This window comes from Solanum lycopersicum, chromosome 7 (genome assembly GCF_036512215.1).
Source record: "Solanum lycopersicum chromosome 7, SLM_r2.1".
In the NCBI taxonomy this organism is placed as follows: Eukaryota; Viridiplantae; Streptophyta; class Magnoliopsida; order Solanales; family Solanaceae; genus Solanum; species Solanum lycopersicum.
In genome coordinates, this window is record NC_090806.1 from 9,808,281 (window position 1) to 9,880,369 (window position 72,089).

A 72,089-nucleotide genomic window follows, 5' to 3' on the forward strand; every position below is an offset into this window, starting at 1 on the left:
GACTATCGAGATTAGTGCCTATTGACAAGACTCATTTAACAACACTGATAGGGGGTACATATGGTTACATAGATCCACAATACTTCCGCTCAGGTCAACTTACAGATAAATGTGATGTATATGCCTTTGGTGAAATTCTTGCAGAGCTTCTAACAAGACAAAGAGTTGTCATTTCAAACCTACCAGAATATCCAGGTTTGGTTTTCCGTTTCACATTATCATTGAAAGAAAATCGTATTATTGAGATTGTAGACCCTGAAATTGTAAAAAAAGTTGAGGATGAACATGTGATTCTTGTTGTTGCCAAAATTGCCAAGAGATACTTAAATTATAATGCTAGGAGAAGTCCATCCATGAAGGAGGTGGAAGCTTAACTTGACCAACAAGGAAAAATAAGGCGAGAGAAAACTCGTAATGAGAGTTTTCAAGATAACATTAATTTACCAAAAAGTGAAAGTTCTTGTAGTCATATTTCTGATTATACCAAAGAAGATAATCAGAACTCGATGTCTCACAATGAAATGCAGTAAATGCAAGAAGTTCTTGCCGTTGATTTGGAGTCATGCAGACTGGCTTGGAGTTTGAAGACTAGGGTGAGTTCATGGTGTTTTGAGTTACCAGTTTCCATCTTTTTTTGGCTAGACTTAGTCTTTATATTATATTCAGAGACAACTTGTACTTATTTCGTATTTGTAAAAAGCCTTATACTCTTATTTTGATTAGATATGATGCTCGAGCACTGACTAATGCCAGATCTTGGGGATGGTTACTTGTATTGCATTTTGTTGATTACTCTTTCTTACCTTTGTTGTAAGGTTCTTGCTTCTTGTTGTTGACTTTCTCTTGATAGCCCATTGCTTATGAATCTAGGATATGTGTTGACTTATCTAGTGGTGGGGTGTACTAGTTATCCATAGCATTATAAAGTGCACATAACAATGTATTACTAATACAAAGGGTTAATGCATGCATTATTTTTAGGCAAAAGTATTCATTACCCCCTGAACTTGAAGCTTTTTATTCAAGGTACACCTAAACTTTATTTTGTTTCAATTACCCCCCTAAACTTGCTTATTCATCCTACACGTACACTTTTTCCATCCACTCAATATGATCGTGTCTACATGCGCACGACACGTAGATAAGTATTTTACCACCTAGATAAATAATTTGCCACCTAGATAAATATTTTGTTACCTAGATAATACCGACCTTAAAAATTCACAAATGTTTAAACTTCTGAAAGAAGCTTCTCGATTTTCTCTAAACCTCTCTTTGATATTTTCTAAACCTCTCTTTGATTTTCTCTAAACCTCTTACGAAAGTGTAATTGACAAAGTAACGAGTACATTTGGTAAGTGTAATCGACAAAGTAACGGTATATTTGTGCTAGTTGCAGTTCGTGAAGCTTCTCGATTTTCTCTAAACCTCTCTTTGATTTTCCCTAAATCTCTCTTTGATTTTCTCTAAACCTCTAACGAAAGTGTAATCGACAAAGTAACGAGTAGATTTGGCAAGTGTAATCGATAAAGTAACGGTAGATTTGTGTCAGTTGCATTTCATGAAGTGTTTGGTCGATTTTCTTTGGATCTTGTCCGAAATTGTGTCTACAAGTGATTATCCACTCGATTTCGCGTAGGCTTGATGTATTGCTGTCTGTTTTCTTTACTTTTTCATACATATTTTGCCTATTTTGCCCTATTTCGTTTAACGTTTCGCCATAGTTTCCGATTGAGTTTCTGATTAGGGGTCTAATACTTTTCAACTAGAATTTTCATTTAATGAATGTATTATTATGAAGCTTTTTACCTTGTTCATGCATGAAATTTAGGCTTTTTGGTAAAATTAAGGTTCTAAGTATTAGGGTTTCTGGTATTGATAAATGGTGGGGTATTTTATAATTTGTTTAAGTATATTGTGTGGGATGCCTATTGTATGTTGATGAGTAATACATCTACTATACTAAGTACCAATTGTTGCTTATGTTTTGGTGTTATTATATATGTTTTCAATTTTATTGCTTGCATTGTACAATATACTGATTATTATTGTCGTTATAGGTTGACACTATGACTAATAAGTACCTCAATTTAAGGTTCAAATTTGGGGCTATGTTGGTGAGTGAGGTAGGTCCAGTATATGTTGGGGGTAGGACTGAATATGTAGACAACGTGGATGAAGATCATTTATCAATTCCTGAACTTGCAGATTATGCTAAGTCTTTTGGGATTAGTAAGTTAGGAAAAACATATGCAGCTCCATCTCTAGGGGGTGATTTGGTGGAATTGAAAAATGACATGAACATTTGTAGCATGGCATTATTTATGCATGATGGGGACACAATAGATATTTATGTTTGTGATTAAATTATTATGGATGATGTGGGTCCCAGTGAAGGTCAAATTAATCAATCTTTAAGTCAAGTGGTTGAGTCTTTTAATTCATATGGGGAATCTCTAACTGCACAACCAAAAAAATCAGATCTAGGTTTAGGTTCCTCTTCTTCCTTTCCAGCTACTGAAAGACTTGAAAATGATGGGATTGTAAGGGTCGAACAAGAATGCCAACAAGAAAGTGATGATGATTATTCTTCAATAGATTGGACTGATACTGAAGAAGAAGTTGAACCAACTATCCAACAAGGAACTAAACCTTCTATTCAACAAGAAGTTGAGCCAATTACCCAAGAAAATGCAGAGAAAGACATAGACAGTGATTCTATCTGTTCTGACCAGTCTATTGACTATGGAAGTGATGTGCATGAGGAGTTGAGTGATGTGCATAAAGAGTTGAGAATTGTTAAGGAAGATGTGAGAAAACATAGAGAAAGTAGGAGGAGAAAGAAGAAGGAAAATCCAAAAGTTTTTTTAGGTGAAGTTGGATTTGATGAAGGGTATGAGGATATTGAAAAAGGGAAAAAGAATTTCAAGGGTAAGCTAACAGAGGATGAGTCATACTATGACAGTTCTGACTGTGATAGTTTTCAAAGTGATGAAGAAGAACCTGTTTCTGATGATGAACTTGAAGGAGGGAGTTTAAGGGGGAGAAAGAAGAGTAATAGGGTGGTATATGATTCTTCTTGTGATATTGTAATATGGCAGTGTGGTTCGATATTTGAAAGTGTAAAGCAATTTAGGGAGGCAGTTACAAAATATGCTATAAAAAAGGAGTTGAGTTAGATAAGTATGTGAATGAGAGTACTAGAGTGAGAGTGAAGTGTAAAAGTGGTTGTCCATGGCTGTTGTATGCAAGCAAGGAAGGAAGGAGTGAGAACTTTACTATCAAGACATACAATCCAAGGCACAAATGTACCAGGACCCCCAATAATATTTTGTGTAATTCAAAGTTCTTATGCAAGTATCTGAAAGATAGGATTATTTCTCAACCTAGTATAAAAGGGTGGGAGATACAAGAATTGGTGAGGAAAGAGTTGAATGTTCATGTAGGCAAGGCAGTTTGTTTAAAAACAAGAAAAATTATTTTAAAGGAAATTATGGGAGATCATGTGGCAGAATTTAACAGAATCCTAGACTACAAGATATGTTACTCCAAACAAATCATGGTAGCACTTGTGTTGTGAAGCTTAAAGATTCAGAATCAGGAAAAGGGATGAAAAAATTTTCACTCTTTTTATATTTGTTTTTATGCTATGAAAAAGGGTTTTCAACAAGGATGCAGAAGATGTATAGGGCTAGATGGGTGTTTTCTAAAGGGAATTTGTTGGGGTCAACTTTTGGCAGCTGTTGCTAAAGATGCGAACAACCAAATGTATCCAATAGCATGGGCAGTAATTGATACTGAAAGCAAGTTGACATGGAAATGGTTCATGACCATTCTGAAAGATGATCTTAATCTAGGAAATGGTTCCCAGCTAACTATCATTAGTGATATGCAAAAGGTAATTGAATATCTTTCTTTTGTTATGTTTAATGTAATTGCTAATTTAATTTGACTAAAATTTAACTTGATTTTTTTGCTTTGCAACTACAGGGACTAATAGCTGCTGTAGATGAACTATTTACAGAATGTGAGCACAGAATGTGTGCTAGACACATCTTAGAAAATTGGTCACAAAACTTCAGAGGCTTAGAGAGAAGAAAGAAATTTTGTGCTAGATCAACATTTGAGGCACAATTTAAGTACAATATAAATGCCCTGTCCAAGCTGGGAATAGGTATTATTGAATCCCTTATCAAATACAACAAGGAGACATGGTGTAAAGCTTTTATTCAAACATTTTCAAAGTGTGATAGTATAGATAACAACATGGCAGAGAGTTTCAATTCTTGGATCTTGTGACCTAGGAACAAGACCATTGTAACTATATTGGAAGAAATTAGAGTTAAGGTGATGAGTAGAGTGAGTAAGTCAAGAGCATTTGCTGAAACATGGACAGATGGAATATCTCCAATGGCAATGATGGTATTCAATACAAATGTAACAAGATCAATGCAGTGCAACATTGAATGGAATGGTGATGTTGGATTTGAAGTGTTAGAAGTGGTATACAAGCATACTGTGAACTTGGGTCAACAAAAATGTAATTGCAGATCATGGGAATTAAAAGGTATCCCATGTGCACATGGTATAGCAACAATCAACCACTTGAACATAGATGCATCACAAGCAATATCTAGTTGGTATAGAAAAGACACATATATGAAGACATATTCTTATTTCACTCAACCAGTCCCAAACATGGAAATGTGGCTTGAAAGTAGAAACCTAATGGTTGAACCACCTGAGGCAAGATAAATGCCTGGTAGGCCACCAAAGAACAGAAGAAGAGAAATTGGTGAAGTGAGAAAAGTTGGAAAGTTGCCAAGAATGGGGACAGTAATGACATGTTCACTTTGTAAAGGACCAAATCATAACAAGAGAAATTGTCCAAAAAATCCTAAACCTAAGTCTACACCAACACCCACTCAAGAGGTACATTCATATTAATTTGCTTTTAGAAATTATGTTAGATTACTTATTAAATTTAATGTCTTGTTGTGTTCTTTTTCCAATCATATTAGTCCACCATTGGAAAAAAGAGGGGTAGAGGTCATTATGAAAGAACAAGCACCAGTAAGACTGGTACAAGAAGAGGTGCAGGAAGTTGTTACAAGAAGAGGCCTAAAGTTGTTGGACAAAGTGTATTTGTTGCTGATACTAGATATACGTGTATTAATGTAAGTGTCTTATAAACTGTCAGAATTATATTTGTCTTCTAAATGTGAATCCCAAAATAACTATGTAGTTGATATTGTAGCAAGGATTGTCTAGCAGAAGAAGGGTTAATACTGGTGTGGTGAGTTTTGCACATGTGACAAGTGATATTGGTTTTAAACCTACCAAGGGACTGAAGTGGAAAGGCAAACAGGCCATGACTCAAAGAGAACTTCAAGTCGAAAGTGTTATGCGTCGTATTCAAACCAGATCAAAAGCTCATGACATTCAAACAAGGTCACAAGCCAAAGGAAAATTACTCTCAAAGAAAACTTCTTAGTTGTGTGGTTGCGTGGGTGTCCAACCGAACTTGAAATAGTGTTTTATGTGTTGATGAATCTGTGGTTGTTCAAACAAACTTAAAGTAGTTATTGTTTAGTGTTTTGGTTTTGTGTGGTTATTCAACTAACCTTAAAGTAGTGATTGTTTTATGTTTTGCTAGTTAACTTAAGTTATTGTGGTTGTTGGTTGAAACAATGAAACACTATGATGCTTCTTTTTTATGATCAAGAAAGCACTAGTTATGTTATGTTTGCTGCCTTCATGTTATTATTTCATGGTATCATAGTACCCATTACATGTAATTGTATTGATCAGCAAAAACAACAAAAACATACATTAATAGAACACCAAACCAAACTAATCCACAAAATGAGTACCCTAGAACCAAATGATTTTGCCTTAATAACAATTGCATTAAAAAAAATTCAACGACACACTAAATAAAAGAACAATATCACATTGCATATCAAACTAATACCCAAAATCAGTTTCAATATCCATTTGCACTTGAGTTGTTCTTCTTGTTTGTTGATTTTCTTCAACAAACCAAAAATTACAATATTCGCTTGGGTAAGAAATTCAGGATCATACCAATCGAAAAACTTACAAGAATTTCGAAATGAGGACTGCATTTCATAAAATCAAAGTTAACAAAAATGAAATTGCATAATACGAACTTGTCAAATAAAAAGCAAAAAAGGAGTAACAATACATACCCCATAGTGTCTACAACTGAAAAATCTACGTCCGGGATTGTCATTTGTCCATGAAATTTTTAGAATTGGAGGAGCCCCACATAAACAAACAAGTCTCCTGTTATTGTTCATGAATTTAGCAATAACAATTAAAACAAAAAAAATGAGAAAAATCTGAATTTGAAAAGAGAAAAGGGATAAAGAAGAATAAATAGGTAGAGAATAGAGAGAGAAAAATTCTTAAAATAACCCAAATATTAAAAAAAATAGATTTTTACGTATATTATCGTTGTAACTTTATGATGTGGCAAAAATTGTTGTCTCACGCGCCTTGTAGAGTTTGATTTCAGTTTCTATGCCAGGTGGACGGAAAAGGTGTACGTGTAGGATGAATAAGAAAGTTCAGGGGGGTAATTGAAACAAAATAACTTAAGGTGTACATTGAATAAAAAGCTTCAAGTTCAGAGGGGTAATGAATACTTTTGCCTTATTTTTATTAATAGACTCTATCAAACAACCCATTATTTCTAATCAGTTATATGAAAAAAATATGCTTTATCAATATTGATTTTTGAATATCAATAATTCTTGACATTTTGAAATATGAACTTCAGTAATATTCTGGAACCTGGAAAGGAAAATTTTACAGAAAAATGTTGTTGAGTTCTGGTTCTATGGGACATACTTACAAACTGTAGAAGCTTCTACGGGCCGTGGGAAGTGTCTGTAGGATTGGTTTGGACTTGATCAAATTTTAGATTGGGATCTACGTAAGGGTCTACAGACCGTAGACTGGTCCATAGGCCGTAAATCAGTCTCATGGAAAAAGGGTAAGGATTTTTGGTTTCCAGTAACTATTCTATGGATTGACAATTGACAAGAAGGACCGTAGGGTGAATGACATGTCGTAGATGGGTCTCGTAGAAGTGATCCATACTTAGTGAAATTTTAGGGTTTGAGTTAATCTCTATGGGAGGGTCCTACAGATTGTAGAAGTTTCTACGGACCGTAAAAAGTGATCGTATGGATTGTTTAGATTTTAAGGCCGTATTAAGTGATTCTTTGACAGACCAATACGGGCCGTAGGATATCCCACAGACCGTAGGTCGGAACCACATACCTCTTCAACAGTTTAAATGAAGGGCATTTTGGACTTCTCCCATTCCTTCTAAGCCTAAACCCCAAACATTTTATGCCTAATTAAGGGTTTATTCAGCATTAAAAACCCTTTTACATTCAATTAAATCATAGAAGAATTGGATCATGGTGTCCCGTAGGACACCCTTTGTTGGAAAATTATACCGTTTATACAAGTAAAATGATAAACAAAGTGGTGAAATAATATATTTTAGACACCCTTGACACAACAATATGATGTGGCCTAGTGGTTTCAGGAACCTTAAAAGAGTAACGACCCAGAAGAGCATGTTCATTTTCAACAATTGGACACCGTTCTCAATTTTTTTTCACTTTCTAAGAAGAACGGGTTCAGTTTTAACAATTGGACACCCTTCTTGAAATTTATGGTTCCGTCACTATTTAATGGAACTACTGATAAAATTTATTATTTTTACATAGAGAAAAGAGAAACTTTAATTTCTAAACCAGTAATGAGTTAAGAGTTATTTCAGAGCAATTACCTCTTTTAAAAGGATATTTTGATAAGTTACTCAAATTGAAAAAGGTATGTTTATACATTTTGAAAAATGAGTATATATTTATTTGGAGTAGTATTGAGCACCGATATGGGATTGAGTTCAACAACTTACATTCTTCATAAACCATGCAACCAACATGTGTATATCATAACTTTTAGATAACTCCTTATTGCTTTCGTACAAAAAGTTTTAGTGGATCCACTTAGTTGAGGTATTCTATAACCGAACAAGGTATTTGACAGTTCTGGCGGTATAGGCGAGATGTCGTATGATCATATAACTCATAGTGATGGTTGTCGGTCATAAAATCTTCCAAATAAGATTGAAGAGTAAGTTATTGTATTTTTATATACATCCCTGAATTAGCATATTTTATTTATAAAGCTTTATATATTTCACTTCTTATTGTTGCTTTGTGTTGAGTTGAGTTTATTCCAGCCTTATCTATTTAGTTTTTTATTCATTCAGATTTATTTCATACTCATACATTTAATGTACTGATGTCATTCGACCTGGATCTTTTTAGTATTATGCAGATACATGTGTTCAGCATCATCAAGATGCACTTCATTGAGATCTCTTTGCATCCTAATTAACTTTTGGTAAGTCTCCTTGCATTTCGGAGGACTCCACTTTTCATTCTAGTTTAGTAATTTTAGGGTGTGTTGTAGGTCTTATCCCGACATCCATGTTGAACTATATAGGTTTCATAGATAGATAGGGTGGAGGAGTCTCACATTACTTTATTTTCTCGTGAGATGTTTTGCAAACTATTATTATTGCATTGAGTATTTTTCATACATTATGAGTTGTGCATTTTTACAATTTTAATGATTTACTTATGTTTCAAGGGTTTAAATGCTTGAGTTAGTCTTCCACTAAGAGTTGCTTGGGATCATTAATGATTTTCGAGTGCCGACCACTAATGAGTCCAAGATTTCGACTCATTTGGGCTTTATTTTGATATTATAAGTGTCCTCAAATTCCTAATTTATGCTCTAAACTAATGTTAAAGCGTTGATTTGCAACTATGAAGGCTAAGAAGCAAGACAAGGACATGAGCGGACAAAAAGAAACTAAAAAGCTGAATAAGTGAAGAAAAAGCAATTTTTACAATTTAAATGATTTACTTATGTTTCAAGGGTTTAAATGCTTGAGTTAGTCTTCCTCTCACTTGGGACCATTAATGATTTTTGAGTGCCAACCACTAATGAGTCCAAGATTTCAACTCATTTGGGCTTTATTTTGTTACTATAAATGTCCTCAAATGCCTAATTTATGCTCAACTAATGTTAAAGCGTTGAATATGCAACTATAAAGGCTAAGGAGCAAGTCAAAGACATGATCGGACAAAAAGAAACTAAAAAGTTGAATAAGTGATGAAAAAAGATCCTAGTGATCGCCAAGAAAAATCAGAGCATTGTCGAGTGGCTCTTAAACTCGCCCAAAGTTCCAGCATGCCAACCCTAGAGAAGAACCAAGTGGGCACAGAAATGGGTAGTCGACGGATCACCGATCATTTATGCGACAACAAATTGGATCTCTCAAAGTTACATGACCTGAGATGCTGAAGGCAAATGGAAAAATGGCGATAAAAGAGGGCAATCGGCGGATCACTCATCAACTCGGTGAGGCGTGAATTATTCCCTCACGTGCACTTTCATACCAAAACGCAGGCAATTATAAATTGGATTACAGAAGGAAGTTCTCTAGTTCCTAGAGATTTATGAACCCCAAGTTTTAGAATTAGAGTTTTCTCTTTGTTTTGGAGTTTTTATAGTAGATTTAGATAATTTTTAAGCTTAATTTTGAGGATTTGAAAGTGGATCTTTAAATTTACCCTAGAAAAACATTGTAAAGGCTAGAAAAGTATTACCCAACTGATGGCCGATCGAGTTGGTAATTGTTTTTACCTTTTTATGATGTATAGCTAAAATCACAATTCTTGGGGATCTGATCATGTGATTATGGGATGAATTTAGCTTATGGGTATCGTTATTTACTGATTTTAATGCTTAATTGAATTGAGTTTAATTGTTAGTTGTGTTTTAATATATGAATTGTAGTTGCAAATGCAATTCTAGTATAGGGCTTGCTTGAGAGAGAAGTATTGGAACCAAAGCTTCTGATTAATGATTATAGTTATCGAGTTTATATGAGTTTTTATTGAAAGAGTAAATTCTAAATTTGATTCTATCCATCTAGCTCGAGAGAGTGGGTGAATTAAGTTGTGGGATTTTCTTATTTGCTAAGCTTGTTGATGTTTAACAGTAATCACCTGATTTGTAATAGTTGTTCGAGAGAAAACTATTGCATCTATCGTCTAGCCTACCTGCTGATATTTTGCTATTTATTAGTAATTTCAATTATCCATACAGTGAAATTTTCCTATAATTGATTACATCTCAGATTCCCTCTCTATACTAATATTTCCTCTGTTTTGCTTGTGTTGTAGCTGATAGTTGACAATCCAAACTCCCTCATCTTACATTCATTGTCACACCCTTAGATTTATTTGCATGTTTTCAATAAATTTTATTCCTATAACCGAATAGACCACTTTATAATTGCACAACTGAATTTAAAACATACTGCTCCCTGCGGGTTTAACCCTAACTCTTCGTTCGGTTTTATACTAATTCACTATCATTTAGACCTAGAATTGGATGAGGTCTACTTGCGATGTTAATAAAAATGACGTCGCTTCTGGGCAATGGTGTTTTTTGAAAATATATTATTAAAGTTTGAATTGTGTTATTTTTGTGTTATAGTTGAATCGACTTACGTTGTTTCTGATAGCTGTGTGGAAAGACAAATAAATGAGTGTAAAGGGGATCAATGGTAGCCAAATTTTCCACCAAGATGATACATGAAATTTGAACAATGTTAACGATCCTATCCAATTGGGTGGCATCGGAGCTATACCTCTACTCATGAGGATCCCCATGAGCATATCTGGAATTTCATCGATGTTTGTGGATAGTTTTCATTCAAGAACATGTCTTTAATTATTTCCATTCTCTTTGATGGCAGAAGCCACAAAGTGGTTGGCTGATCTTCTGAGAAACTTCAGTACCACTTGGGATGAGTAGATGCTGCTTTCTATGTGAGGTACTTTCCCCATCAATGATGATGACCATAAAGGATATTGTTCAAGGGTACAAACGCTTGAAAGATGAACCAATCTACGAGACGTGGCTAGGGTTTAGAAGTTGTTACTTCAATGCCCAACTCATGTGCTGACTCATGATGTATTGTTGCAATACTTTTAAATGAGTCTTGACTCGGTGAACAAATGAATTCTTAATCAACTTGTTCTCGATGGTATAATGCAACAACGTTGGGATGCCTCATCTCAACTCCAAAATCGCAGGACCAAAATCAATAGAGCATGGTACACTCGTGAGGACAAGTGGCACCTCTTACCTTTATATTGACAAAAGAGTAGATCAAGAATGATCAAGCAAGAGACTGTCACATGTAAAAAATGATGTCCCACATGGACTTATTATCAAAAATGTAATGGGTAGTGGGTTTAGGAGTGTAAATATGTGGGTGTTGGTGGAACAAATCCCAATGAGGCACAGTTTGAAGCATTAAACAAGGTGAAGTGAACTTCTTTGCAAATCAAAAAGGAGGTTTTTGTCAAAAACTATCAAAGGTCGGATGGAATTCCGGGTTGGAACAGAGATGATGGATGGAGAGATCATGACAGAGAATGGTGTGATTGTAACGCCACTTGGAAAGAAAGAGAGGGAGATAAGTATAGGTACATACCACCTTATGAATGTGAAAATCCAAAAGAACCAATGGTTGACTCGGAGAATGTTTGAACGAAAGACATGCTCTCACGTATTCTCAATAAGGTAGAAGGGTCACACAAGGTTTTGAAAGAAATAAAAGAAGACGTCTCTACACGTAATCAGACGGTCACCTCTATTTCATTCTCTATCAAGAATCTGGAGACACCTAAACCTAAGGCCAAAAGGAAGGTTGCCTAGTGACACAATGACAAACCCCAAAAATAAAGCTTGAATTGGTATTTTCTTCAAGCCATGATGTTAAATAAGACACTTATTGGAAGGCTTCCCTAGTTTTTGATGTTTTAAATTTTGTTTTTGAATAACGAGTGTTGATTTTGTAGGTTCAAAAGTGAAAAGTGTTAGGAAATGGGCAACTTGACTGCCGTTGGAACCACCTATATTGATGGGAAATCTATAAATCTTGACAAGCTAAAAGCCTAATCGGCGACTCACCGAACAAGTTGGCGAGCCCGAATTTGTCCACCATATTAATGGGAGCTCTGTAAAAGTCAACGAGCCAAAATACCACTCGATGCATCGTCGAGTGGGTCGACGGGCACGACTTACTCCATCGACTGGCGCGACCAAACAACTAAAAATTTCAAAATCCTTCATATTATCTCATTTTAAACTTTCATACTCTTACCCCGATATTATATTTCTCATATTTTCTGTATTTTTCTTTTGTTTCTTTGGAATCCTTGCTCGAGATTGGTTTTGGAACTTTTCCACCTATTATTTCAATTAAATTTTGGCATAAAAGTTGGTTTTACGGACCCCGTACTCTAATTTTGGTTAAACTGAAATGAATTCTGTGAATTGTTGTGATAATTGTTGGGTAGTATGGTTTAATCACTGCTTAACTGTTGGATTGCCCGTAATTAATTGGATTTATGTCTGATTATTTGTAAATGGTTGATTCTCGTGTCTTTGCTTATTTAAATCCAATTTAAATTGTTGAGTTGTACTAAACTTTTGTTGGTTCTAGCGGGATGAAGTCTGAATAACCCTTGATTGTGCTTAATGTCATATTTTGCCAAATGATGGAGCAATTTGCATCATTCTTAAGGGCAAAATACGTCAAATGGCCAATTTTTGGCCAAATAATGGGAAGTTTGAGTACATTGAATGCATGGGTAGTATGGGTCTTGATTGAATTTCATAGTGTATGTGTTAAATTTTGATTTTGTGGGTTGCGGGTTGGATCTTGAAGAAGGGGTAAGAAACTAGCACATGTTCCATTTGACGAGCTGAGTCGAGCTTGTCGAATGGTTCAGAGGTTTACTTAAATCCCCTTAGACCACCTTTAATTTCTCTAATTGCTCATGAGTTGTTGTTCTGTAACTTTTGGCGATATGCTTGAGCTCACCGAGTTCACTTGGCGACTCACCAAAAGTGCTTTTTGATCACTCTTCTACGCGTCTAATTCCTTAAAATGCACGATAACTTTTGGCGGCTACTTCTAGTCCGCCAATTGATGTCGAAGATCGCTGAAACACCCTGTGCATGGACAACCAACTTTTATTTTTTGAAATTTTTTTGCTAGAACTTTTAGCGACCTCGACTTGGCTCACCAAAGTGATTTGGCGAGTCTTCAAGCAACTTATTATATTCAACAATTTTTCTCAAATTTTTCTAATGTTTTTCTATGTTGTTGGCACAACTTAATAAAACCAATATGACTGGTAGAAACATGCCGCCCCAAAAGTGGTCATGAGAAGTAGTTATAAATGAGGAAGCATCTGCTTCCAAGGCTGAAGCCAAGAAACTATCTCCACATGGGGGTAAGGGCAAGTGCAAGATACGCGTGGTAGTTATACACCTGTGGAGGAGAGATCCGACACGAGGGGGTGTATGAGATATATCTCATATAATTCGGTAGTGAGAGGGACTCGTAGGGTTCTCAAGATCCTATCTCCGAGCCTGAAGATGATCTGTTATTACATGCTCGAAGAGCGAAGCTGCGCTCCAAATCAATAAAGGATTTGTCTAGGATTCCAATGCCTTCTCCTCCTCCTTCTCCTCTGCTTTCTCCTCCGCCAGTACTTCCATTAATACAGGCATCACCAGTAGAGGGTCCTTTTCTGCGGTCACTCAACAGACTAAAGTACGAGAGATCTGGGACCATATTAGAGGAGAAGTGCTTGTCCACGAATGGTATGGTGGATAAACATCTAGTGGTGTGGGACACTCTCAGGTTCCACAGATTTGAGGTCTTCACCAATCCACGTGGCCCATACATTCCTACTTGGATATGAGAGTTTTACTCAACTTACAGTGGCCTGGTGCCTCTGAGAAGAAGAAGGCTAGTTTTCTTCAAGTTGGTGGACTTTATGACCATGCCTAAGACTTTATAAATGACTACCACAATATGATAACGACAAAGACTCTAGAATATTTAAAAGGTTGGTTGCCCCATTCTCTCTGACAACAACGTGAGAGGGATTGAGGCCGATAAGCCAATAGAGAAAAAGACCATAATAAGGCAACTAGAATTGGTTTGGTTTTATCAGCGCACGGTCATTCCATCCCGAAATGAGTCTACATTTCTCCACCCAAAGACATCCTGCCTTGGGTCTATCATTGCTAGGAAGAGGCTTAATCTAGGGTTGATTATAGAGCAAGAGATGGTCATGAGGGTCAAGCTGAGTTAGACGTATCTCTCAATTTTGGTATTAATCACCAAGTTGTGTCAACGACACTAGATGAAAAGAAGGATGTCAAGGTTACATCCATTTATTCTACCGACATTTGGCGTATAGAGGCCCAGTACACGAGAAATAAGGCAGACAAGAGGAGAGCAGCTCCGGTGGACACATCCTCAAATGTTGACATTGATATGATACCTCCAAAGGCAGTCGGGCATTCTCCGACCACTAGGGCTTTAGTTCATTCTAGCTCAACTCCTTCTGATACTCCTGGCACTTTTACTGCACCTCTTCCCCCTAGATTTGTTATTCGTACTTCTGCTTCTTGGCCCCTATCATTAAGGCTATGCTATATAAGATAGGGTATTTGGTCTAATCCATCGATTTGCGTGCCTTACAATTAGAGGTCGTGATTTTTATGATGATCGAGAGAGCCATTGTTGCTGTATTGATACCTTTCATAGCTTCAATTGATGTCTTTACGATAAGAGTAGAGATATGTGAGATAGGACAGGGAGAGACTGATGTACTGATGACCTTGAAGGTTGATCTTGTTGGACTTCGTAAGTATGTGGACGAGCTAAAGTCCACCCACCTCTCCATCCTCTTTGGCACTGTGGACATACCAGATTCCCTGAGTTAAGATATTCCAGACTGTTTAGATGTGTCTGCCGCTACAACAATTGGAGATGAGGTTAGATATGATGACACTGATACTAATTCCGAGGTTGAGACAGATGAAGAACAACATGGAGAGAAAGAGAATGTTGTCTATAAGGACCTGACTTTCGTGGAGGTCGCTACGTTCGAGACTACAAAATAGGCATTGCTTCAAGATACTTTGATGGTAGGATCCAGCTTAGCGAAGGCTGCTTAGACACTAGACATTGATGCCTAGACAGATGGAATGACTGATGTGTAGACTTCATTTTAGGCCTAGTCTGGCAGGATGATTAAATTCTACCTCCCTCTCTGTTCTTTTTAAACCATTTCTATTTTTAGTTGTATTTGAGGACAACTGTATTTTTTTGTTTGCAGGCTGAGGTATTTCCATACCTATCTCTTTGTGGGATGTTTTCATGAATAGTGAGATTATTGGTTTATAGATATACATCTTTGTTGTGGTATTGCGGTTGTTCATAGCTTGTGACCTATTGTTTTAATTGAACATGGTTTTGTGCCAAATTTTAGAATTTTCCACCTTTTTTGTGTGTGATTATGGCTATTCTTGTGCAAATTTCAGTGTCAATTTTGGTCAATATTGATTACTTGGATGGTGCTCTTAATTGAACAAAAAGAATGTGCGGCTACGATGACGCAAACGCAATCACATAGGCAATATGTGAACTTTTAGCATCTCGTTCAGACTAGCTAGTTGTCGAATGAGTCTCTTATGATGAACATTGCACACTAGATAGAAAGTGTGGAGTCTTGTTTGATAATTGTATCAATGCCTTGTGTGGTGAGGATACCTTGAACATTGTGCATGATAATACCTATAATTTTTCCCATTGGTCCGTTGATTGAGTGATGCAAGAAATAGACATGATCTTAGGCAAATATTTTTGAAGAGTGAGCCTATTTGACAACATATCTCTCTGTGGCCAACCTTGTGAGAAGTGTGAACCTTGCTTGGACCATTTTGACCCTAACCTTTTCTTGGAAGAAACTTGAACAATTGTGACCTCTTTTTAACCCTTCACCAGTATTTTCATGAAGAATGGTTTGTTTGAATAATCAACTTATGCTAAAATCTTGATTTGGGAGTGCGGTGCAAAAGAAGGAGAATCAAGAAGTGTGAAATATTCTCCCGAGATGGATTGTGTTGTAAATAATGGAAACCCTTCATATAAAAAATAAGAAAGAAAAAAATAGTCTGGAAAAGAGAAAAAGTTGTGAAATAAAGTTGTAAAAGTAGCAAAAGAAATGGGGTATTCAATGATTCATGCCTAGTCGAATAATGGAGTGAAAGGTGATCATGTTTGAATCCATACTTCTTGAAGGTAGAAACCACTAAGCCTAAATTGTCCTTTGCACCCAGTCTCATTACAATCCTTAATAAGACCTTTTTGATATTGAGTGAGCTGAAGCGAATGTTGATTGAAAAATAAGGGCAAGCCTATAAGTGGAGTCATGCATGTGTTCATCTTTGTGAGTATCAGAGTTGTATGTGATTTCAGAAGCTTAAATTGTTGAGAGATATTGTGTGAATATGGAATCATCATTATTATGAGGGCATATGAATACCTTTGTTGAGCTTAAACTTACATTTGAAGCAAGCATTTTGAGTTTGAGTACACTTGATGATGGTGAGACACAATTTGAAACTTTGAGTGCACAATTGATCATTGCATGAGTAGTATGAACCTTGTTGTGTGCATTTATATTTAGTCTAATGCAACACTGTTTGTAGACATCTTTGTTGAACTGATTGATTTTGAGTTTTACTTGAGGATAAACAAAATCTTAAGTTTAAAAAGCGTTGATGATTTCAAGATTTCAATTTATTTAGGCTTTATTTTGATAGTATTAATGTATTCAAATGCCTACTTTATGCTCTAAATTGATGTTAAAGCGTTGATTTGAAGCTATGAAGGCTAAGGAGCAAGGCAAAGACATAACCGGATAAAAATTAACTAATAATTTAAAAAGTGAAGAAAAAGCGATCCTGGTGATCGCCAAGACCATTTTGCGCACCGCTGAGTGGCTCTTTAGCTCTCGCAAAGTTTCATCATGACATCCCTACGGAAGAACCAAGTCGGCAAAAGAAATAGGGCAATTGGCAGATCACCGATCAGTTCCTCGAAAACAAATTGGATTGCCCAAAATTACAAGACCTGAGATGTTGAAGGCCAATACAAAATTGCGATGAAATAGGGCAATCGATAGATCGCCGATCCACTCGATGAGGCATCAATTATTACTCAGAGTGGACTTTTAGGCCAAAATGCAGGCAACTATAAATTGGATTTTAAAAAAGGAAGTTCCCTAGTTTCATGAGAGTTTTGATCCCCAAGTTTTAGAATTAGAGTTTTCTCTTAGTTTTGGGGTTCTTATTGTAGGCTTTTGAGAATTTCTAAGCTTAATTTTGAGGATTTGAAAGTGAGTCTTTGAATTTAAATCTTGGAAAATATGTTAAAGGTTTGGAGACTCTTACACAACTGATGGTCAATCGAGTTGGTAATTGTTTTTTACCTTTTTATGATGTTTAGATAACACCCCAATTCTTGGGGCGTGATCATGTGATTATGGGTTAAATTAGCTTATAAGAATTTTGTTTACTAATTTTAAGTCTTAATTAAAGTGGGTTTAATTGTTAGCTGTGTTTTAATCTAAGAATTGTAGTTGCAAATGCAATTCTAGTATAGAGTTCTGGACTTGCTTAAGAGAGAAGTTTTGGAACCAAAGCTTCCGATTAATGGTTGCATTATCGGGTTGATACGAGTTTAGCTCGAAAGAGTAAATTTTAAATTCTATTTTACCCATCTAGCTTAAGAGAATGGATAAATTGAGGTGTGAGATGTTCTTATTTGCTAAGTTTGTTGATATTCGAAAGAAATCACCTGATTTGTAATAGTCGTTCGAGAGAAAACTATTGCATCTATAGTCTAGCGAACCGGTGATATTTAGCTGTTAGTAATTTCAATTATCCATACATTGAAATTTGCCTATGATCGATCACATCTCGAGAATCCCTCTCTATATTGATATTTCCTGTTTTGCTTGTGTTGTAAATGATAGTTAATAATTCAAACTCCCCCATCTGACATTCATTGTCATACTCTTAGATTTATTTGCATGTTTTTCGATAAATTCTATTTCTACAATCGAAGAGACCACTTTAGAACTTCATAAGTGAATATAGACAATTACCGCTCCATGTGGGTTCGACACTAACTCTTCGTTGGATTTTATACTAATTAACGATCGTTTACTTCTAGAATCGGATGAGGTGTACTTGAGACGTTAATCAATCACGTCCAAGATGTACACTCGAGGCGTGACAACTTCTTTGGAAACAAACGTCATTTCGTTTTATTATTTTAATTGTGTAATGTATTTAGGCACTTCAAGAATTTTTAATATAAGCTAAATTATTAATGAATGAGGAGAAATATCATTATACTTTTGTAAATCAACTCATTACTTAAGAGATATTCTCAATTTATATATAGAGTAAGATAAATTTACAAAAACAATAAAATGAAAGGCCACACGATATACTTGGCCTCATTTGTTTGCACTTAACGGAGGTGTGGATGTGAATGATTCAGACATTAGATCGTTATTAATTTTCTTTTTACTTAAAAATATCTTAATGGATTTGAAAGTGTCAGAATGAATCAGATTTGTGATAGACTCTTATTATCATTGAGACCGTTTAAAAGATACTTTTATTTTCGAAAAAAATTGTGCTTCATATTTTTTTTCTTCAAAAAAAATTCAAGCCTCTCTTATTCTCCAACTTTATTAATTATCCAAATTATTTTTCTTAAACTTTAAATTTTTGTTCTTGGGACTTGTTTATCAAGAATATAATAAAATTAATTGTAAAGTTTTTATTTGACAAAAGTGCGAAAACAACTTCATAAATATTTGTTTTTGAAATTAAAAAAAAAAGATGACCACATTGTTTTCAAACAATTATTTTTATTATTTTAATTTATATATAATTCCATTTAGCTCCATTTTATTTTTATTAAACTTACAATATATTAATTTATAATTATATATCTTAATGATTATCAAGGACTGGTGTTGTTCTTCTAAAATTTTGCTAAAGTAATATTTATTGTGTTTACAAACTAATAAAATTTTTATATATATATAACAATCTTAATAATTCAGTGTTTATATTTAGAGACAAGATCTTAATAATTTAAATACATTTTCAGATTGAGACTTCTTTATCTTAATAATGAAAACAAATGAGGTCGATTTGAGAAAAAAAGGAGCAAATAAAGTGAAGGTAACATAACAAAAGGTTGATACTAAGTATAAGAAGATGAAAATGTTATTTTATTAATTAAGTAATTCAAATCAATTATTTAATAAGCGGAAAAGGGTTAAAATTGTCCCTAAACTATTCGAAATAGACTGCTTATACCCTATTATATTTTGAACCAAGAATGTCGGTTGTTACATCTGAGGGATCACAAATACCGTCAAGAATTAACAGTACTAATATGACAAGCCACATGACACTAATTTCACCACCTAAAATACCTATTAAATTTTGACCCAATCAATAACTCAAACCCATTTTTGCTAGACCCAACCCACTAAATTTATACTCATGTTAACTATTACTTTCGAAGATTAGTGGCTAATTTTGTAATCAAAGGGTCTCAATTTAGAAACAAACTCCTAATTCAAGTGAAAAAAATCAAGTTGATGACTGTGCATGTAATGTTTAGTGGTTCAAATAGAGGGTTCTTCAAAAAATTTATCGTTGGTCTGCTGCATTGAATAGTGAAAATGAGGTGAAAAAGATAATGTTTCCCTCTTAATTTTAGTCGGACGGGTCTAGTTAAGAATGGATATGGTTTGATTATTAATTGGATCAAAATTTATTTGGCAAGTTTAGGTGGTAGGATTAGTGTCATGTGGCTTGCCACATTGGTGTTGTTTAACCGTTGGAAATATTTGTGGTCTCTTAGGATAACGATGAGGACATTTTTATCCCAAAATGTTGTTGGGTTTTATTTGCCCTGATTTCTTACCATAAATAGGTTTTCCTTTTAGGAAAAGGTTTTGAATTGACTATTCTTTTTTTTGGTAGGAAAAGGTTTAGGACTCTATAAATAAAGGCATGTTCCTTCTAACTTAATGAGCATTCACAATGTAGTTTTAAGGGCTTTGAGAGTTTTGGTTAGAGGGAGAATTTGTGAACCTCTCATGTATTCCGAGTGAATTGGTTGAGGTTGTTTCCCTCTGTATTTTGTACTCTCATATTTATAGTGGATTGCTCATCTCCTTTGTGGACGTAGGTCGATTGACCGAACCACGTTAAATCTTTGTGTCTTTTGGTATATTTCTCGTTGTCTTCTTACTCGTGGTCTTTCGAGGTTTGCTTTGCTAGTTTCCGCGTTTACACCTGCTTATTTTCGGTCCTAACAAATGTAACCATGGGTATAAGTGATTTATTTTTCTTAAGCTTAAGGAGAATTTTGACCCTTTTCCGTTTGATACGAGGAAATTAAATAATTTGGTAATAAACAAAATGGTCAATCAACTTTTAAAAGTATTTGCGTAATTTAACTTTTTAACATGGGGCTTCTCACTCATGAAGTGAGTAATTTTATGATATGATGATACAATATGATGATTATCAACATATCAATATTATTTTACGTCAATTCTCATAAAATGCAATTTAAAATGTTGCGATTTGTTCAAACAGCATACAAAAGACTTTCCTATTACAAAATTATTGAGATAGTGATAGCTAGGGGTGTACAGACCAAACCATAAAGTCAAATCGAATCGATAAACCAAGTCAAATTGAGAAAAAAAAACCGACTCATGGTTTGGTTTGATTGATTTGGCGTTGAAAAAGAAAAACCGATCATTCTTTATTTGGTTTGGTATTAATGCTCATATTTTGAACATAATTGTAAAAGAAGGATTAGACAAACAAACTGAGCCAATTTCTTGCATAAGGAATGCACTGAAAGTCTTCTGCTTCTAGGTTTGCCTCGTTCAAGTCATACGTTGAGAAGACTAAGCTAGACACTCGTGGTCTCTTAAGTCTTGATATTGAAACTAGGTGGAATTCTACATTACGATGTTAGAAACTGTTGTAAATTTTGAAAAGGACTTTGCAATAATTTACATGGATGATCGTAACTATTGAAAGTATTGTCTTCGAAGTCAATTGAAAGGACATCCAACTACAAATGATTGACAACTTGTGAAAGGTTTTATAAAGTTTCTTAAAATCTTCTATCATTATATTTTAAAATTTTTAGGGAGCTTATATGTTACTTCTAATCTATTCTTCCTTGAGTTTTTTAATGTTCGAAGTTCCATACTGAAGTACTCTTATAGTGAAGATCTAATTTCGATTGATATGGTTGGATCACGAAGGTTAAGTTTGATAAATACTGGAAGAATATTGAGAAACCTGAAAATTAGAACATGTTGTTGTTTATTGCTATTGTGTTGGATTCTAGGTATAAGATGCGATATGTCAATTTTATTCTTGGCATAGCATATGGCTCCTTACTGGGAAAATTAAAGGCAGATAATGCTAAAGGCGTCTTGAAATGTTTGTATAATCACTGTAATCATTCTTCGACTGGAACTTTTACAGATAACATTGGAGGTGAGACTAACATGATGGGTGAAGTTGATGATATATTGCATTATGAATGGGAGAAACATTTAGAAGATGATGAAAAAATTGAAAAAATATGAGCTTGATCAATATTTGATGGATAATGTACAGAAGCCAAACGATTTTAATTTCTTGACTTGGTGGAAAGCTTCATCGAATAGATATCCAACTATTTCAAAAATGGCAAGGGATGTTCTTTCTATTTCCGTTTCCACTGTTGCATCTGAATCAACTTTGAGTACAAGTGATCGTATTCTTGATTCATATCGGAGTTCTTTATCACCAAAGACAGTAGAAGATCTTATTTGCACTCAATCATGAATACGGTCACCTTCTAAAGAATGGAAGGTTCAAGATTATTTGGAGGAAGTTCAAAAAATTGAAGAAGTTGAAAAAGGTAATTTACTAATTTAATTCTTAATTCTCCCTTTTTGCTATTAATTTTCTACTTTGAAAATAACTTTATGCTAGTTGCTAACTAACAAAGTTGAGTTGAAAAGTGATTCAATATCTAATTACTCATTTATGTGCTAATAATTCTTTTCCAGGTGCTCCTTTGAGTATCGTGTTGTGCGGAATTTGAGATAATACGAGAAAATATAAACGCGAAAAACAAGACAACAGATTTACGTGGTTCACCAATAAATTGGCTACGTCCACGGGAAGAGAGGGAGCAGTTTTATTATGGAGAGGCAAAAACAGAATTACAGAATAGGGTTTGCCATAGCGTCTATATATAGTGCTAAACTACGCCCTAACAGGCTTGGGCCCAACATACAGAATTGACAGAAAATTAAGGGCCCCCGTCCTTTCTGTTTGTAGCGGGTCCGATTCAAGGCATTCAACAAATCTCCACCTTGACTTGAATTCTCCGAACAGATTCTTCAGACGCACTATGATAGTGCCAGGCCTCCCCCTCTTCCTCAGAGTTGCCCCGCAGGGCAATTAACAGCTTCTGATGTTGAGCAAGTCCAAACAGTGTTGAAACTTGCTCTGTGGAACCGGCTTTGTGAACATATCAGCAGGATTATCAGCAGTTCCTACTTTCTTCACCTTGATTCTCTTCTCACTTCTCAGAAAATGATACCTTACGTCAATATGCTTGGTTCTCTCATGATGGACTTGATCCTTGGCTAGACAAATTGCGCTCAAACTGTCACAATACACCGTAGCCTGATCATGATGCAGACCAAGATCACTAACCAGCCATTTCAACCAAATCCCTTCTTTTGCAGCCTCTGTCAAGGCCATGTACTCCGCTTCCGTAGTAGACAAAGTCATTGTAGGTTGCAAAGTTGCCTTCCAACTGACGACAGATCCTCCAAGGGTAAACACATAGCCAGTCATCGACTTCTTGTGTCAACATCTCCAGCATAGTCTGAATCAGAATAGCCAGTAACTAAGCACTGAGTATCACCTCCATAAATGAGACCAACGTCAGATGTACCTCTAAGGTACCGGAAAATTCTCTTCACAGCCTGCCAATGTTCTCTCCCTGGTTGTCCCATGAATCTGCTCACTACACTGACTGCATGTGCTAAATCTGGCCTTGTACAGACCATAGCATACATCAAACTTCCTAAGGCACTGGCATAAGGGACTCGTGACATATACTCCTTCTCTTCTTCTGACTGTGGAGCGAACATGGCAGTGAGATGGATATTGGCAGCACTGGGGGTATCAATGGGCTTAGATGAAGACATGCCAAACCTCGCCAAGACCTTCTGAATGTAGCTTCTCTGTGACAAGAAAAGTTTCCTTCTCTCTCTGTCTCTAATGATCTCCATCCCTAAAATCTTTCGAGCGGCTCCCAGATCCTTCATCTCAAACTCAGCACTAAGTAAACCCTTCAGCTTCTGAATGTCATACTTCTTCTTTGCAGCTATCAACATATCATCTACATAAAGCACCAGATAGATGAATGAATCATCATTGAGCCTATTGTAGTAGACACAACAATCATATGAGCTCCGAGTATATCCCAACTTCACCATATAGCTGTCAAACCTTTTATACCACTGCCTTGGAGACTGCTTAAGTCCATATAAGGACTTCTTCAACTTGCAGACGTGATTTTCCTTCCCTGGAACTTGGAAACCATCCGGCTGAGTCATGTATATCTCTTCCTCCAACTCTCCATGTAGAAACGCTGTCTTCACATCAAGTTGTTCAAGCTCCAGATTCTGATGTGCAACTATCGCTAGTAACACTCGGATGGAAGTATGTCTGACCACTGGTGAGAAGATCTCATTGTAGTCCACTCCCTCTCTTTGGTTGAAACCTCTGGCAACAACCCTGGCTTTATACTTGACTCCTTCTGCTGGTGATATCCCTTCCTTCTTCTTGAAAACCCATTTGCAAGTAATAATCTTTCTCCCCGAAGGCTGTATGACCAGATCCCATGTCTGATTCTTGTGTAGGGACTCCATCTCATCTCCCATAGCGGCAAACCATTTTTCAGAATCAGAACTTAAAATGGCTTCTTTGTAAGTAGACGGCTCAGATGTATCTACCTCTTCAGCAACCTGCAGTGCATAACCCACCATGTCCTCAAAACCATACCTCGTAGGTGGCCGAACTCCAACCCTCCTTGGCCGATCTTGAGCTATACTCTGATGGATATCTGATGGCATAGATTCTGGAATATCAGTTTCTGTCTGTGGCTCTTGATCCTCCTCTTCAGGTTCCTTTAAATCTCTCTCGTTCTGAATGACTAGAAACTCCACCTGTTTGTCAAGACTCCCAGTTTCTGACGTAGTTGTAGGCTTCACAATGGTTCTAAGAAGAGAACTTTCATCAAAGACAACGTTCCTGCTCATAATAACCCTCTTTTCTGCTGGAGACCAGATTCTGAAACCTTTCACTCCATCTCCGTAGCCCACAAATACTCCCTTTTTAGATCTTGGTTCTAACTTACCTTCACTGACGTGATAGTAAGCCGTACAACCAAAAACTTTCAGATTTGAATAATCAGCAGCTTTTCCTGACCACATCTCCATAGGTGTCTTGCACTGTATGCCTGTATGTGGTCCGCGGTTAATCAAGTAGCAAGCTGTACTAACCGCTTCTGCCCAGAATCTTCTATCTAGCCCAGCATTAGAGAGCATGCACCTTGCTCTCTCCAGAAGTGTTTGATTCATCCGCTCAGCTACACCGTTCTGCTGTGGTGTATTTCTGACTGTACGATGTCGAGCAATCCCTTCATCCTTACAAAATTGATCAAATTCAGACCAACAGAATTCCAGCCCATTATCAGTTCGCAACCTCTTGATCTTCTTCCCTGTTTGATTTTCCATCAAAAATTTCCACTCCTTGAACTTTTGGAAGGCTTCACTTTTATGCTTCATCATGTACACCCAAGTCATCCTTGAGTAGTCATCAATAATGGACACAAAAAATCTGCAGCCTCCCAAAGACTCAACACGGCATGGACCCCAGCAATCAGAATTGATATAATCAAGTGTGCCTTTTGTTCTATGAATGGCCTTTGGAAACTTGTTGCGATGTAGTTTTCCAAAAATACAATGTTCACAAAACTCTAGGCTCTTAACCTTATGACCAGCAAGTAAATCCTCCTTTGACAGAATTTGCATCCCTCTTTCACCCATATGACCAAGTCTTATGTGCCATAACTTAGTCATATCCTTCTGGTGAAATTCTGACGATGCAACATGGGCTGAACCTGTAACCGTGGAACCTTGTAGAAAATACAAAGTACCACGCATGACACCTTTCAGAATCAAATTTGAACCCTTCCAGACCCGCAAGACTCCATCTTTTCCCGACCAGCTGAATCCCTTGTTGTCCAAAAGACTGAGAGATATCAGATTTTTCGTCATCAATGGAACGTGCCTGACCTCGTTCAATGTGCAGAAGCTACCGTCATGTGTCCTTATCTTGATCGAGCCTGTCCCAACCACCTTGCAGACAGAACTGTTGGCCATCGAGATGCTGCCTCCGTCTACCTGCTCATAAGTCGTGAACCACTCTCTCCTAGGACAGATGTGATAGGATGCCCCAGAATCAAGAACCCACACATCTGAATGATGAGTGTGCTCATCCGCAACTAGGGCAATATCTTCTTCAGAATTGGTGTCTTCTTCAGCAACAGCAGCAGACACTGATTGTTTTTCCGATTGCTTCTTCTTCTTCGGACAATCAAATTTCCAATGTCCCTTCTCCTTGCAGTAATTACAAACATCATCCGGCTTTGCACCCTTCGACATCGGCTTATTTTTCTTTCCGCCGTTTTTCCTTCCCTTTCCGCTACTGGTGAACAGACCAGAAGGCTGTATGTCCGTACTTGTGCCGTTAGCCTTATGCCGTAATTCCCTGCTATGAAGGGCCGATCTGACTTCTTCCAGTGACACAGTATCTTTCCCAACAATGAACGATTGAACAAAATTCTCAAACGACATTGGGAGAGATACTAACAGAATCAGGGCAGCATCTTCATCCTCGATCTTCACATCGATATTACGCAATTCTAATAGCAAAGTATTCAATTGCTCTAAGTGTTCCCTGAGTTGTGTACCTTCAGCCATTCGTAAACCGAATAGACGTTGTTTCAGAAGCAGCTTGTTGGTTAGAGATTTTGTCATGTACAAACTCTCCAGCTTCAACCACAGACCAGCAGCAGTCTCTTCATCTGAGACCTCCGTGATGACATCATCCGCGAGACACAGCATGATTGTCGAGTGCGCCTTTTCCTCCAGAATCGCCATCTCAGGAGTAACGACGGCGTTCTTGTCTTTCGACAACGGCGCCCAGAAGCCTTGCTGTTTCAACAAAGCCCGCATCTTGATCTGCCATAAGCTGAAACTGTTCCTCCCTGTGAATTTGTCGATTTTCACGTTCAAAGCAGACATCTCGAATTCTCCAAGAACACCGATTAACCGAGAGGCTCTGATACCAATTTGTTGTGCGGAATTTGAGATAATACGAGAAAATATAAACGCGAAAAACAAGACAACAGATTTACGTGGTTCACCAATAAATTGGCTACGTCCACGGGAAGAGAGGGAGCAGTTTTATTATGGAGAGGCAAAAACAGAATTACAGAATAGGGTTTGCCATAGCGTCTATATATAGTGCTAAACTACGCCCTAACAGGCTTGGGCCCAACATACAGAATTGACAGAAAATTAAGGGCCCCCGTCCTTTCTGTTTGTAGCGGGTCCGATTCAAGGCATTCAACATATCGATTAGTTTAATGAGTTAGCTTTTTACGCAATTCTTTTGATATTTAGGTATTTTCTTTTCCTTAAGTGAAATAACGTTTTACAGTTCTTTATTATCTAACATTACATCTAGTTAGTGGTTCTCGTGCTGATAATTTTCTTTTATTTAGAATGTATATCTAGGTGGAGCTTTTGAGTATATATTACTCCCTCTGTTTAGAAAAGAATGACTCTACTTTCCTTTTAGTTTATTTCAAAAAGAATGACCTCTTTCCTTTTTTGGCAACACTTTAACTTTCCGTGTGACATGTTTAAGACTACACAATTAAGGGGAATTTTGATACATTTGATATAACGTTAATTTAGAACTACAAGATTAAAAAATTATCTTTTTTTTAAACTTCATTCCAAGATAAACTAGGTCATTCTTTTTGAAATAGAGTAAATAGTTTGGATGAAGAAAATATGCAGCTGCATCATCGTGGTTGAAGAATGAAAATTATTGGAGTAGCTTTGCACTTCTTTTGTTGGTTTTTTAAGAGGATATTTTACTAGCATAATGTGAAGTGTTATGTTTTTAATTTTCAATGTTAAATAGACTTATTTTTTTATAAACTATTTGCTATCGCTGATCATGTGAGGATCTTGATAATCAAAACTTGTAGATATCAAATTGAAATGAAATGATCATCGAGCAATTGTCTGGATGTGGGTTATTGAGCAGTTGTCAGGTGTCGTTTCTCTTCGTATCTTCTTCTATATCGATGTGTTGTATGTTATAAAATCCTCATATTTGTGGTTGTTTGCTTTAGTTTGCTGTTGGGTTTATGATGTCTATATGTGATGGGTATTGTTTCTTAGTAGTTTCCTTTAGTTCTAAGTCGTTTTCTTAATCGTTATTGCTTTGTTGCTTCCTTTCCCGGATTTGCTGCTTGATTCTGTGATTAAGTCTAGTTGAAGCTTGTGGGTTTGCAGCTGGTGTTGGTATTTCTTGTTTACTCTTTTGAGTTTTGTTCTTGAATCTGCTACCTGATGTTTGTTGAGTCTGTGCTATTTTGTTTGCGATGTGATTCATGTGTTGCATTCAAGTTTGATACTGTTTAAAGTTGTCATTTAATGTATAGTGTATCCACATTTTTATTCCAATAGTTTAGTTTTATCTATCTTTTGAATATCTTCGTGGTCTTATGACCTAATGTGGTGTGCTTTAATCAAGTTTTGCCTTCTAAAATACTTACAATTAATTACCAATCAAGTTGGTCTGAAATCTGGAAATTTTCTTGTATAACTATTCAAGTCTTAGTTTATGTTGAAGTTTGATCTTTGAGATCATTTGAACTGGGACATTTTTTCAAGAATGTTAATTCCCGGTAATTTTTCTTGTATTACTAAATGTTCAGCAATCTTGTTTAGTCCCCTTATGTAAATTCCCTCTAATTATTTATGATCTAACTAGTGCATCAATTAGATGAATTTGTATGCTAACTTGAATGTTGTTAAGTGATTTCTTTATGACCTCATTGGGTTATGCATTATAAGTACTAAGTTAAATATCACATCAAAAAATTGTATGCTTCATTGAATTTTCTAGATAATTTTGATATCGCTGTCGTATGAAAGTCCGCTAGTTTAGAACCAAAGTGATCAAACTGCTTCTGCCTAAAAATTATCTACAGACAACGCTGGACAAAACGAAAGAGTATGACAACAAATTATCTGCAATATAGGAATATTGGCTTCTCCTATTGTAAAACTTAAATACTCTTTAAAAAACCGATAAAATCGAAAGAATCGAAATCGAAAAAAATAATTTATATTGGTTTGATTTGGTTTATCATCACATCATACATCATCATATATATTATTATAAGTGGGAATCTCCAACCTTCAAAGTTGGATTACCATTTTGCCCCTCCACTAAATTAAAATAAATTAATTTTATTTTTTAAATACTAATATTTAATTACATAATGGTAGAATATGAAGTCCAACAACTATCTTTAATTTTTTAATTATGACATTATAATAATAATTAATTAGTTTAAATTAATTTAGAGTAGAAAAAAATAATGTATGAAATTCTTCGAATTTCGTGATTCTTTGGATTTTGAAATTAAGATAAATTTATCTATCATGAAACAATAATGTATGAAGCTCTTCAAATTTTGATACTAAAATAAATTTATCTATCATGATTCAATTTGGCCCATTAAAAAAAATTTGGTAGATAAAAAGACAATCAAATATCACTATAAAAACCAGTTAATTGCTTCTTAGGTCATCACATCATTTTCTTTTCTATCATTTACTATTCTCTTTTCTTCTTCTTAGATTATGATATACATATATGTCGTCAGGAAGCTAAATGGGGAGAAGAACAAATAGTTTCATTTTGAAATTAAAAGAAAAACTTTCTTACAAAATAGTTCAACCGTTAAACTTAACAATTTAAGAGATGACTTATATATTCCTTTAGATCTTTTTTATGTTAGATTATGATATTAATTTTTTTCATTTTTCATTTTTGAAATAAGGTATGGTTGTTCAAAATGGATTTGGTATGCAAGCCATATGTTTATGCAATTATATATTATTTCGCATTTTTAGGAGTATGTTATAATACTTTTAAGTGTTATTTAATGGACAACTTTCACACATAACAAACGTAAAATTCATATTTGTATGCTATAACAAAGTTTGCATAATTGCGCTCCATAGCAAACATACATACATACATACATACATACATACATACATACATACATATATATATATATATATATAAAAAATTCGTTATACATATACAATTGAAACGAATTGTATAATTATAAGTGTACATGACGATAATATACAATTTGAATTTGTATAAAATGAGAAAGAGAGAAAGGCAAAAGAGACTTGGGTAGGGATTATACAATTGAATCGAATTGTATAAAATGAGAGAGAGAGAAACTATATACAATTTGAATTTGTATAAAACGAGAAAGAGAGAGGCAAAGGAGACTCTGGCAGGGAAGTACTTTTTTGTATAATTATAAATGTATAGGACAAAAATATATGTATCTGCATGTGTATATATAATTTTCTCTCGCTTTATACAATTAGAAACACAATTTATACAATTCTATTATATAAAGCGAGAGAGCGAGCGAGAGAGCGAAAATATGAGGGAGAGAGGGACTGACAAACAGTTTGTTATGGAACACAAATAAATCAAACGTTAGCTAGTATAATTATTTTATATTATTAGTTTGTCATTCTATACAATTACCCCTTATTTAATTGACAAAAAAACTTCTATTAATATATGTGAGTTTGATAATACTTGAATAGTTTATACAAAGTATGTTTTTGTTTTAATGAAAGTAATTTAAATAAATACATAATAGTGATGTTAGGGAAAAATAATAATAATGATTTTAATATAATATAATATATATATATATATATATATATATATATATATAGTCGTGGGACTCACGTGTCGAGAACTAGTAAACTAATAAACAGATATAATTGATTTGACTTTTTTTTATAATACAAAACCAACCAACCTATGTACACCCTTAGTGATAGCATTTAGAAAAATTAAAATAAATATACTGCAAAAAATAATAGGCATTCAATAAAAATACACAAATGTGATTCTACATATCATCACACAAAAGCCACATAAAAGATAAAATTTCTTAATATGTGTCCCACAAAATTTTAGGTGTATAATTGAAAATTCGAGACAAATTAAACGATCTATTTATATTATTCCTTCAAATGCACTAAACACTTTTTTTTTTTTTATAATTTTCTTCCTCTAATGCCTTCATTTGTAGTCCTTATATGAATCTACCGCGCACAAGTGAAAATTAGATAATGAATAGTATTCATTACAATTATTCAGTATATATCGATTCTTTGTTATAATATACGTACATACGTACGTAAATACGTCTTAGAAAATTTTTTCGTAGAATGTTCACTACTTGTACAAGATCATGATTAAGAACAGACTAAATTGAGATAACTAAGATGAAGACGATCGTAATTTGACATGGAATTAAAAGGAAGAAAGATTAATTTGACATGATGAAGATGATGACGATGACGAAGAAGATGATTAGCTGGAAAGGCTAAAACGAACTTGAACATCGAGATCCTTCAACCAAGTTTGGCCTTGTAAGAAGGATTCAACTGTGTAATTCAACGCGATATCCTTACTTATTGTGCCTTGATATCCAGCCCATTTAACTCTGGAGCCCGTTCCAGATCCAGCTCCTCTGTTGCTATATTCCCCGAAATACAGAGTGCTTAATGCATAGTCCCCGTTTGTAGCCTCCCATCCTTCTGGATCAATTACGTCAGTAATGTCCGTTTCCATTACAATCGTCCTAGAGTATTCCTTCATTGGTCGACCCAAGTAACTCTTGAACTTTGATTTTTCAGGTTCAAGTGTATCGTCTGCGAAAATGCTACAACTTTGCAAGACAGTCCCTGTAGTTTGGCGCTTGCTCAACCTTCCTTGTGCGGTAATGACGTTCTTTTGGTCATTCATTGGTTTCCTTAGGTAAATTTGACAGTTTTGGAACACAGCAGCCGCGTTTCCTGATATGATGTCAACTGTGCCTGTGATGTAACATCCACGATAAAATTGTCGATAGGCCTGAGCATAGATCACACTTTGGTGACCCTCCATACGACAATTCATAAATATTGCATGATCAGCTTGGACTCGTAGAGCCACTGCTTCTAATTTTTCAGGACCCGCTGTGTTACGGAATCCCATCTTATATGCAAAAAATCCATCTCCTGAAATAGCTGCACAAGACATAGGGGAAATAAGAAGAATATAATTAACTTTACAATATAATGTAACATTGGTTATTTTCTTATATCGTCAATTAAACGTTATATAATAACCCCAAATGATATTGTCCGCGTCAACAAAGATCCGAAGAGATTATTTCATTGGTCATGGTTGAAGGGTCGTATGGTAGCTGATTAGAGTTTTGCAGATATTAGTAATACATTAGTTATGCAGAGTTTACTTATACCACCTTGTATCCTGCATCTTTTATTCATTATTACTTACCAACTGTTGCGGTTTGGTATGTTGTGAGGTCATCCACAATGTTTTTGCTGCCGGAGATAATACTCTTTTGGGATCCATCTCCAACAAATGTAAGATTGACTTGTGACACAACTACATTTTCTTCATAAACTCCTTCTTTAATATAAATAAAGAACCTGCATTGTTATCATTATATATAAGAAAATTGGAAGATCCAACTATTAATTAATTGCATTTGTAAAAAAAATGGAGTAAATATTTGTACCTTCCTTCAAAGCTTTGTGGAACTGCCTTTAAGGCTTCATTTATGGAACTAAAATTACCACTACCATCTTTTGCAACTGTCATGTTTATAAAAGACTTCATGTCTTTGCCTTCTTCTTCATCCAACATTCTTCTATCACCTTGTTTAATCCATGCAGGAACACCTAATCGTGTTGTTAGAAGACGTCTTTTAGCACTATTATTTGATTGAGAGGATGATGATGACGACAATCCGGAGGCAACAACAAGAGAATTGGTGGTGTGTTCCTCTGTTTTCTTCAAGGCGCTTTGCACCGTGGACTGGTCTGCTTCAGGGTATCCATCCACACACATGCTTTGGAATGTCAAAGCTGCACTTAACTTGTTATTAAGTTCAGCGGTTGTTGTGGCGACATCATTAACGCCACCTTCAAGCAAGTAAATCGAAGCGTTCAAGTCTTTTTTGGCATAACCAAGGAGGGCCATACAATCGTCATGAGCAACGACCTTCTCTGGGATATCCTTGTTGATTTTGTCTAGTTCTACAATACCGGCAGCAATCTCATCGATAGCTGCAGATACGGTTGCCTTGAGAAGATCTGTAGGTTGAGCACCAGAGGCATTTGCTTGTACAACTTTTGATAGAATGTCCCCACAACTTTGACTGAAATCTGTTCCCGCGCATATTGCTCCCATAGCTCCTTCACCTTGTGGTGAGGGGGCTGGGGCTGCTGCTGCGTTGCCACCCTCGGGTGATGGTGCAGCAGGTGCTGCATCCCCAGCCGGTGCTGCAGCTCCGTCCACATTTGGTGGAGGGGCAGCAGCACCACCTTCATCAGAAGGTGGTGCTGTATCAGCAGCCTCAGGTGGAGGAGGTGATGCATCAGCCTTAGGAGTCGGTGTTTCAGTTTCTTTTGGAGGAGGCGTTGACGCGTTCTTATTAGATTTACTAGCGGAGGAGGAATCACCGCTCTTGTTTTTAAACACAACAAAATAGACAACAGAAGCAGCAACAGCAATGAGAATGAGGAGTAGCAATACAACACCAATCATTATCCTCTTCTTCATCTTTTGCTGTCTCTCGAGCTTCCTCCGCTCTGAAATTTGATCAAAATCTTGAAACGCCATTTTGGATTCGAGTCCGGAATAGAGACAGAGATTAAAAAGATCTCTGCCCTGGATCCCAAACCAAGGCAGAGATGTTACACCAAGATGATGCTTTATTTGGTGCTTAGTTTATTTATTTGTTCTTTTTTTTTTGTTTTATTTATTTCTCTGTTTATTCCCTCTTATTTAGTGGAACTTGACAAATTGGTCAGAGTTACTTGAGTGTGTAAATTTGACAACCATTATTACTGTAAGAAATGGAAAAAAAAGAAGTCTGGATTAGAGAAATTTTAGGATTTGTTATTTGGAGTCCAGACAGTTAAAACTTCCTAAACAATGGGTGATCCATGTTTTTTCTTTCCATTCAAAACTCCATAAAAAATTCCATTCCATTCAATTCCCGCTTTTCTTTTCACGCCTATCATTTTATTTATCTAATTAAAGCACTACATACATAAGTATATATATAATATATATATTTATATTATTTTGCTTTGTGGAAGAGAATTTTTTGATATATCTACATGTTTGTATTACTTGAATCAAATGTCAAAAATATAATGATACAAAGAAAACCTTAGATAACAACATTTTTCTAGGGGTGACAATGTTGGTTGAACTAATCGAATTGAACCTTATCAAATCAATCAATATGCTTATAATATTACACTAAAACAACAACAAAAGAAAAAACTAAACACCAAATAAGTTTATACCTATAAAATAAATTTTAAAAAGTTTTTAAAATAACAAAGCATTAAAAATTTTTGACATTGGCATCGGGGTGGATTAAAATGGAAAAACTTAGAAGTAACTTACAAGCCTACTATAGTATTAAGAAACATATCCATGCATGGTGCTTGATAGAACATACAATCTTTAGATCTAATCCGAAGACATGCTCAGATCTTCTATCAGTGAACCTTATGAGATGATATTTCCCGACCAACGGCCCAACATATGGATCAAAGCATCCGATGAAATCAAGGCCTCAAGGTCAAGGCTACGCGGAGCATGGGACATGTCCCTACAATCCTAGTCTTCACCTTAGCTCACGAGTCACACCAACTCCCTTTTACCGGAGTCTAGAGGGATAAGACGCATGTCCAATTACAAGCTCCACGGGATCAAGGGAGAAATATTAAAACCTAATGGCTAATTTAGTTTTGTGGGATAACCAAAGACCTCAAAGTCACCTTGGCTCAACAACCCATATGGCTATATATAGAGAAGGAAACGCAAGTTGTAATAGTAAAAATATTCACACATTTGCCTAATTTAGATAATGACTCTTAGTGAACGACTCCTCACCTTAAGGTCCATCTACAATTTCATTTGCCTCCACCCATACGATACAAGTGAAATGTGTATAATGTAGCCTTGTAGGGGTATCAAATGGACGGATTGAATAGAAATTGAAGTAATTAAAATGAGTTGAAACAGAAATTGGTTTTTGGTCCTGACCAAGTTTATTTTGACCTCAAATGGGTTAAAAACGGGTTGCGTCATGACTCGTCCAATTTGACCTGTTTCATCTCATTAATTTTAATAATGTTGTTAGTTTAGTTTTATAAACACAATTTCACTTTCAACAAGAGAGTTATAAATGGATAAATATAAATTAGATAGCGTGACAGTGTTTGGAAGCAATTCGGAAAGGAAAAGCACCTGAGTAGAGGTTCGAGTGTCGTTTCACCCTTGAGGTAGGTTGCAGTTCCTTCTTAGACTTAGCTTATTAAGATTTTATATATCATATCATATCATACCATCATATCATCATATCAAGTTTTTAATTATCATTATCATATTATTATTATTATTAATTAATTAATTATTATTCTATAAGTGTGAAACCATTAAAGTTGAATGACTTTTTAACTTTTCAAGAATTTACCATTAAAGTTGAGTGACTTTTTAACTCTTCAAGAAATCACTACACCCATAAGTTACAGTAACATTTACAAAAAACTGTAACTACATGTCTCTCTTCAATTATCAACCATGTTACTAGATTTTAATGAAAAAAAAAATAATTAAATAGGTTGACTGACTTCTTGTGTAAAAGAAATCATAGTTGAGGACTTTTGAGTTGAAAATGAAAGTTAAGTGATTTTCTGTGAAAACAATTGATAGTTGAGTGATCATCAAAGTTAATAATGGAAGGTATGAAGAATAAAATGAAGGCTATTGATAATGATCAGCTTGTGGAAATTATGGATGTCGACCAGAATTCGGAAGATTATATATTGATTTCGTATTTTTTTTCTTTTTAAATAATTAGCTAAGATTGTAAGAACAATGTTTTTTAGTTCACTTTATGATTTCTCTTTGTTTGTATTTTCTACAAAAGTTTAAAGGAAAATTGCGCGTTTATGCAAACTTATACTACTTAATTACTCATCATAGTTATAGTTGTTATAATTACCACTCACGACTAACATTATAAATTAATTATGTGGCTGACTTCGAGTTTGTATAATTAGCCACATTTGTATATGTATAATTCACCGGAATATACAAATACATATGTATAATATACAATTATCTAATCAATATACATATACAATTCACCTCTCTTCCACTCTCTGCCCTCTCTAGCTCGCCTCTCTCCTTCCTCTGCCCTCTCTCGCTTGCCTCTCTCCTTCCTCTCCCAATCTTGCTCGCCTCTCTCCTCTTTCTCCCAATCTCGCTTGCTTTTTATACAAATGCATATGTATAATATACAATTATCTAACCAATATACATATACAATTCACCTCTCTCCCACTCTCTGCCCTCTCTTGCTCGCCTTTCTCCTCCCTCTCCCAATCTCGCTCGCCTCTCTTCTCTCTCCTCTCTTCCAATCTCGCTTTCCATATATCCAAGTGCATATGTTTAATATACAATTATCTAACTAATATACATATACAATTCACCTCTCTCCCACTTGTTGCCCCCTCTCTCTCGTCTCTCTCCTCTCCCATTCTCGCTCGCTTCTCTCCTCCCTGTAACATGTAGCTACTAATTGTAATTATTAAATTATAACTATGAAGAGTAATTAAGCTATTTTTTAGTGGCCTTATGTGAAAGTTCCCTTTTATATTAGCTATAACTATAGATTATTTTTTAAAATGAAATTTGATTATATTCTGATTTCTTTGAATTTTTTTTTCCAAAGATAAGCAGCACATTAAGGTAATCTGTTGAGTGCATTAAGAATCTCCCAAACATCTCTTCAGTTCACGCCCTATAAATACATAGGTCTCTCACATTGTATTCTCATATCGTGCCTAAATATTTTCCTCACATCGTGTCTTAAATGTTTCTTTTTATTTTATTTTTGTTTTGATAGAAATGTTGAAATGAATTTTTTCCTTATGAAGTAGTAAAGAGATCCTATTATTGATTATATCTCTGGTAATTATTTAGTCAAAACAACTATAGGTTTTCGATTTCACAAGCCAACAGAGTACATTTCGTTTTTCAAGGGTTGAATTTAACATGTTATATCACAGGTCCTAGAAGAGGTCGAGCTATATCTGGTTGAATCAATTGGTAACAATTCTTGAAATCTTTCAGTCTAACTAAGGTTTAAGTGGTAATTTATTTATTAAGTTGGTGTTAAGGAGTTGTGTTGTTTTGAGTCTTTGACTTTGGATGGTTGTTCTTATTTTGGTCAACTCATAATTAAAGGTTGAACCAAGTTAAGAATTTTTTTAATTAAAGTTTGTGTTGACATAGTTTTAGTTGTATTTAATAATCCAAAGTATTAACACATCTCATTATAATGGTGAAATAAATAAAATCAACTTTTTTTGATTGATTTTCAGTATAAGATGTGATATTGATTTCTTGTTCTACTAAGGGCTACAACATATTAGTGAAAATGATCACATCTTTTAATCTTATTGGATCAACAACCTTGATTTTGTTAATTCCATATGTTAATACTTGAATTATCAATAGTGATCAAAATTATGTCAACATAGCTACTAATCAAAAGAGTTTTAAACTTGTTTGAACCTTGTATTGTGAGTTCAACAATAGAAGAACAACTCTCCATAGTCGAAGACTTGAGAACCACACATCTTTAAACCATAATCTAATAATAAGACACGAATTGAATATTAGTTATATTAAAAGATTTCAAGAATCATAAATCTGAAGATAGGTACAAGTTACATCTATTCAATTTTAGATTGCGAAGAGTTTCAATGTGTATAAAATCACAATATAGGTGGTAAAACTTCTCATGAGTGTTCAATTAGATATAGGTAAAGATCTTCTAGTACCTTTGATGCAACATGTTGATTCCAACTAGAAATAAGGAGAGTACTTTGTTGGATTGTGAAGTTGAACCGTGTATATATTTTGCCTAAATGATTACTTGAGACATTATTAATAATTTGAATCTCTTTTCTACCTCTCAAGGAACAATTTATGTCAAATTTTTTATCAAAACAAAGATTACAAGCATATAAATATGAATTTTGAAATGGTTTAGCAAAAAAAGTATAATGCTTTATTATTGGTAAAAAAAATGAATAATCATGATTTCTGAAGAAATCATGACACGAGACTCAAGTGAATGAAGAACTATCAATAAGTTCTTGGGATATTGGGATAAAGTTGAATCGATCAAACATTATGGCGGATAATATTCTTGCTTATAACATTGCACTTAATATTATGCAAGACAGTAAGGATTTTGAAGCTCTGTCTATCGAAGAATGTCGACGGAAATGTGATTGACCAAAATGGCAAGAGGCAATTCAATCAAAATTGAATTTACTTGCTAAACATGAGGTTTTTGGATCAGTAGTCCAAAGTCCTAATGATGTTAAATCAGTTGGCTATAAATGAATCTTTATACGAAAAAGAAATGAGAGAAATGAAATTGGTAGATACAAGACACGCCTTGTTGCACAAGTATTCTCTCAAAGAGCCGGTGTCAACTATGAAGTAACATATTCACAGATTATGAATGCAATAACTTTTCGATATCTCCTGAGTATAGCTGTACATGAAATTCTGAAATACATCTAAAATTCCTGAAGCATATAGTTTAAAATCTCGGAAAATGTGCTTAATAAAATTACAAAAATCATTATACGACTTTAAACAATTAGGGCGCATGTGTTATAATTGCCTCAATGAATACTTGATAAAAGAAGATTATATAAACGATGTAATTTGTCCTTGTATCTTGATTAAGAAAACAATATCAGGTTTGTTATTCTTGCCGTTTATGTTGATTATATAAAGCTCAATGGAAGCCTAAAGAGGTTCAAAAGGAAATTGAGTATCTAAAAAACAATTTGAGATGAACGACCTTGGAAAGACCAAACTTTGTCTTGTCTACAAATTGATCACTTAGTAAACGAAATCTTTATCCATCAATCTGCACATATTGAAAAAAAATTAAAACAATTTTACATGGACAATGTACATTCATTAAATACTTAAATGGTTGTTCAATCACTTGAGGTGAGTAAGGATCCGTTTTGACCTCAAGAGGAGAATGAGGAACCCCTTGGTCCTGACGTACTTTATCTTAGTGCAATTGGTGCACTTATGTATCTTGCTAATGCTACGAGACTTAACATAGCATTTTCTATTAATTTATTTGCAAGATATAATTTTTCCCCTACACGAAGACATTGGAATGAAATTAAACATATATTGTGATATTTTAAAGGGGACTAGTGATATGAGTCTATTTTATACTAACAACAGATATTGCAGATCTTGTTAGTCAAGCAGATGCAGGTTATTTATCTGATTCATATAAAGTATGATCACAAACAAACTATTTGCTTACGTACAAAGGTACTGCTATATTATGGTGATCTACGAAGCAATCCATTGCCGCTACTTCTTCAAATCATGTTAAGATAATAGCTATTCACGAAACAAGTAGAGAATGTGTATGATTGAGATTAGATACATTTCATCAAAAAAGGATTTGGTTTGAAGTGTGATGTCAAGGTACCCACACTGCTTTTGAAGACAATGTTGCATGCATAACTCAACTAAAATGATGCTTCATAAAATGAAATAGAACATTTCACCAAAGTTATTCTTAACCATATCATCTTGAGAAGAACAATGATATTGATAACAACAAATTCGTTCAAGTGATAATGTAACATACGCGCTGCACTCTTTTTTTAGTCTAGATTTTGTCCCGTTAAGTTTTCTTAGAAAGATTTCTAATGAGGCAGCAAATAATGTATATTATGAATGTCTATGTATATTTTTGTTCCTTCAACTTTTTTTTTACATGGACATTTAAGGGAGAGTATTTTAAAACTAAGGTGAATGCCATGTGGAGCGACCAATTTGAGAAATGTCATCACTTTCAATTTTAAATTAGTGACATGTAGGGTCACATATTTGAAACATGTCATCACTTGACCAAGTGGATAACTTCTTAGTGGCCAAGTAATAGTTTATACATTACTTCATACACTGAAATAAGAGAGAGGTTGTAATAGATTACCCTCTCTCTTTGCTTGTTCTTATTTTAATTTAGTTAATCAATATTGGTTTGCTAAGCTAGTTAGTTTATCATACATTTATTAATTTGTAAAGCTATTTATTTTATAACACTTTTGAGACTATTTTAATTGGAGAATATAAAAAAAGATATAACAATTAATGAAGGAGTTTTCGTAATATAATTAAAATTAAAATAAGTAATTATATTACAATTAGATAATAAAGTAAATATAAGATTGATCGAACTGTATATATTATTTAATGATTGCGCGATGCGTTGTCAAGTTCTCTAGTGAATTTATGAATTTATGAATTAAGAATATATACAACTTTCTCAATAAGAAGAAAAAGTAGATGAAAGTTACAAAATTTAATGAGTAAATTCATTTTCCAGCCTTTTTTTTGTGAACACTCATAAAAATGTATATCCATACTTATATAAATTTTTGTGAGCTTATGTTTTATACATTATCAACGTTTTATATTCATGTTTATGATCGTCCAAATTAAATTGGTGTTTTTACATAGAAGTATTAGAGATTGACTTTTTGGTCCTCTTATATGTCATGCCCATTCATTATCTTGAGTAGTTTCTTAGCTTAAAATGTTCTGAAACTTTAATTTTTTATATCTTAAAGTTGCTGAAGTTTTGATAAAGAAAGGTGGATAAATAAATAAAAAATAAGTATACATATTTGGTATGTTAGTGATTTATATTTATTAAGGTTTTCCTAATCACAAAATTATAAGTGGATAAATACAATTAATACATGAAAATAGTTTTAACGGTTGAAATTTTGAATCAAAACAACAAAGTGAAACACACAACAAAAACATTGTTTATAAAAAAATATCATATATACTTAACATGTTTTCTCAAAATATAATTCATTATAAATTTTACCTATTTAGCTATATTTAGTTGTTCAATTTTGTAGGTTCAGATAAATTAAATTAATCTATTATTCAACAAAAGAAGTCATTTGAATAAGTGGACTATTCAACTATTTCAACTTGTATTTTTTTCCCACTTAATTCTTTTATTCATTATACTATACTTTTAATAGGATTTATATAATATGTACTACTTGCATTAAATACACGTGCAATACATGTGTTCAGAAACTAGCATATATATACAAGATTATGCTTAAAATAAAAACTAAACACATGAAAAAATCAATAAAATTATTAGAAAAAGACTAACATGTTTCAGTGAAAGCAAGATTCGAATAAATTTTGACTCTCAGAGGTTGGTGAATTGTTTTGAAATTAATTTTTCATTAGAGGAAATATACAATTAGCAAACCTCATTAATTTCTTCTTACATAAAAACAATATATATTGATTTAATCATAGCACTAATTAAACGATAAATTCAACAATTTTAATCAAAATTCATTGATTGTATTAATAAATATATTAAATATGTAAAAAATTTATTCAAAACTCAGTTACTAATATTTAGTGTCATTATTATAGATATTTAAATTCATAATTAATATATGGCTTTCTAAAATCTAAAATATCTTTCACACTATTTGTATATAAATTGAGTAGAATTTATTTGGAAAACATATATACATATATATTTAAAAACTATGCAAATAACTAAATAAGATCCAAATTTATTTATTTTTTCTATAAACAAACACTGCTACCTTGCAAGAACATAATAACATGTAATTTTTGTAGAATGATTTTCAATAGTAATTTGTATACTCCATTATGAATTAATAAAATACTATTAAGTGAATATATATATTATAATTAGAAGTATTCTTACACATGTTTTACCGATTTTATATTAACAGTTAGCCTACTGCAATTGTCTTCTTTACGTGACAACTTGCATGGGATACACGTGTCCAAAAATAAATAAATATATATATATATATATATATAGAGAGAGAGAGAGAGAGAGAAATATAGATATAGATATAGATATAGATAGAGATATATAAAGAAGTTATGATTAAAATTAAAAATCAAACACATGAAAAATTCAAAAATATTCAACATTTTGATATAAATATATTAGAAAAAAATTGTAGACAAATTATAATTTTTCAGTGAAAGCAAGATTTGAATGAATTTAAAGAGGTTGGTGGATTGTTTTGAAAGTGAAATTTCAATGAGAGGAAAGTTGTAACGATCCATTTGATCGTTTGAGTATAAGAAAATTATTTTAATAGATTCTAAATTGGTATATTGAACTATTTGTAACTATAATCATAGAAGTAAGGGAGTAATTTTAATAATTCATATAGTTGATGATTAAAGAAAATAACATTAAAATTAATTGTGATTCAGTTTGACCACTTTATAATTATTTATCTATAATTAGAGTTGTAAGTAATCTGTAAAAGGATTCTCGACTACAAAAACCAATTTACAACTAACTATTCAAGTGAAATTTTTTTTTCTCAGCTTTCAATATCAAATTAGCGCTTATATAAGTAGATTATTATATTGTTATGTGTTTAAGAAGAAAGAGGTGAATTGTTATTTCTTTGGAACTCACACGAATTTGATTAGAAAATTGAGACCAAATGTCAATGACCAATAACTAGAATAATGATTGTTGAAATTGAATTGAGTTTAATATGTTGTGAATATGCATAGAGGCCATTGATATTATTATAGCTGCTTTGACGGCTCATTAAGTTGAGGGCGAACATATTGTTACCGGTTATAATAATTATCTATAGGGACTAGGGATAAGTGGTATGTGATTGGATAAATATTAGAAACAATAAATTAAGGTAGTAATTAAGGACGGACAATGACAATTTAATGATCAGGCATATGATTAAGGTTAAAAATATATTAGATTTAACTTGTAGTTACAGTCACTAGTTTCATGAATTATTGGGTTGATTCTTTTTAAAAGAACTATTTGATTATAACACTATGATTCAAGTTTTTATATATTGAGTTAAGTAATTAAATATTGGTGTTGAATTATATAAAATGCACTAAAGTGATGTTATTTTGAAAAATTAAATCTTAATCCTAGGCTTGAAATTTAGGAAAGTGTTCATGGTAATATGGGGATCGATGGAATTATTTACTTACAATAATGTATAATTGATAGATTGGAAACATTCGGAGGCATTGAGGAAAGGGGAATAATTGGAAGAATAGCTCTCTTGACTTCGGTTTTTTGGTTGAGGTAGATTATGATTTATTATTTGTGACAGGTAGACTCTTAGTAGTGATTTGTATGCATTGAATGATATTGTGAAGTTCTCTATGTACTTGATTGTGTAATTGTGTGGCTTGGTTGTGTGTTTTGTGATTTGTCTGAAATTCTGAGATCGTGAAATTTATAATCTTGAGCCTTCCCTACCTAAGTGATGCCTAAAATAAAGAAGGCTTGATAAAATATTATTAATTCAGTGAAAAGTGGTGATAATAAATGATAAATTAACTATAGTATTGGATCGGGGTGTCACGTTCTGACACGATATTATGGATCGGAGTGTCGCGTTCAAACACAATATTACGGATTGGAGTGTCACATTCCAACATGGTATTATGAATCAGATTGTCACGTTTCGACACAATATAATTGAATCGGAGTGTTACATTCCGATACAAAATTATTAGATCAGAGTGTCACGTTCAGACACAGTATAATTGGATCGAAGTTTCACATTATGATACAGTAATATTAAATGAAAAATATATTGAATTACCTTAATGTACTCAATCTCAAAGAAATCATTCCTCAAACGAGTGTGGTGTGGAGGCATGAGTCCTCGTGTGTGTGCTTGATATTATGATTTATTACGTATTTGCTTCAGTTGTCACTTGTTCATGTTGTTTGTTGGTTATCACATTCTATGTGTCATGGTTGATTTTATACTATTATTCATTGTGTATTAGTTACTATTTTGAGTTTGCCGATGATATCTACTCAACCGAGCCTTACTAGTGTTTTTCTTTGTTTTTCTTTTATGAAGCGTAGCGAGTATACCAGAGACTTTGACTCGCCTTAAGCTCTAGTCAATCTCAGCATATCAGTTTCAAGGGTGAGCTATTCATTCAAGCTTGTGTCGATTCTCTCGGTGATGACCTGATGTCCTTAATTTTTAAATATAAATTACTTTATTTCATTTATTTCAGTGTCTTTGATACTCTTAGACTTAGTATTTGGAGATTAGATGTACTTGACGTGATGACTTTCAGTTTTTGGGAATGATATATTGTAGACTATAATGAATTTATGTTTCTTACACTAATAAAATTTAAGCTTCCGCATTATGGTTAGTATTTTGTAAGTTGAATGATAAATAAAAGTTGGAATTGAATTCATTGATTTGACCGTTTAAGAGGTTGAGTGTGGGTGACATTCACGACTCGATTTAGATTGTGACAAAAAAATATACAACTAACTAACCTCTTTAGTGACTTCTCTTACATTAAGAAAAGGATACAATATTGATTTAATTGCACTTACGCGAAAAAATTATTTTTGTATAAATTTATTCAAAACTCAATTACTAATAATTAATGTCACTATTATAGATATTTGAATTCATATCTTTCACACTATCTGTATATACCCTTGGAAGAATTTCTTGGACAATCATATCTACATATATATTTAAAAATTATGCAAATAATTAATGAAAATTCAAGTTTATTTACCCAGCAAAAAAATAATAATAAGTGGTATTTTTAGAATGATTTTTCAATAATAATTTGTAAACTCAATTTTGATTTAATGAGATTCTATTGAGTGAATATATATTCTAATTAAAATTATTCTTACAAATGTTTCACCAATTTTATGTTGATAATTAGCCTACTACAACTATCTTCTTTATTTAGTACTTGCATTGGATATACGACATTATTTGTTTTCATTAAGACTAAAATCTCTAAATCTGAATACACGTTTGAACATTAAAATTTGCATCAAGAGTTAGATTTCTAGATCTGAATACACATTTAAATATAAAGATGCGGTCTTCAAATTTGAACATTGAATAATTATTGTTTGTTTTCAATATCTGAATATGCATTGAAATCAAACATTATCTTATAAGAATATGATAATCATCAAGCATGACATAAAAAGAAATCATGAATGAAAAGTATTTTATAGGCACAATATAATAACAAAAACTTCATTAACTATGATAAATACTAGTTGAAAAATAATAAATAAGGTGTCACATTATCAATGCCTAACATATATTTTGGCTATTTAGAAATACTAAAGAATTCTTATTTTTTTCCCAATAACCTTAATCCAATTCTCTAACTTGTGAACCTCTAACACCATTCATGTTTTTTTGTAGTGGAAACTATCACAAAATATACTAACACTTGTACAATACAGACTCTCTATTCAAGTTCATCTAATTTTTCCATATATTCTTCATATGTAGGTGTACTATTTCTTTAATCAATAACTCCAGATTAGTAATTATCTTCTTATCAATTTCCAATTCAGATGAATAAGTTTTTTTCATCCCCAAAATTTTTTTTTCCAGGTGAAACTGAAGTTTGAGATGGAGAATTATTAAGAGCTCCATTATTTTTGTCACCAACTAGTTCAACAATTTGTGTTTGATTGAGAAAAGAGAGGAAGAAAGTTTGTAGTTGTGAGAGCAAAAGTCATGTAAAGACTGAGAGAGGCGACTGTATTATTTTATAACTTATTAAATAAGTTTTAATGATGTTAAGGCTCTCGTGTGGAGCTGATCCGTTCAGACCTTTTCAGGTCCATTAAGAGGCTTTTGAAAAAAAGAAGCAAATGGACTTAACGGGTTGAATCTGAATCATTCAGATTCAGACCTAAAAATCAAACACACTTAATGGACTGAATCGGAATGATTAAGATTCAAACCCCTATTAAGTGCAAACAAATGAATCTGAATGATTAAGATTTGAACCTCTATTAAATGCAAACAAATAATGGCTAAGTGCAACCCAAATTATATATTACATATAGTAGTCTAGTCAATGACAATGACCATAAACAATTTATTTAAATTGACTTTAAAAAAACTAGGGAACATGACCAAAGAAGAAAATACAATACAAACATCATAATGATAAAAGTACAATTTCCTCACAATCACTACAATTCTAATGATAGAATTGATAGTGTTTTTTATTCTTGATAACACACACACACACCATGCATAACATTAATTTTGTTATTGATTGATTTAAGGCTTAGGAGGGCAGGCCCCTGTGCGCCAACAGAAGCAATAACGACCCCAGCCTTTTGTAATGCACTGACCTTTGGTTACCTTTGAAATCTCATCTCTGCAACGTTTTACACAATACTTGCTAGACAAACAAAACCTCGATCGATATAAATTGCTCTGCCATCGGCAAGTTTTCCCCTCAACAACTTCAATCTCTGCATCCAACAACAATTTGTTCATCTGATTTTGACTTTATACGGAAAAAAAAACATGAGAAATTATTTAAATATAACATTGTTTCACATAGAAATGATACCGAATGCGTTTTATTTTGAATATATATATATATACTAAATCAAACTCTACAAAAGAAATACTTTTTGGCATAAATTATGCAGATATTACTATTAAAGTATGCAAGTATTACAAATACATTCTATTCAACATTATTCTTATACACCCTGCGAAAACAATCCATGCGCAAAAAGGATAATTAGCCTACACACACAACATGAATTAGTAAATATTTTAGGATGAATCCTCCCAATTCTATTAGATATATATACTAGTTAATTGTAATTTTAGGTATATATAGAGAGAGAGCAAAATGGATGGTGAGCAAACTACTAAAAAAACTGGATTTAGCAGTGAACAAATTTTGTAGGTAAACAGTGAAATCCATCCCTAATCCTATTTAACAACGAATTAGCGATAGATTTAAAATAGCGATGGATCAGCGACGAAGTTTGTCTATAAGTCCATTGTTTTTTAGTAGTATAAAGGCATAATAATTAAATGAAATGGCAAACAAATTAAGATGTACAAACCATTGGATGATATGAGGAGGAAGCATAAAAGGAGAGCAAGGAAGGTTGTGTAGTTCAATAATGACTTAGCCATATTCCTATCCTTTGGATGTAATTATTTGAGCTTTAATTTCTATTTTCTTTGAAGTGTGTTGAAACTATTTAGTGATTAAGCCAAGTATTTATAGCAAGGTTTGCCAATTTATTTAATGGTTTGGTCAATTGTTCTAATATAATTAAGCAACTTGTTGGCTATTTTATTTTAAAGAAGAAATGCGTAGTTCAAGGAATGAAGTAAGGGATATTATAATATGATATACTAGTTAAATATTTCATACTTTTTTGTGTTTTTCTTTAAACGTAGAACACGGTAATGGTATGCACAAAAGAATTGACTTGACATTAAAATATTGTAACCACCTTATATATTTGATTTATCAATAAACGGGAAGAGACAAAATTACTTTAAAGTTGTGTCTCTTTAGAATTATAAAATGTTTAACTACGTATCTTTTCCAAAATAAAAAGAAAAAAAAATTAGAATGACAATTTCTTTCTTACCTCTCCTTCTTCCTTCTCCAATTTTGGAAAAGTTTTGTGGGAAGATTCTTTAAGATTTCTTTTGCCAAAAACATTTGAATAAATTTGTAATAAGGTATAATTTTAGATTGTGACTATTTCAATGTAGTTCGTATTTATATACATGTGATTATACTAATTAACTTGTGAAACAATAGTTAATAATCCTGCAATTTAAGTGTTTGATTAGATTCTTCAATTTCAACGGACTTACCTCATTCACAACACTAAAAATACTTTTTATTAGTTAAATAGTTGATACCTTTTTGTCCCTCATGGTACAAATGAACTGAATTGATTCTCTCATATACTTCTTTGGTTAATTTCTATTTGCCACATAATAAGAGCTAATTTAATTAATTTTTTAAGCAAAACTGAATTAGATTAGTTTAATATTTTAAATTTAAATATTTAAAAATTATATGAAAAATATTATAAGTTACAATCAATTTTCCATATTAATATGAGAAAATTTAATCTTTAAGATATATGGTCAAAATCTACACAACATGACTCCAGAGAAATAAATGTACAAGTAAAAGTACGCAGTCGAATTATGATTAGCTAGCTTGTTAAAACAATATTAGCTTCTTCTGTTTTTAATTGAAGGATGCCCTAAAGGACTTTTATGGAATAAATACTAATCCACTCAATAGTTTAAAATAATTATATATTGTCTTACTAATTAATAATTTTATACTAGATTTCAAGTTAACATGTACTTTTAAACCAGATACATTTGAAATTCAAATACATCGGGACAGAGGCGAACAAGAGAGTTAATGTAATGACCCGGAAGGTCATTTTTGAAAATTTTGAATATTTGCTTAACTTGAGTTAATTAATCGATAGTTTATGGGCTAAAGTGATAATTTATTTAAGACCCTATACTTTTTAGCCTATATTTAATTAAATATGTGGGTAAAACCTATCACTTTTAGTACTTAAATAATTCAAAAAAAAAATAAGGAAAAGAAAAAAAAAGAGGGCGAAGGGTTTCTCTGCACTTGCGGCTTACGAACTGCTTAAGGTAAGTTTTCTTCTCCTTTAATTTTCTTGATTTCTGCACATAGATGTGTGCATATAACAATATTTTATAATATATTATATATATGTGTATGATAATAAATGAAGAGCATATTAGTAAAAAATAAAAAAAATGAAAAATGCAGAATAGAAAATCACGTGAATAATTAGAAATTTTGGAAACATTTGAATCATTTGGATCAATGATTGGTTCATGATGAGTCAATCATTAGTGGGTCAATGATTGGTTCATAATGAGACAATCATTAGTGGGTTGAAAGGGGAAAAAATATAGTGTAGAATACGTTAATGGCATCATTAGGCGTAAATTTTAGAATATTAGTTATTCTATTATGGTTCAAGTTTTGATATATTGGTATGTAATTTAAATATTAAATGAATAAGATTTTGTGAGTACCATTTAAATTATGACGTTGAAAAAAATTTGGGATGCAATCCTATTTTTAAAACTTGAAAACTATGATAATTGACATCAAGAATTATAAACTTGATTATAAATTTGGGGTGTATTTTTAGTTCAAGGTTAAACACATAAAAGTGTGAGTGTTGTTAGTTCTGAAACCTTATTGTGAATATATACTTGAATAGATTCCATTGGTTCAGAAGCTCAACGGAAAGGGAAGGCTCAAGTCCAAGAGTAATTATTCGATTGGCTAAGGCAAGTGGATTTCTAAACTCTTGTTAAGCGTATGAAATTCGTGTATCTTCTTGTGTGATGTTGAGAATGATTTGGAGACTTGTTGCTTATTTGTTGGTGTTGTATTCCTTGTTGTAAATTACGCTTTGGTATCAAAATGGTTATCTCCTCATTTTCATTTGAGCATGTCATTTGCATTGTATCTGAGTCATGGTTGTGGTAAGAGGATGTACCATTTCGAGGGTCGTATCGCGCGCCGCGATGGATATCATATTTCGAGGGACGTATCGCGCGCCGCAAAGGTTACTATTATCGAGGGTCGTGTCGTGCACCACGACAGATGCATGGACAGATATGTCCCCCATGGGTCCCGGACTGAGAGACAACGGGTGTGTATCGTTAAGAAAGACATGCATCATTATATTTGACATTGCATCTCATGGCATTGCACATTTATTATTGATGAACTTGAATACGTGTTTTGCTGATCTTGTGAGTGTTTTTCTGTGAAGCTTTTGACAGTTGAATATTGAGTTGTTATTGAGAATGTGTAAACTGATAGAGTGTGGTTATTGAGTTGTGTGTTTGGTAAACTGTAAACTGTTAGGCTGCAGCGTGGAGGTTTAGATAGGGTGTAAGGAGTACCCGTATTTGTTCACTTAACTTGTGTTTAGAGGTTTGCTTGTTGGGTACCGCGTGGTTTGGTGCTCACCCCTTGCTTCTACAAATTTTTGTAGGTTACGAGCCCGAATTTTTGTGATACCTTCCATTCTCTTCATTTTCGAGGCATCTTGTGGTGGATTGTGAGGTAGTTGCTTGTCATCTCAGCGAACTTTCCTACTCCAGTTTATGACTTTGTTTTTACTTGAAAGACAACTTCATTTTAGACTTCTATTTTGTTTCAATTCTAATATTTACATTAGAGGCTTGTGCACATGACAACCTGGTTTTGGGGATTGAATTAATATGACTTGGTTTTTTTTTTTATAGAAATTGTTGTTGGGTTGTCATTTAGTTCCGCACTTTGTTAGATATTGGGTTTTAGGCTGACTTGTCTTGGTGGGATAAGACGAGTGCCATCACACCTATTTCGGGTCGTGACAAAATGGTGTCAGAGCCCCAGGTTCATAGGTCTCACGTGTATACAAGCCGAGTCTACGTAGAGTCTCAAGGATTAGTACGGAGACGTCTGTACTCATCTTTGAGAGTCTATAAAGATTACTAGGAAACTTCCTTTTGTTCATTCTTTCTCATCGTGCCTAGTTACCTTCGTTAGTACTGAGTTGTTGTATACTATTTTGACAGATGACGAGGACTAGGACTAATGTTTCTGGTGGTAGAGGGGAGGCGCTTCCCGAGGCAGTTGTTGAGGCCCCAGCTAGGGGTAGGGGTAGATCTCGAGCTAGAGGCCGTGCTAGTAGTACGACAGTAGCTAGAGGTCGTGGACGTGGAGCAGCACCAGTGAGAGGTCGTGCTAGAGAGGTCTCTACAGAACCTCAGATTGATGGCAGGGAGGACCAGGTTCCTTCAGATCCTGTAGTCACACCTTTGATTCAAGATACACTGTTGAGGGTGTTAAGTGTGCTAGAGGGATTTTCTCAGGGTGGTGGTGCGACTACCACACCACTTGACTCTCGTACTAGAGAGGGGGCTCAGACCCAAGAGCAGCAACAAGCTCCGGCTATTCAGGATGTGGTGGGGCAACTACTAGTAGATCCCGCGGTTCAGAATGATGTTGCACCAGCAGTTAGGGGTCAAGTTGCATCGATGGTTATTCTGACAGAGGATGAGAAGCGTAGGTATGAGAGATTTTGAACGATGGACCCACCTCAGTTTCAGGGTGGGAAGAGCGAGGACGCTCATAAGTTTCTAACTACCTGTCGAGAGTTACTAGAAGTGGTTGGATTAGCTGAGTCACATCGAGTTCGATATGCTACACTCCAGCTTCGTGGACCAGCGAGAGATTGGTGGAGGACGTATTCAGGATGTTTGCCAGTTGGATCTCCTCCAGTGACTTGGGAGCAGTTTTCTAGCGCATTCCAAGATCGTTTTATCCCATGGAGCGTGAGAGAGGAGATTCGCTTAAGGTTTGAGAGTTTGAGACAGGATGGTTTATCGGTTACAGAGTATGAGGCGCGTTTTTGCCAGTTGTCTAGGCATGCGTTGACCATTATTCCAAATGAGACAGAGAGGATCCGCAGATTTGTGAAGGGATTAACTTTCTCTATAAGGTCAGCTGTGTTTCGGGCATCTAGGGAGGGGGCTTCTTTCAAGTCCATTGTGAGCGCCGCCAAAGAGGCAGAATTGATGGAGAGAGAGGAGTTTGGGGACCCTGAAAGTGCCCGTATATCAGGCCAGTTTCATGGTGTCTCATCTGGAGGTACGAGATCACAGAGAGTGAGTGGTTCTTTTAAGCAGCGGGGACCTATTCATGCATCTATGCCGACATTTGAGGGTGGCCAGACATCTAAGGGTTCTAATAGCCCGGGTCAAAGCTCGTACGGTTCACAGCAGCGACCTACAGGGCGCGGAAATTATAGTGGGTTTTCAGGGTCCACACAACAGTTCCCAGGTTAGAGATTTTGTTTTACTTGTGGAGATCCTGATCATCTAATACGGTAGTGTACTTCACAAAGGGGTCGTGGTGGGACTCGACCTAATTCTTCATTCCAGACTAGACCACCATCACCACAGGGTAGAGGTCGTGGCAGAGTTTAGTCAGGTAGAAGTGATAGAGTTTCTAGTAGTGGTGTTGCAGCTCATCAAAGTGGGGGTAGAGGTACCACCCAGGATGGAGGTGGACGAGGAGGCCACTGCTATGCTTTCCTCGGGAGACCTGAGGCGGAAACCTCTGATGCTGTTATTACAGGTATCATCCCAGTATGCCATCGACCTGCGTTTGTGTTGTTTGATCCAGGTTCTACCTTCTCTTATGTGTCTACGTATTTTGCTGCTAAATTTGATATAATATGTGATAGCATGACTGTACTTATTCGTGTTTCTACACCCGTGGGTAAGCCCTTAGTGGTGGATCGAGTGTATCGATCCTGTCTTGTTTCTTTGGCTGGGTATGACACTTGGGTAGACTTAATCATTCTGGGGATGGTGGACTTTGATGTTATCTTGGTTATGGATTGGCTTTCTCCTTATCATGCTGTCCTTGATTGTAATGCTAAGACTGTGACTTTAGCAATGCCTGGTGTTCTGAGGGTTGAGTGGAAGAGTGTTAGTGGTTCTTATCCTATAAAGGTCATCTCTGTTATTTGTGCTCAGAGATTGGTGGAGAAGGGGTGTTTGTCTTACTTAGCTTTTATTCGGGATACTAGTGTTGAACCACCTCCCATTGACTCTGTTCCCGTGTTTCAGGAGTTTTCCGATGTATTTCCTTCTGATCTTCCAAGTGTTCCTCCCGATAGGGATATCGATTTTGCTATTGATTTAGAGCCGAGCACTAAGCCTATTTCTATCCCTCCATACCGTATGGCTCCAGCAGAGTTGAAAGAATTGAAGGATTAGTTGCAGGATTTATTGTGTAAGGGTTTTATTCGCCCTAGTGTGTCACCTTGGGGTGCCCCTGTATTGTTTGTGAAGAATAAGGATGGGACTATGAGGATGTGTATTGATTACAGACAGTTGAACAAAGTAACAGTGAAGAATAAGTATCCTCTTCCGCGTATTGATGACTTATTTGATCAGTTACAGGGAGCATCATTGTTCTCTAAGATTGATTTAAGGTCTGGGTATCATCAGTTGAAGATTAGGGCATCATATATCCCTAAGACAGCTTTTCGGACCCGTTATGTGTATTATGAGTTTCTAGTGATTCCTTCGGATTGACTAATGCCCCTGCAGCATTCATGGAGTTGATGAATGGGGTGTTTCGACCATACCTTGATTCTTTTATGATTGTTTTCATCGATGACATCTTGGTTTACTCTAAGACTGAGGAGGACCATGTCCGACACCTGAGGATTGTACTTCAGAGGTTGAGAGAAGAGAAGTTGTATGCCAAGTTCTCAAAGTGTGAGTTCTGGCTTACTTCTATGACATTCTTGGGACACGTGGTGTCCAAGGAGGTTATTAGAGTAGATCCGGCCAAAATTGAGGCAGTTAGAGGCTGGACGCGACCTACTACACCTACTGAGATTTGGAGTTTTTTGGGATTGGCAGGCTATCGATTTGTTCAGAGTTTCTCTACTATTGCAGCTCCATTAACTAGATTGACTCGACAGGATGTGCGTTTTCAGTGGTCTGATGAGTGTGAGCAGAGCTTTCAAACACTCAAGACATTGTTGACTTCAGCTCTTGTGTTGACTCTACCTGAGGAGGGTGTAGACTTTATAGTGTATTGTGATGCTTCAGGAGTTGGATTAGGTAGTGTGTTGATGCAGAAGGGGAAAATGATTGCTTATGCTTCTAGGCAGTTGAAGTCCAATGAGAAGAACTACCCTACTCATGATCTGGCGTTGGCGGTGTGGTATTTGTACTTAAGTTATGGCGTCATTATTTGTATGGAGTGCATTGTGAGATCTTCACTGATCATCGGAGTCTCCAGTATATCTTTAGTCAGAGAGATTTGAACTTGAGGCAGCGGAGATGGCTTGAGTTGCTGAAGGACTATAATGTGACCATTCTGTATCATCCGGGGAAGGCCAATGTTGTGGCCGATGCTTTGAGTAGGAAGACTCATAGCATGGGGAGTCTTGCATCTCTTAGTATTGAGGAGAGACCATTGGCTAGAGATGTTCAATTGTTAGCTAACAGTCTTGTCCGATTGCAGATCTCAGAGGAGAGTGATGGGATGATTGCTTTTATTGAGGCTCGATCTTCTTTAGTCAAGCAGATCCATGCACACTAGTTTAATGATGAAAAGTTATGTCTCATTCGAGACAAAGTATTGAGAGGGGAAACTAAGGAGGTTGTCCTTGACTCTGATGGTGTTTTGAGGATCAGAGGCAGGATTTGTGTGCCCAAGACAGGTGATTTGATTAGATTAATCCTTGAGGAGGCCCATTGTTCTCGGTATTCCATCCATCCGGGAGCAACGAATATGTATCATGATCTGAGTCAGCATTACTGGTGGTGTGGAATGAAGAGAGATATTACAGACTTTGTTTCTAGGTGTTTGACTTGCCAGCAGGTCAAGTATGAGCACCAGCGGCCCGGGGGTGTATCTCAGAGGATGCCTATTCCTACTTGGAAGTGGGAGCGGATTACTACGGACTTTGTTGTAGGTTTACCTACCACAGCGAGTGGTTATGACTCCATTTGGGTTATTGTTGATAGGCTGACCAAGTCTGCCCACTTCATTCCGGTTCGGGTGAAGTATACGGAAGAAAAGTTAGCCGAGCTATATATCAGTCAGATTGTGCGACTACATGGAGTTCTGATTTCTATCATATCAGATCAGGGTTCACTATTTACTTCTCATTTCTGGAAAACATTACAACATGGTCTGGGTACCCAGTTAGATATGAGTACGGCATTTCACCCTCAGACAGATGGTCAATCTGAGTGGACCATTCAGGTATTGGAAGATATGCTTCGAGCGTGTGTGATCGATTTTGGTGCTATATGGGATCAACATTTACCATTAGCGGAGTTTTCCTATAATAACAGTTATCACTCTAGTATCCAGATGGCCCCATTTAAGGCGTTGTATGGAAGACGGTGTAGGTCTCCGATTGGTTGGTTTGATTCGGCGAAGATGGACTCTTTGGATACAGACTTGCTTAGAGATGCTATAGAGCAAGTTCGTATGATTAAGTATAGATTATTTACAGCTCAGAGTCGACAAAAGAGTTATGCAGACCGGAGAGTTAGAGCCTTGGTGTTTATGGAGGGTGATCATGTTTGGCTCCGAGTATCACCCATGAAGTGTGTGATGAGGTTTGGAAAGAAGGGCAAGCTTAGCCCTAGGTTAATTGGACCTTTTGAGATTTTGAGCCGAGTGGGAGAGGTGGCCTATAAGTTGGCCTTGCCACCTAGTTTGTTGGCAGTTCATCCTGTTGTCCATGTCTCTATGATTCGGAAGTATATTCCGGATGAATCTCATGTGCTTTCACTTGACTCTGTGGAGTTGGATCCATACTTGACATTTGAGGAGGAGCCTATAGCTATTTTGAATAGGCAAATTCGAAAGCTTAGGACCAAAGAGATTGCTTCAGTGAAGGTGCAATGGAAGCACCGATCAGTGGGAGAGGCAACTTGGGAGACTGAGTCTGACATGCGTGCCAGATATCCTCAACTTTTTGAAGTTTCAGGTAATTACTTTTACTCTATGTTCGAGGACGAACATGATTTTAGTGGTAAAATAATGTAATGACCCGGAAGGTCATTTTTGAAAATTTTGAATATTTGCTTAACTTGAGTTTATTAATCGATAGTTTATGGGCTAAAGTGATAATTTATTTAAGACCCTATACTCTTTAGCCTATATTTAATTAAATAAGTGGGTAAAACCTATCACTTTTAGTACTTAAATAATTCAAAAATAAATAAATAAGGAAAAGAAAAAAAAAGGGCGAAGGGTTTCTCTGCACTTGCGGCTTACGAACTGCTTAAGGTAAGTTTTCTTCTCCTTTAATTTTCTTGATTTCTGCACATAGATGTGTGCATATAACAACATTATATAATATATTTTATATATGTGTATGATAATAAATGAAGAGCATATGAGTAAAAAAAATGAAAAATGCAGAATAGAAAATCACGTGAATAATTAGAAATTTTGGAAACATTTGAATCATTTTGATCAATGATTGGTTCATGATGAGTCAATCATTAGTGGGTCAATGATTGGTTCATAATGAGCCAATCATTAGTGGGTTGAAAGGGGGAAAAATATAGTGCAGAATACGTTAATGGCATCATTAGGCGTAAATTTCAGAATATTAATTATTATATTATGGTTCAAGTTGTGATATATTGGTATGTAATTTAAATATTAGATGAATAATATTTTGTGAGTACCATTCAAATTATGACGTTAAAAATTTGAGATGCAATCCTATTTTTAAAACTTGAAAACTATGATAGTGGAAATTTTAATTGACATCAAGAATTATAAACTTGATTATAAATTTGGGGTGTATTTTTAGTTCAAGGTTAAACACATAAAAGTGTGAGTGTTGTTAGTTCTTAAACCTTATTGTGAATATATACTTGAATAGATTCCATTGATTCAGAAGCTCAACGGAAAGGGAAGGCTCAAGTCCAAGAGTAATTATTCTATTGGCTAAGGCAAGTGGATTTCTAAACTCTTGTTAAGCGTATGAAATTCGTGTATCTTCTTGTGTGATGTTGAGAATGATTTGGAGACTTGTTGCTTATTTGTTGGTGTTGTATTCCTTGTTGTAAATTACGCTTTGGTATCAAAATGGTTATCTCCTCATTTTCATTTGAGCATGTCATTTGCATTGTATCTGAGCCATGGTTGTGGTAAGAGGATGTACCATTTCGAGGGTCGTATCGCGCGCCGCTATGGATATCATATTTCGAGGGACGTATCGCGCGCCGCGAATGTTACTATTATCGAGGGTCGTGTCGTACGCCACGAGAAATGCATGGACAGATATATCCCCCATGGGTCCCGGACTGAGAGACAGCGGGTGTGTATCGTTAAGAAAGACATGCATCACTATATTTGACATTGCATCTCATGGCATTACACATTTATTATTAATGAACTTGAATACGTGTTTTGGTGATCTTGTGAGTGTTTTTCTGTGAAGCTTGTGACAGTTGAATATGGAGTTGTTATTGAGAATGTGTACACTGATAGAGTGTGGTTATTGAGTTGTGTGTTTGATAAACTGTAAACTGTTAGGCTGTAGCGTGGAGGTCTAGATAGGGTGTAAGGAGTACCCGTATTTTGTTCACTTAACTTGTGTTTAGAGGTTTGCTTGTTGGGTACCGCGTGGTTTGGTGCTCACCCCTTGCTTCTACAAATTTTTGTAGGTTACGAGCCCGAATTTTTGTGATACCTTCCATTCTCTTCATTTCCGAGGCATCTTGTGGAGGATTGTGAGGTAGCTGCTTGTCATCTCAGCGAACTTTCCTACTCCAGTTTATGACTTTGTTTTTACTTGAAAGACAACTTCATTTTAGACTTCTATTTTGTTTCAATTCTAATATTTACATTAGAGGCTTGTGCATGTGACAACCTGGTTTTGGGGATTGAATTAATATGACTTGTTTTTTTTTTTTATAGAAATTGTTGTTGGGTTGTCATTTAGTTCCGCACTTTGTTAGATATTGGGTTTTAGGCTGACTTGTCTTGGTGGGATAAGACGAGTGTCATCACACCCATTTCGGGTCGTGATAGTTAATGTATCTCAGCTACGTGCAAATCACATTAGATATATGTGTCTTTGATATCAGATACATTCTGAAATATAGATACATAGGAGAGAGACGAACGAGATAGGAAAAAGGCAAGTGAGAGACTCACTTTCTCCCGTATACATGCAAATCATGCTTAAATTCAACGAATTGCACCTAATTTGATCTCTCTCTCTCTCTCTCTCTCTCTCTCTCTCTCTCTTTATGCATAAAAATATTTACTTTGATATAATTTTAAAATACTTCTTATACTATGTTACAGTTTTATCTTTTAATATGTTATTTCAAGTTTAAAACTTAGAATTCGGAATGACCCAATAAAGATTATCGTTCATATATGTTGATAATTCTAATTAAAATTAAATCAAAACCAAATAAAATAATAATGATGATTTCATTATTATTTTTAATTGAATTATTTTGTGTCATTAATACTCATCTCATATTTTGTGTTATTTTTTTAAGAAACACCTTAGATAATTGTATTTTGGTTGGACTAAAGAAATATTTGAAGCACAAGTTAATTATATGTTTGTATGCAAACTTTACCTAAAAATCTAAAAATTTGAAAATTTTGAGATTTATTATTTGGTTTAATTTATAAATTTAAAATTTCGACACAATGATTTGATTTGGTATTTGAAAAATCCGAACCAACCCAAGGTTGAAAAATTCAAATTTTATTAGATTGATTTGGTTTATAAATTTAAAATTTTTATATAAATAATTTAATTTGATATTTGAATAATGCAAATCAACCCTATCATGTACATCCCTAATATCATATATGAAAGACACGTTAAAAACTCTCACCAAGAAAAAATGTTTTTTTCTTAAAAAAAAGTAATCTTTATTTATTTATTTATTTTAATATTAATTATGTAAGTAAAAGATCTATTTAAAAAGTACACACATATACTTGAGAAAAGGATCTAATTTATACATTAACTTTGTCATTTAGAGCTGATATACCCCTTGTTATGAAAGTGACTCATATATACCCCTACTTATAAACAAATGGCTTACATATAAGTAAATTTTATCCTTTTTCCTCTAACGGATATGAAAAAATAACAATTTTAATCTAATTTTTTTTCTAAAAAATATAATCTCATATGAGTAAATTTAATTCTCGTTAAACATATTTTTTTTTGATTTTTTTTATTCAAAGACTAATTTAGAATTATTATTTTGATAATCAAATTTATTTATGTTTCACTAATATTCTTGTAAAACTTATTGTAGATGACCAAATTTTTTTCTTCGAATACAAAATTAAAATACAATATAGACAAAAAATAGTTTTAAATATTTTTTCTTTACACTAAGGAATGAAAGAAAAACAAATAAGAATAAGAAACTCAAATAATTATGATAGAAGAAGTCAAAAAATAATTTATGTATGAAAAAAATTAAAATATACCTTGAACTTTGATAGAAGAATCATATATATTCCTAAAAAATATTTTTTTAAAATGAAAAGTAAAAAATATAAATTTAAAACTAATTTTTTCATTTCCGTTAAATGAAGGTTATATGTGAGCTCATTTATAACGGCAGGGGTATATGTGAGCCGTTAGTACAACAACAAGGATATATATGAATCACTTTCATAACGAGAGATATATCAGCTCTAAATGACAAAATTGGGGATATATCAAACCCTTTTTCCTATATACTTTAAACGTATACGTACATAGGGTAGAGTGGTAAGGCTATGGCTATGTGGTTGAGGTGCATATGAAATATCTTAGATATGATTAATGTGTGATAATATTTATGAACCTTAGTTTTTTTGTACTTCAATTGCTGAATTCTGTTTTGACTACTCAACATAAAAAATAGAAAAATATGTTTTAAAAAATATTTCTCCATATAAAACACAACCTTAGTGTCCATTCAACTTCTTGATTGCCTTCATTCAAAGAACAACCAATTAAATATGTAATTAATTTCATCTGTCGTGTAGCGTGTCAACTCATATATTAATTATAATTATAATATCATGTAAAGAAATAAAGAAAGTTTGTTTGTTTTTTATGGCGTTCACTTAATAGTTCAAACAATATGAGTTCATTTTATTCATATTTAATGATTTGAATTACTATTTTAATTAGGTAAATTTTAGATTCAAACTTTTTTAAGAGTCTCTAAAAATATGATCAAAATAGATAAAATATGGATTATCTATATTGGCCTATAATAAATCACTTAGTTTAACTTTCACTCAAAATTTTTAATTGTACTAAAACATAAAAAATTTAATATTAATTATCAAAAATTCAATGTTAATTTTCAAAAATTCAATTAGTTTTCAAACTTAATTGAACAAACAGATTTTTTATTTTATTTTTGAAAAACAAAAATAATTTAGGAATAGGCTGGTAGAAGGTGGCGGGAGGGGGACACCGCGAGTAGGGTTATTTTTTTTAAAAAAACAATTTTTGTTTTTGTTTATGAAAAAAATAATAATTTAGGAGTCGGTTGATGGAGGATTTAAAGGGGGGGGGGGGGGAGGGAGGGTTACTTTTTGAAAAAAAAAAATTAGGGCCAGGTCGGTGGAAGGTGGAGGGTTTTTTTTTGTTTTTTGAAAAACATTTTTTTTCTTTTTCATTAGGAGTCGGTTGGTGGAAGGTTGGGGCGAATAAAATTATTTTTTTTGTTTGTAATTTTTTTTTGGAAAACAAAAAAAAATTAGGGCAAGATTGGTAGGAGGTGTGTGTTGGGGGGGGGGGGGGGGTTGTGCCTTTGGATGGGGTTAGATTACTTTATTTTTTTAAAAAAATATTTTTTTATTTGTTCTTTAAAGAAAAAAAATTAGGGGTCGATTAGTGAAAGGTACATGGGAGGGGTTCCAGTGGTTAATTTTTTTTTTTTGAAAATAAATAAATAAATAATAAGAATAATAATAATAATATATATATATATATATATATATATATATATATATATTTTGTAAAGCAAAAAAAATAGTGCTAGGTTGGTGGAAGCTGGGATGGGAGGCGCCCAGGGGTAGGGAAGCCTGTGAGGAGGGGTAATTTTTTTTAAAAAAAAATAAATTTATTTAAATGAGTTAGAAATAGTTTGGAATCATTTTACTCAAATTATATTTGAGCAAATCTATATTTTCACATATTATATTTGAATTAATTATAATTTAAATTATTTTTGCTTCATCCATATTCAATCCATTCAACTGTAATCTAATCCAACCATTCCCCACCCCTTATTCATTCATGTGTTTGGTCACCCATACATCACAAACAAAGATTTAATTGAATTGAGAGATGTAAACAAAGTATAATTACTTTCTGAGCACGTCTAAAAATAACATTCACCAATAAAATATCTGAATATTTGATTCTCATTCAAACTCTCATTATTCTCTTTTTTTAAAAAAAAATAAAATAAATTATCTAGTCTGGTAAAAACACCTAAAAGGAAAGTAATAAACAATATACTTAATGTATCTGGATTTATATTTTGATGGAATTCCAAAAAATGCATTATTTAAAAGTTATTGACATGTGGAATTTCTACTTAATACATTTAATTTCTAAATTTTATTTTTCATCAATTTTAAGTGTGGAATTTTGTCCACCAAATTTCAGCTAATCCAAGTCATTATATTTATTTATCTATTTATCAAAATGAAGTTTGAGATCAACTTTTAAGTGTATGCTTTTCAAATCCACCTAATTTACCGAATTTCTTTTGTTGGTGGCTGGAAAACATTTGAATTCACGAAGTGTTTGTTACGAAGAAAAATAGTTTTTTAAAAAAAGAGTAATGTTTTGTTTTCATATTTTCTTATGTTTGTTATGAAAATAAAAGATCAACTAATTTTTTTTATTTTTTTTTAATAATTTAGACAAATATTATAGAAGTGCAAACGGAGGTAGAGGTATGGGGTCATTGGGGTGGTGGGGATGAGATGTATTAGGCAGTGAAGACATCATTGTGGTATCCCACTTTTTAAACTTCATTTCATTTTTCTATATTTTTTAGAGAATATTTTTTTAAAATTTATGATTTACCGGACATAACATGAGATACCTAACTGATAATGAAAAATATATTTCTATCTGTTTAATTTATGTGATATGTTTTAGATTTCGAGATTTAAATAAGTTTATTTTTTATAGTAAATTTTTTATATATCTTTTAAATATTTTAGATTGTTAATTATTGTAACTTACATTATTTTGCATACTTTATGTTGATGAAGAAGAAAGCTGACGATTGGAACATGTAAAATAAACAGTTTCAACGCAGCTGACTGACGTGAACGTGTTCCAATCGTCAACTTCCTTCTTCTTCAACAGTTTACAAATATATAAATTTCATTTTTTTTTATAAAAAAAGTGTAAATTTCATATGCAAATTCTCAATTAAACTTAAACTATTTAACTCTTATAAAATGAAATGTGTTACATGAATTAGAACCAATACAATATATGAGTGTCGGATTGAATGAAATGAAAGTGATGCCACCTTGAAGATAAGTTTAGATAATAAAATATTATTGTTACTATTGAATATTTTTTAAATTGCGTGGTCAATTCATCAATTGTCTCATTTAATTTGAATATAAAACATAATACATAATCAATTGCTTAAGCTACCTAATAGTTTAGGGTTTAGACATGAGACTTCCAAAATTTAATAGTATATAATTGGAATAGGAAAATATTTGAGTATTTAAGAGAATGAATTGTCAATGATTCCTCTATTAAATATGAGATAAGGATATTATTAAAGATGTTGCATAATTAAATCATCCAAATTAAGAGGATTAAAATAATAAAGTCGTGTTTGAAATAACAAGATTAAGGTATTAGAAAACCTAGTATTTTGAATATGAACATGATCATTTGCTTAAGCAAAACAGACAACAAAATCAAACAATCTTTCTTGAAAATGGAAAATAAATAATTTATGAATATGAGCATCATTAATGCCATTTAAGCATAACATTTAGTAGTAATCCAAGTCAAATTATGTCCACAAAATGTGGATCTTGTTAAAAGAAAATAGTTTTCTTCGTCTCTTTGAAAAGAGTAAAAAAAAATTATTTCGGAAAATATTGATGTAATAATTTTAAAGAAAATAACAGGGATCGAATTGTATGTTAATGTTAGATTTATTGATTTGTTAAAAAATGGAAAAAGACCCTAAAATATTCCTGAGTATTGGAAATGGTACAAAGTTACCCTCCATCCACTTATATTGGCTTCAAAATACCTTTTCCACCCACCTATTGGCTCCAAAAAACCGTTGTCATCCACCTTTGGGTTCAAAAAATCACTTATTTGACGGTTTTAGATTTAAACTATTTATATATTTTTAAAAAATATGTGGCACTCAACTATTTGTTATAATTTAACTTATTAGTATAATTTATAAATTAATCCACTATCTACTTATTACTAATTAAATCCCATCAAATTAATAAACCCGTCACATTACTAATGCAACAACAGAAAAGCTACTGCCAATGACTGTTTTTAAAAATTTGAGGCAAAAATATCTGTAGAAGTAAATTATCATACATTCAAGTGTCTAAATAAAAATTACTGATAAACTTAAAAGTTAGACTATGTTCATCTTAGTTACTCTTTCATCTCAATTATGTGATGTTACTTCATAGATAACTTTTTTTAAAAAATAATATATTAAAGGTTTTAAAACAAATCATAATTATTTATAAAATTATATCTAAAAAAAGTAAATGAATAATTCGGAATATACTACTTATTTACCTTTAATCATAAATTTTGAATTCAAAATTGAAAGAGAATCCTATTGAAAGTGTCCCCCTAAATAAGCGTCTCAAGCTAAATTTAATTGGGGCTTCGATTCGAACTCGAACAATTTTTATGTCATTTTCAGGAATCTATAATTCCGTCGTGTTTTAGTAATGTTTATGGCGATTTTGATATTCTAATTGGTTTATTAATTCGGTGGGGTTTAGTTAGTAATGAGTGGGTAGTTGGTTGGTTTAAAAAATATATTAATAAATTAAATTATAGACAATAGTTGAGCACCAAATATATTAAAAAATATTTAAACAATTTAATTTTAAAATCGTTAAGTCAATTTTGAACTCAAAGGTGGATGACAAGTGTATTTTGAAGCAAATAGGTGGATGAGAAGAACATTTTGGAGCCAATAGGTTGATGAAGGGTAATTTTGTACTACTTATACTTTAAGGGTACTTTAGGCCATTTTCCAGTTAAAAAATTACTTAAGGCCAAAATGTGGATAGTAATTCAACCATTTTATTTATATCAAATTTTAATTATTTAATTTTTTTTTATAAAATTACCTAATAAAATTATTTTTTTATATTATAATTATGTATAACATATCAAATAAAATAAATATCTTTTTGGAAATATTTTGGCAAAATTTTTCATGAGTCATTTTTGTTGCCAATCTGTGTTATGAAAATCAGAAATTACGGGTTGTAATAAATCAATCAGAAACACGAAGTAACTGAAATTTTTAGAACCAGTAAATAAGATGAACAAATATTTATTTGTAAAAAATAATTGAATCTGTAAAACTTACCAGAATCTGGAATACTCTTTTTGATAATTTAGGATTAAAATCAAGTCCACTAAATTCACAGTGTCCCCTTAAGGAAATTATTCTCATCTAGTATCCGAGGTTTGATTTGAAATATAACCTCACAAGGTAAAATGATCTTAATCAGTAGTATAGATACCAAAAACTCTACTGTCAGCGAATCAATCCACAGCAGGAAAGTACATGAAGAAATATGTGTTTTTAAGAATAAGGAAGATCAAAAAATTCGTTACTAAATATTCTGAAGACTGAATGGTATTTATAGGCAAGAAGAATATATTCTGAAAGGTTGCCACCCTTTCAGATTTGACATGACCATTAATTAAAGGTTGCAAACTTTCAAATGGTATTGACTGTTCCTGAAAGTTGCAACCTTTCAGAACAGTGGCGGAAATTTTTAAATATAACGAAATTTAAAACGGGTCACGCGCGCGGATCCGAGTCGGGTCGGGTTAACTTTGTTGAAAATATTTCGGTTAACTTCTGTTATCAACTAATTAATTGAAAATAATTTTTGGCTATTTAATTAATTAAATAAATAATTAAAATAAATTTTGTCCAAAAAATTATCTCTCGATCGATCATTTGCCAAAGCCAAAGCCAAAGCCAAATCCGAAGCCGAAGCCGAAGCCGTAGCCGAAGTCGAAGCGAGCTACGACGACGACGGCGTGAGGGGGGTCCCTATTTCCAACCCTTTTAACAATTAGTATGAGTGTTTATTTATTTAAACTCTCCTATTTTCATTTTCATTACCGATGATGGACTATTGCTTTTTTCATTAAAGCATAAGAGGACTTTTCAAGTTCCTAACCTTCAAGTTCTAAACTTTTCAAATTCCTCTCCTTCCCTCTATATCTCATCAATTTTCGCTACATACCCAACAATCCCCCATATTGATGGGGAATAGTTATAACATAGGAATGCACGGACAATTGTGTACTTTACAAGCAAGGATTAATTGCATCTGGATAAGTAGGTTTCCTCTTGGACTTTTCGTAGTGAACATATGTCCGATATACTCGGTCAATCGGTAGATGTGATATCTTTGAACCGTCGAACTTTGGTGTATACCTAGACAACCATATGTCACACAATTAACCCTTTACTGTTTATGATTTTTATGGTTGTGTTCGTTTCAGCCATGAACACCTCCTGGTTTCATGAGTGTATAGAGAATAGGCTTTTGACATAAATTTCTCTTTGAAGTGGCTTCCAGTTCACACTCACATAGGTGATTTCTAACCGTGTCATCTCGTAGATGCACTATTTGGTAAAATCTACCAAACTTAGCAAATCATTAAAAACTTTAAGCTTTATTGCCTCATTAACAAGACTTAAAGTCTTAACCTTTTCTTGAACATTGTCTTCATCATGAGAATGGATTGAGTTAATTGACAATGTCGAACCGTCAGCCACAACTTTATTTTTTCTCATTGAATCTAGCTCTTGGGATCTCCAGTCTGCTAGATAGAGTTACCATCATGCTGACTTGTCCTAAGCCGTAAACTCATTCCCTTAGATGATCTTTCAACTGTCTCTCTCACTAGGCCTTTCGTTAGTGGATCTGACACATTATCGCTTGACTTTACATAGTCAATTGTGATAATTCCACTAGAGAGCAGTTGTCTTATGGTGTTATGTCTACGTCGTATATGACGAGACTTCTCGTTGTACATAACACTCCCTGCCCTACCTATTGTTGCTTGACTATCGCAATGTATGCAAATTGGTCCAACATGTTTGGGCCAGAATGTAATATCCTCTAGGAAATTCCGAGCCATTCCGCTTCTTCACCAGCCTTATCCAAAGCAATGAATTCAGAATCCATTGTGGAGCAAGCAATACATGTCTGTTTGGAAGATTTCCAAGAGAGAGATCCTACACCATGTATGAATACATAACCACTTGTGGATTTTACATCATTTGACCCGATGATCCAATTTGCATCACTATATCCTTCAATCATAGCAGGATATTTATTATAATGCAAAGCATAATGTTGTGTCCATTTTAGATAACCCAACACACGTTTCATAGTCATCCAGTGAGTTTGATTCGGATGACTAGTGTACCGACTCAGTTTACTAATAGCACATGCTATATCTAGTCGCGTGCAATTCATAATATACATCAAACTTCCCAACACTCTGACATATTCCAATTGAGAGTCACTTTGACCTTCATTCTTTTTAAATGTACAACTTAAATCAATTGGAGTTTTTATTACATTGAAATTCAAGTAATTGAACTTATACAATACTTTTTCAATATAATGAGATTGAGATAATGCTAGTCCCTGGAGAGTTTTGATAATCCTGATCCCTAAGATCAAATCAGCAACTTCTAAGTCTTTCATATCGAACTTGCTGGATGATATACCGTGGTTTCACGGTATAATTAATACTTTTTCCTTAAGTTTAGTGTGTCCGAAAGCCCTTTTTGTGCTAATTTTGATATAAGTTTTTCTTTGTTTTGCTGGAAATCTGTCTAAAGCTGAATGCGGAGATTTTGAGCGAAAAATGCAGAAGAGACCACCTACGGAGCTTATGACGGTCCGTCGTGCTTGTGACGGTCCGTAGGTGGCAGCGTAGAGAAGCTGCTGAAGGAAGATGGGGAAGTCTGACCAAGTGTGGGATTACTGACGGTCCGTCATGGATATGACGGTCCGTCCTGCAGGTTCGTCGCGAAGATCAGAGAAGTGATCCCAGTACCCAAATTCCAAAAGTTGAAGTATTTCGTAACGAAGACCCTCGACGGAGCGTCGTGCCTGTGACGGTCCGTCACACTTGCCATCGAGGGGAATGAAGAAAGCAGCAGAAGAATTGCACCCTAGTATGGGGCGACGGAGCCCACGACGGTCCATCATGGCCACGACGTTCCGTCGCGTGGTCCGTCGACCCAGCCGCGATTGGCAGATTTCCAGTTATTAGCATCCTTGTTTAATTAGGTTTTTATTTTTTTATAAATAGTTCGAAAAACCTCGTTTTTGAGGTTAGACTCTGGGAGATTTAACATCATATTATTAGACTTTGTTTTTCTGAGTTTTTGATTATTGGAGATTCTTACAAGTAACTCTTGTTGATTAATCAAGCAAATTTTCAGACTTTATTCTTTCTCATTAAAGTAAGTACATGAATTCTTGTTTAATATATTTGAATATTGTGTTTATGGCTATGAGGAACTAAACTCTATAACTAGGGTTGTGGGAACCATAGGCAAATAATGAGATAAACCCTAGCTAAAATAACAATTCTAGAATAGTGTCTTGCATGTATTAATAATTCTTTCGCTTAGAAGTCTTTATAACGGATGATCATTGTTAGAACTCACCTTAATGCTACTTGCCGGACCAAGGAGGTAGATAATAGGAAAAGAATTATTAACATAGATTTAGTGTATACTATCTAATAGGCTAGTATTGATTGGTACGAGGTAATAACTGAGTCAAATATCGAATATGATGCTTAATATGAGGTAAGGATAAGGGTTAGGAAAGCAACACACGTAGCCGGACCAAGGTGCGGAGTGAGATTTTCTAGATGCCGGACCAAGGATTTAGAAATACATAACTTATCACTTTGCATGCAAGATACTAGGAAAGAAATGTTATAGCTAGAATTATCAAGTTATGAACCTGGTGGGAACACGTAAACCCTAGTTACTTTGATTACTTGATTAAAACTCAACATTAAAAGCTGTTAAGTGTCTCTGTCAAGTTCGTTAGTTATTTTTATTTTATTAGGAAGTACAAAACCCCCCTTTTATGCTTTTACTTTTTAAGAAAGTCATCAACCGAACAATAGTAATTACAAGTTGGAGTTAAGTCTAGACTATTTTCCTCGTGGGAACGATCCCAACCTTACTAGTTGGGTTATTTACTTGACGCGACCGCTTTACTTCTCATTTGAGAAGTAAGTTTGAGCGTATCAAATTTTGGCGCCGTTGCCGGGGAATTTAGCTTTTAGATTAACTTTAACTTCTTATTATAGTTTAGTTGATATTTTCTGGATTTTACTTTGTTTTATTGTTTTTGATTCCTTTTCAGAATTATCCTCCTTGTATGCCAAATACACGGAGAGGAAGAGAACCGTTGTTCCCCTACGATCACGAGCTAGAACGTACACTGCGAAACATGAATCGTAACTTGGGAATCAATGATCAGTATCCAAACCAGAACATCCCAGCTCCGGCTGATGTTCATGGTCAGATGTTACCCGATGCTCAGGGTGAACATCAACAGAGGGGACAGAATCCCGCTCCACGGCCCCAAGCATACTATAGAGGCTATGATAACATAGCAGATTCGGACGGGCCACTGGTTTTGCCTCCTCTACCTACAGGCCACACTTTTGTGGTAACTAGTAGTCTGATGCAAATGCTCACTGCCAGAGGTTTGTTTTCAGGGCTAACTTCTGAGGATCCACATGCCCATATAGCTAAGGTAAGGGCAGTGTGTAAGAGTTGTGTGGGGAGGCCTGATTTGGATCTAGATGTAATAGGTCTCAGAGTGTTTCCTCTCTCACTGACGGGAGAGGCTGCTATATGGTTTACTGAGCTCCCATACAACTCTATTTTCACCTGGAACCAACTACGGGATGTCTTCTTAGCACGCTACTATCCAGTCTCCAAGAAATTAAACCACAAAGACAGGGTGAATAACTTTGTGGCACTACCAGGAGAGTCAGTTAGTAGTTCTTGGGATAGATTCACCTCATTCTTGAAAAGTGTCCCAAATCACCGTATTGATGATGAGTCACTAAAGGAATACTTCTATAGGGGACAAGATGATAACAATAAAGTGGTGTTGGACACTATAGCAGGTGGATCTTATGGAGAATGCCTTTATGCTGAGATTGCTGAGAAATTAGAGAAAATCTCCCGTAACAACAAAGCTTGGAGTACTAGGAAGTCCGATACAGGGAGAAACACCTTCGCAGTGCAGTCCACTCACAACCCAGCCACAGATGACATTCGTGAGGAAATGGCTCAGATGAGAACTGAGCTTGGGTTGGTACTAAAACATGTCACTGGGGGTGCAGAGAAGATAAATGCAGTCAATTACTTGGCTAAACCACCACCCCCTAACGGTGAATGTTACTATGAGGAGGATTCCTATGCAGTCAATGAACAAATGGCGGGTTTCCGACCAAGCGCCCAAGGCTCAAATCAGGATAATTGGCGCCAAGGTCAAGGGAACCAAGGTCGGAACTATGGTAACTACAATTGAGAGGGTCATTATGTCCGAGATGGTAACTACAACCGCGACAACAACTTCAACAGGGGTAACTATGGTAATAGAAACGACAGGAGTGGACCCTATGTTCCTCCTCAAAATCGTGAAATTACTCCTAGGGATGGTGGAGATAGTATGGCGCGAGTTGAGGATATGTTGCACAAAATGATGAGGAGGTTCGATGCTAGTGATGAGCAAAATAAAGAGTCGAGGAATGATCTAGCGGGTATTGGGCAAAAAGTTGATACCCATGCAATATCAATTAAGCAACTTGAGTTACAATTGGCCCAACTATCTGCAACTGTGAACACATGGCAACCGGGCACTCTTCCTAGCAACACTGTCCAAAATCCAAAAAATGATGGACATTGTATGGCAATTATTACTCGCGGTGGCAAGCAAACCATTGATCCACCTATGCCATCTGATGAGAATAAGGTGACAACAGAATCTGATAAAGTGGTAGAAGTTGATGCTGAATTAGAGGATAACACTGCAAAAGATGCTGAAGTGCCTAAAAAGGTAACTCCTATGCCTAGGCCACCACCCTCATTTCCTCAGAGATTAGTGAAAAAGACCGAGGATGGTAAATACCGGCGTTTTATAACAATGTTGAAGCAACTCTCTATCAATGTCCCTTTGGTAGAAGCTTTGGAACAAATGCCCGGTTACGCCAAATTTATGAAAGATCTGGTTACAAAGAAAAGATCGGTCACTTTTGAGGATGATGATAGGATGCAGCATTGTAGTGCTATTGCTACAAGATCTCTGGTCCAAAAGAAAGAAGATCCGGGCGCATTTACTATTCCTTGTACAATCGGGCTGTTACATTTTGCGAAAGCATTATGTGATCTGGGGGCAAGCATAAATCTCATGCCCCTCTCGATTTACAAGAAGTTGGGTTTGGGTGACCCAAAACCCACGGCGATGCGGCTACTGATGGCTGATCGAACAATAAAACGACCTATAGGAATACTCCACGATGTGCTAGTAAAAGTGGAGTCATTCATCTTTCCAGCCGATTTTGTTATTCTTGATTGTGAAGTTGATTTTGAAGTGCCTATTATCCTTGGGAGGCCATTCCTAGCTACGGGAAGAGCCTTAGTAGACATGGAGAAGGGGCAGATGAAATTTCGGTTGAACAGTGAGGAAGTGACCTTTAATATTTGTAGGTCCATGAAGCAGAGTGGTGAGCTCCAATCGGCATCTGCTATATCCTACAACATGGGTGAGACCTTTGAGACACAAATAGAAGAGCGTCTAGGTGTCGAAGCACTAGCGGCAGTGATAATGAACTTTGATAGCGATTGCATTGAAGAGTATGAGTCATTAGTAGCGGCTCTTGACCGAGGTGATGTTCGGTTTAAACCGAAGAAATTTGAGCTTGATATGAAGAATCGCGAGTCCCCACCCGCTAAACCATCTATAGAGGAAGCTCCAAAAATTGAATTAAAAGCTCTCCCACCTCATCTTAGGTATGAATTCTTAGGAAATGGTGACACTTTGCCGGTAATCATTGCATCAGACCTAGATGAACAACAGGTTCAGAGTTTGGTGAAGGTACTAAAAAGGTTCAAAAGAGCTATTGGGTGGACCATTGCGGACATTATTGGGATCCCTCCTGGTAGTTGCTCTCATAAAATCCAACTCATGCCTGATCATAAGCCGAGTATTGAGCACCAGAGACGCTTGAATCCTCCTATGCAAGAGGTTGTGAAGAAGGAAATTATCAAGTGGTTGGATGCTGGAGTAATCTATCCAATCGCCGATAGTAGTTGGGTATGCCCGGTTCAGTGTGTACCTAAAAAAGGGGGAATGACTGTGGTCCCCAACGAAAAGAATGAACTTGTTCCGATGAGACCGGTTACTGGATGGAGGGTGTGCATGGATTACCGTAAACTGAACTCATGGACTGAAAAAGACCATTTTCCTATGCCCTTCATGGATCAGATGTTGGATAGACTTGCCGAAAAAGGGTTGTATTGTTTTCTTGATGGGTATTCGGGGTATAATCAGATTTCTATCGCACCAGAAGATCAAGAGAAAACAACTTTCACTTGTCCATATGGAACTTTTGCATTCAGAAGAATGCCGTTTGGGTTGTGCAATGCACCCGCAACCTTTCAGAGATGTATGATGTCAATATTTTCTGATATGGTGGAGGATACTATAGAGGTTTTTATGGATGATTTTTCTGTGGTTGGTGATTCATTTGAGCGATGCTTGAACAATTTATCTGAGGTTCTTAAGAGATGTGAAGACTGCAATCTAGTACTAAACTGGGAAAAGTGTCATTTCATGGTGAAAGAGGGTATTGTGTTGGGTCATCGCATTTCAGAAAAGGGTATAGAGGTTGATCGAGCTAAAGTTGAGGTAATAGAGAGACTTCCCCCGCCGATCTCTGTGAAAGGTATGAGAAGCTTTCTTGGGCATGCAGGTTTTTATCGGAGATTCATCAAAGACTTCTCAAAGATTGCACACCCATTGTGCAAATTACTGAGAAAGAATGTAAATTTTGTTTTGATGAGTCCCGTCTTAAAGCATTCAGTGAGCTAAAAGAGAAGTTAGTGTCTGCACCTATCATTATTTCTCCGGATTGGAACAGTCCATTTGAGGTAATGTGCGATTCTAGTGGGGTGGCTCTTGGTGTAGTATTGGGACAGAGAAGAAACAAAATCCTTCACCCAATTTACTATGCTAGTAAAGCCCTAAATGAAGCCCAGAAGAACTACACAGTGACTGAGCAAGAACTCCTCGCAGTAGTCTTTGCTTTTGAGAAATTTCGCTCCTATTTGCTAGGTACTAGAGTCATAGTGCATACTGACCATTCAGCACTGAGGTATTTGATGGCGAAAAAGGATGCGAAACCAAGGCTGATTCGTTGGGTATTACTGCTGCAAGAATTTGACTTTGAAGTGTTGGATAGAAAAGGGACTGAAAATCAAGTTGCTGATCATTTATCCCGTCTA

The 72,089-nt window shown here is 34.5% G+C and overlaps 4 protein-coding genes and 1 long non-coding RNA gene across 5 annotated transcripts in view; 3 read left to right on the forward strand and 2 right to left on the reverse strand.

Moving 5' to 3' along the window:
• The window catches only part of LOC101255213 (wall-associated receptor kinase-like 10), a 1,740-nt gene extending 1,366 nt beyond the window's left edge, over window positions 1–374 (forward strand). The window contains exon 2 of the mRNA XM_004243027.1: window positions 1–374. This exon is cut by the window's left edge and continues 20 nt beyond it. Coding sequence (XP_004243075.1) covers window positions 1–374 — 374 coding nt within the window.
• A 30,308-nt stretch (window positions 375–30,682) lies between these two features.
• On the reverse strand, window positions 30,683–33,429 carry LOC101260834 (putative pectinesterase/pectinesterase inhibitor 45). Its single transcript, XM_004242852.5, has 3 exons — window positions 32,150–33,429; window positions 31,906–32,060; window positions 30,683–31,631 (listed from the first exon to the last, which is right to left on the reverse strand). Exons 1-3 carry the CDS (start codon window positions 33,253–33,255, stop codon window positions 30,934–30,936), a joined length of 1,959 nt encoding a protein of 652 aa, XP_004242900.1. The 5' UTR covers window positions 33,256–33,429; the 3' UTR covers window positions 30,683–30,933.
• A 12,221-nt stretch (window positions 33,430–45,650) lies between these two features.
• Window positions 45,651–46,969, reverse strand: LOC101261132 (uncharacterized). Its single transcript, XR_182903.5, has 2 exons — window positions 46,712–46,969; window positions 45,651–46,099 (listed from the first exon to the last, which is right to left on the reverse strand). It is a non-coding gene; the product is annotated as an uncharacterized lncRNA (long non-coding RNA).
• Window positions 46,970–50,258: 3,289 nt separating this feature from the next.
• On the forward strand, window positions 50,259–53,811 carry LOC138337288 (uncharacterized). Its single transcript, XM_069287193.1, has 6 exons — window positions 50,259–50,343; window positions 50,410–50,723; window positions 50,793–51,525; window positions 52,144–52,431; window positions 53,124–53,425; window positions 53,734–53,811. Exons 1-6 carry the CDS (start codon window positions 50,259–50,261, stop codon window positions 53,809–53,811), a joined length of 1,800 nt encoding a protein of 599 aa, XP_069143294.1.
• A 192-nt stretch (window positions 53,812–54,003) lies between these two features.
• On the forward strand, window positions 54,004–56,773 carry LOC138337289 (uncharacterized). Its single transcript, XM_069287194.1, has 4 exons — window positions 54,004–54,278; window positions 54,573–54,816; window positions 54,913–55,216; window positions 56,697–56,773. The coding sequence occupies exons 1-4, from the start codon at window positions 54,004–54,006 to the stop codon at window positions 56,771–56,773; spliced, it is 900 nt and encodes a 299-aa protein (XP_069143295.1).
• The last annotated feature ends 15,316 nt before the right edge of the window (window positions 56,774–72,089 follow it).

Coding starts and splice junctions, on each gene's coding strand:
- LOC101260834 (XM_004242852.5), bottom strand. CDS start 33,255: ATGGCGTTTCAAGATTTTGATCAAATTTCAGAGCGGAGGAAGCTCGAG. Junction 32,061..32,149: donor CCACAAAGCTTTGAAGGAAG/GTACAAATATTT, acceptor ATAACAATGCAG/GTTCTTTATTTATATTAAAG. Junction 31,632..31,905: donor ATACCAAACCGCAACAGTTG/GTAAGTAATAAT, acceptor TGTCTTGTGCAG/CTATTTCAGGAGATGGATTT.
- LOC138337288 (XM_069287193.1), top strand. CDS start 50,259: ATGACGAGGACTAGGACTAATGTTTCTGGTGGTAGAGGGGAGGCGCTT. Junction 52,432..53,123: donor TATTTCTATCCCTCCATACC/GTATGGCTCCAG, acceptor TGGGATTGGCAG/GCTATCGATTTGTTCAGAGT. Junction 53,426..53,733: donor CTCATGATCTGGCGTTGGCG/GTGTGGTATTTG, acceptor GTCCGATTGCAG/ATCTCAGAGGAGAGTGATGG.
- LOC138337289 (XM_069287194.1), top strand. CDS start 54,004: ATGTATCATGATCTGAGTCAGCATTACTGGTGGTGTGGAATGAAGAGA. Junction 54,279..54,572: donor TTCATTCCGGTTCGGGTGAA/GTATACGGAAGA, acceptor CTATAATAACAG/TTATCACTCTAGTATCCAGA. Junction 55,217..56,696: donor TCAACTTTTTGAAGTTTCAG/GTAATTACTTTT, acceptor AGCTTGTGACAG/TTGAATATGGAGTTGTTATT.